Here is a 71,215-nt window from a genome sequence, read left to right as displayed (position 1 = left end):
GAACACAGGCTGTAAAACAGTGATCACAAAGGTCATTACAGAAAACACCAGACTGATACCTATCAGGATTATTTGTGAGGATAACATCGAGGAGAGTAGCCTTTTCTATTGAAAGTGCTTTTTGTCCAAAGAACAGGCTTAGGCTTCTAGATTTAACCGGATCAAGCGATAGCAGACACCTGCATAATGGATGTTGTGATGTAGAACTATCAAATCGGTGAGCAGCTGCTATTGTGTCATTGTCGCAAAGCCACACACGCCCCAGTGTTGGCTATATAAATATTCTCAAATTGAAAAATCATGAAATTAAATAGTGAGGATTTCTATCATCCTATATCGAGGTGTAGATCACATTTCACATTCCAGTGTTCAAACGTGTAAACAAGGCTGCATGGGATTTCTGTTAATGCGAGTCATGGCAGCCAATGGCAATGTCTGCTTTTGGTATGGATTTGACAACTCTAACGTATTTCCACCTCCGATACCGCCAAAACATTCGCTATGCTTTTTACTCTTAATAACTATTTAACCAAACTCTGTATTTAACAAGTTTACCAAGGTCTTAGTTTTGTTCTCACACGCCATTTGTTTTTTATTAAACTGTTTCACCTCGGACACATTATCTAGACATAGATTTGCAGGTCCCAGTGTGGTTTTCCTGGAATTTGGGCTACTTAGAAAACGAAGTGGCTGGTGAAAATGTATTGGTCGAGGGTTGCGGGTTTTTGGAGCTATTTTGAAATTGCACCGCGGCCGCCATGTCATTTCTCTTTAAAAATATATATAATTCACTGTCACCTGCTGCTGACTGTCAGGCAGTGAGGCAGGCTGTTGCTGGGTGAGTGTTGGGGAGATACGGAGGGCTGAGTGTGTTGAGAGAACACTACAGTCATTGACGAGTCATTTGAGCGAGAGGAGAGGGAGCTGCTCTTGGTCACGTCGTGACACCTTTTAGCCAGTTGTAGGTAGGCTATTTAGATTTGTCATTATGGAGACACCTATTTCCATAAAACATATTAATACGGTAGAATTGACGCACATCAAGAAATAACGGAGACAGAGCACTGGAAAACGACTGGGCGCATTACAGCGAATTACATAAATACCCTCGGAGGTGGATTAAACTGCATTCTAATGTTGACTTTGCTTAAAGAAAACGGTATCAAGCGAAGTGTTTAATGCATGCTCCGTTCTTGGGTTTTGGGGGCTTTCCGAGTGGAAATTTTAAATTGAAGTTATGGAACTCCCACACGTGGTTCTTTTTATGGGGAAAAGTCCTCAATGAAACTGACATTAAATGTGGAGAATGAAAACATTTGCCTCCGTTGGCCATCAAGTAGCTTATTCATTCATAGGCCATTGTAGGCTACCATTTGATACAATACATATGTTGAAATGAAGATATCACTGGAGTCATTGCAAATCAATTTGTGTAGCCTACCTTGAGTTGGCAAAAAACTTGAATAAATTGCCTATAACTTCAGTTTGTTGTTGTAGCCTTGTGTTGTTATGCAATAATTAATGACATGTTTAGTTAATTACATTGGAAGTTATCAAAGCTTAATCACAATTGCCGATCTGTTGTTAGAACCATTAGATCAAAGATAACTGTAGTCAGATTAGGCTACAGGTAAAAACAAATCAAAAATTTTTTAAAAAAAAAAAACACTGGCTGTTGTTGACAAGCGTATTCAGTTCATATAGATATAATTAATATTTTATTCAGTGATTGAAATTATGACCCCATCCTCAGTAGCCTATTCCAGCAGGCTATTGGGAAACAAGCACTTCAATCGTCTAGCAAAGCTATTCATGTTGAATAAATGAGTATGTTCATTTGAACTAGCAAGCTGCTAAATGTTTTCAGTTCACATCTAGCCTACATCATGTCTAGAACCTCTTAAAGATCCACAGCTTTTATTCAAATGTTCACCTAAAATGACATACCCAAATCTAACTGCCTGTAGCTCAGGACCTGAAGCAAGGATATGCATATTATTGATACCATTTGAAAGGAAACACTTTGAAGTTTGTGTAAATGTGAAATTAATGAAGGAGAATACAACACAATAGATCTGGTAAAAGATAATACAAACAAAAAACATGTATTTTCTTTTTTTGTACCATCATCTTTGAAATGCAAGGGAAAGGCCATAATGTATTATTCCAGCCCAGTCACAATTCATATTTTGGCCACTAGATGTCAGCACTGCATGTGCAAAGTTTTAGACTGATACAATGAACCATTGCATTTCTGTTCCAGATTTTGAATCAAGACTGCCCAAATGTGCCTAATTGGTTTATTAATACATTTTCAAGTTCATAACTGTGCACTCTCCGCAAACAATAGCATGGTGTTATTTCACTGTAATAGCTACTGTAAACTGGACAGTGCAATTACATTAACAAGAATTTAAGCTTTCTGCCAATATCAGATATGTCTATGTCCTGGGAAATATTCTTGTTACTTACAACCTCATGCTAATCGCATTAGCCTACGTTAGCTCAACCTTCCCGAGGTCGGGACACCGATCCTGTAGAGGCTAGGCTACTGCAGGCTATCTGAAATTAGATGTAGGCCTATCAGGGGCTATAGGCTACCTGCCTTTATTAACTAAGCAAACCATGGCAAAATTGAATTACAATCATAAACCCAGATTTTTATCTGTAGCCTATTGAAATAACAAGTCCATCTTGCAAATGGGCCATTTATAACAGCTTGTAGTCTTAATATCTGGCACATAATAACAGCACAAGTGCCAGAAAATAGCAAACATTTCAGAGATTTTGAAATTATCTGTCCAACTTTCATCACTCAAACTCTGTTGGATATATATAGTTATTTACAATTATAAACCTGGTTCGAGCCCTGAATGCTGATTGGTTGAAAGTCGTGGTATATCAGACCATATACCAGGGGTATGACAAAAAAATGACTTCTTACTCTTCTAATTACATTGGTAACCAGTTTATAATAGCAATAAAGCACCCCGGGGGTTTGTGGTATATGGCCAATATACCACGGCTAACGGCTGTATCCAGGCACTCCGTGTTGTGTCATGCATAAGAACAGCCCTTAGCGAAGTGCCTGGATCAATCAATCAATCAATCAAATGTATTTACAAAGCCTGTGGTATATTGGCCATATACCATACCCCTGTGTGCCTTATTGCTTAATCATAGCAGTCAAGTCAGTTAAATCGCCCTCCATTGATGGAAAATGATCTGGCGAGTTTAATAAGGGCGAATTATCTTTTCTCATGTCATAGCTCGCAAGAATGATTATTTTGAGGATAACCTAATTTTGCTTCTAACGTCATTACGAGTTACTACGATATTCCTTCCATAATTGGCTCGATAACGTTATGGAAAAAGGCTTAATTGTCTAAATATGGCAACTCCTCTCTTGCTGTGAAAAAATATTGGGCTAATTTTCAAGCCTTTTGGCCAGGGTTTGAGCGGTCATTAGGTGAGAAATTCTAGCTAGACCTGGCAACCCTGGCAGGACCTCCTCCGCCCTACACCTTCCCCCAAATAAGAAAAAGTTAAGTCACGTTATATCTTCTCATTGCAGTAGCTGTACTCTTAATATACAGGAGAACTATCACCTTATGGTGAGGATAGCCAAGTTGCAAGCCCAGGTTCAGAGGCAATCATTAGGCAAGGGCAATTTATGTATAGGAAAGGATGATACAGCATCTGTGCCACCAGTAAATACAGGTAGTAGTGTTAATCCCCCTGCACTGTCCCCACAGCCGGACAATCTTCTCATGGCTTCTAGAAAGAAATGTTGTCGGTATGCTCAGTGTCTCTCATTCAGTCGATGGAAACGGGTTGAAAGTTTTTCCCACTAAGCAACGAGTCGGAGTCAGAGCCCTAACTTTCTGAGGTCTCTCCTCCACCGGTTACGGGGTCTGAGCCTCCGAAGCCTCCCACCACTAGCTCTGACTAATTGAAAACACTAGTCATTGACGACTCCATTTCCCGCAATATGAGAATACAAAAATATCATACATTGTTTACCAGGGAGCAGGGCTACCAACGTAAAGGCTAATCTGAAGACGGTGTTGGCTGAGGATAAAACTGGGAGGGTTGATGGTACTGTCGTGGCCAAAAGGTTTGATAATGACACAAATATTAATTTTCACAAAGTCTGCTGCCTCAGTTTGTATGATGGCAATATACTCCAGAATGTTATGAAGAGTGATCAGATGAATTGCAATTAATTGCAAAGTCCCTCTTTGCCATGCAAATTAAATGAATCCCTAAAAAACATTTCCACTGCATTTCAGCCCTGCCACAAAAGGAACAGCTGACATCATGTCAGTGATTCTCTCGTTAACACAGGTGTGAGTGTTGACGAGGACAAGGCTGGAGATCACTCTGTCATGCTGATTGAGTTCGAATAACAGACTGGAAGCTTCAAAAGGAGGGTGGTGCTTGGAATCATTGTTCTTCCTCTGTCAACAATGGTTACCTGTAAGGTAACACGTGCCGTCATCATTGCTTTGCACAAAAAGGGCTTCACAGGCAAGGATATTGCTGCCAGTAAAATTGCACCAAAATCAACCATTTATCGGATCATCAAGAACTTCAAGGAGAGCGGTTCAATTGTTGTGAAGAAGGCTTCAGGGCGCCCAAGAAAGTCCAGCAAGCGCCAGGACCGTCTCCTAAAGTTGATTCAGCTGCGGGATCGGGGCACCACCAGTACAGCGCTTGCTCAAGAATGGCAGCAGGCAGGTGTGAGTGCATCTGCAAGCACTGTGAGGCGAAGACTTTTGGAGGATGGCTTGGTGTCAAGAAGGGCAACAAAGAAGCCACTTCTCTCCAGGGATAACATCGGGGACAGACTGATATTCTGCAAAAGGTACAGGGATTAGAATGCTGAGAACTGGGGTAAAGTCATTTTCTCTGATGAATCCCCTTTCCAATTGTTTGGGGCATCTGGAAAAAAGCTTGTCCGGAGAAGACAAGGTGAGCGCTACCATCAGTCCTGTGTCATGCCAACAGTAAAGCATCCTGACACCATTCATGTTCATGTGTGGGGTCGCATCTCAGCCAAGGGAGTGGGCTCACTCACAATTTTGCCTAAGAACACAGCTATGAATAAAGAATGGTACCAACACATCTTCCGAGAGCAACTTCTCCCAACCATCGAGGAAGAGTTTGGTGACGAACAATGCCTTTTCCAGCATGATGGAGCACCTTGCAATAAGGCAAAAGTGATAACTAAGTGCAAAACATCGATATTTTGGGTCCATGGCCAGGAAACTCCCAGACCTTAATCTCATTGAGAACTTGTGGTCAATCCTCAAGAGGCAGGTGGACAAACAAAAACCCACAAATTCTGACAAACTCCAAGCATTGATTATGCAAGAATGGGCTGCCATCAGTCAGGATGTGGCCCAGAAGTTAATGACAGCATGCCAGGGCTGATTGCAGAGGTCTTGAAAAAGTAGGGTCAACAATGCAAATATTGACTCTGCATCAACTTCATGTAATTGTTAATAAAAGCCTTTGACACTTATGAAATGCTTGTAATTGTACTTCAGTATTCCATAGTAACATCTGACAAAAATATCTAAAGACACTGAAGCAGCAAACTTTGTGGAAATTAATATTTGTGTCATTCTCAAAACTTTTGGCCACAACTGTACAGGGATATTGTTATCCACGTCAACACCAACAATGTTTGGATGAAACAGTCAGAGGTCACCAAGCGCAACATAGCTTCCAGCGTGTAAATCAGCTAGAAAGATGTGTTGGCATCAAGTAATTGTCTCTGCCCCCCTCCCATTTAGGGGGAGTGATGAGCTCTACAGCAGACTTGCACAACTCAATCGCTGGTTGAAAACTGTTTTCTGACCCTCCCAAAAGATAGAATGTGTAGATAACTGGCCCTCTTTCTGGGATTCCCCCACAAACAGGGCCAAGCCTGGCCTGCTCAGGACTGACGGACTCCATCCTAGCTCGAGGGGCGTTCTCATCTTATTTATCAACATAGACAGGACTCTAACTCCTATAGTTCCACAATGAGATAGCCAGCCTGCCAGCTTAGTGGTGTCTACCACTAGCACAGTCAGTGTAGTCAGCTCAGCTATCCCCATTGAGACCGTGTCTGTGCTTCGATCTAGGTCGATCAAAACTAAACATGGCGGTGTTCGCATTAGAAATCTCACTGGAATAAAGACCTCCTCCATTTCCTGCCATTATTGGAAGAGATTGTGATAATATCTCACATTTCAAGATAGGACAACTTAACGTTAGATCCCTCCCTTCCAAAGCAGTCATAGTCAGTCATAATCACTAACCATAACCTTGATGTGATTGGCCTGACTGAAACATGGCTTAAGCCTGATGAATTTACTGTGTGAGACCTCTCCTCCTGGTTACACTAGTGACCATAACACTAGTGACCATATCCCCCACGCATCCCGCAGTAGGAGGTGTTGCTAAAATTTCGGAAAGAAAATTTCAGTTGACAAAAAAAAGACGGTGTTTTCGTCTTTTGAGCTTCTAGTCATAATCTATTTAGCAGCAGGAAGGAGGTCTACATTGACAGAGAAGGTGAGAAGGACTGTCAATTAACAATTTACAAAAGCTGAGTTCCCTTCTAAAAAAGGATCAGAAACAGAGGAAACTCTACTTTGAATTCCGATTGGACCTTGTAGTCATGGCAGGAAATATTCAAAATTTTGGTGACTTCAATATTCACACGGAAAAGTCCACAGACCCACTCCAGAAGGCTTTCGGAGCCACCACTGACTCAGTGGGTTTTGTCCAACATGTCTCCGGATCAACGCATTAACACAGTCATACCCTGGATCTAGTTTTGAGCGGTGGATGAAATATTGTCAATATAAATGTTTTTCCTCATAATCCTGGATCACCATTTTATTATGTTTGCAATCGCAACAAATAATCTGCTCAGACCCCAACCAAAGATTATCAAAAGCTGCACTATAAATTCTCGGACAACACTAAGATTCCTAGATGCCGTTCCAGACTTCCTCCACCTACCCAAGGATGTCGGAGTACAAAAATCAGTTAACCACCTAACAGAGGATCTAAATTCAACCTTGACTAATACCCTAGATGCAGTCGCACCTCTAAAAACAAAAAACATTTGTCTAAAGAAGTTACCTCCCTGCTATACAGAAAATACCTGAGCACTGAAGCAAGCTTCCAAAAAATTGGAATGGAAATGGCACTCCACCAAAATGGAAGTCTTCTGACTAGCTTGGAAAGACAGTACCGTGCAATATCGAAGAGCCCTCACTGCTGCTCGATCAGCCTACTTTTCCAGCCTGATGGAGGAGGATAAAAACAATCCAACATTTATTTTTGATACTGTCGCAAAGCTAACTAAAAAGCAGCACTCCCTGAGAGAGAATAGCTTTCAATTCAACAGTGATGAATTCATGAACTTCAACGGAAAGATCATGATCATTAGAAAGCAAATTATGGACTCCTCTTTGAATCTATATATTTCTCAAAAACTCAGTTGTCCTGAGTCTGCAGACACTCAAGTTTTTTAATCCTGTAACTCTCGACACATTCACGAAAATAATAATGGCCTCTAAACCTTCCAGCTGCCTACTGAACCCTATTCCAACTAAACTACTGAAAGAGCTACTTCTTGTGCTTGGCCCTCATATGTTGAACATAATAAATGGCTCCCTATCCTCTGGATGTGTACCAAAGAGTAATAAAGCCTCTCCTGAAAAAGCCAAACCTTGACCCAGATCTTTTTTCAAACTATTGGCCTATATCGAATCTCCCATTCCTCACAAAATGTTTTGAAAAAGCTGTTGCACAGCAACTCACTGCCTTCCTTAAGAACTAATGAATACAAAATGCTCCAGTCTGGTTTTAGACCTCCTCATAGTACTGAGACCACACTTGTGAAGGTGGTAAATTACCTTTTAATGTCGTCAGACCAAGGATCTGGATCTGTCCTCGTGCTCCTAGACCTTAGTGCTGCTTTTGATACCATCGATCACCACATTCTTTTGGAGAGATTGGAAACCTTAATTGGTCTACACGGACAAGTTCTTGCCTGGTTTAGATTTTATCTGTCAGAAAGTTATCAGTTTGTCTCTGTGGATGGTTTGTCCTCTGACAAAGTTCCGTTTTAGGAACACTATTGTCTTCACTATATATTCTACCTCTTGGTGATGTCATTCAGAAACACAATGTCAACTTTCACAGCTATTCGGACGACACACAGCTGTCCATTTTGATGAAACATGGTGATGCACCAAAATTGCCTCCCCTGGAAGCCTGTGTTTCAGACATAAGGAAGTGGATGGCGGCAAATGTTTTACTTTTAAACTCGGACAAAACAGAGATGCTAGTTCTAGGTCCCAAGAAACAAAGAGATCTGCTGTTTGATCTGACAATTAATCTTGATGGTTGTACAGTCGTTTCAAATAAAACTTTGAAGGACCTCAGCGTTACTCTGGACCCTGATCTCTCTTTTGACAAACATATCAATAATATTTCAAGGGCAGTTTTTTTCCATCTTCGTAACATTGCAAAAACCTGAAACGTTTTGATGCAGAAAAGCTAATCAATGCTATTATCACTTCTAGATTAGACTACTGCAATGCTATACTCTCCGGGCTACCTGGATAAAGCACTAAATAAACTTCAGTTAGTGGTAAATACGGCTGCTAGAATCTTGACAAGAACCAAAAGTTGCGCCTCACTACACTGGCTACCAACATGTTTCAAGCAGACCACCATAGTCCCTGTGCCCAAGAACACTAAGGTAACCTGCCTAAATGACTACCAACCCGTATCACTCACATCTGTAGCCATGAAGTGCTTAGAAAGGCTGGTCATAGCTAACATCAACACCATTATCCCAGAAACCCTAGACCCACTCCAATTTGCATACCGCCCCAACAGATCTGCAGATGATGCAATCTATATTGCACTCCACACTGCCCTTTCACACCTGGACAAAAGGAACACCTATGTGAGAATGCTATTCATTGACTACAGCTCAGCGTTCAACACCATAGTGCCCTCAAAGCTCATCACTAAGCTAAGGACCCTGGGACTAAACACCTCCCTCTGCAACTGAATCCAGGACTGCCTGAAGGGCCGCCCCCAGGTGGTAAGGGTAGGTAACAACACATCTGCCACACTGATCCTCAACATGGGGGCCCCTCTGGGGGAGTGCTCAGTCCCCTCCTGTACTCCCTGTTCACTCATGACTGCACGTCCAGGCAAGGCCAGACTCCAACACCATCATTAAGTTTGCCGATGACACAACAGTGGTAGGCCTGATCACCAACAACGATGAGACAGCATTAAATGAGGAGGTCAGAGACCTGGCCATGTGGTGCCAGGACAACAACCTCTCTCTCAATGTGATCAAGACTAAGGAGATGATTGTGGACTACAGGAAAAGGAGGACCGACCACGCCCACATTCTCATCAACGGGGCTGTAGTGGAGCAGGTTGAGAGCTTCAAGTTCCTTGGTGTCCACATCACCAACAAACTAACATGGTCCAAGCACACAAAGACAGTCATGAAGAGGGAACGACAAAACGTATTCCTCCTCAGGAGACTGAAAAGATTTGGCATGGGTCCTCAGATCCTCAAAAGGTTCTACAGCTGCACCAAGGCACTACAGAGGGTAGTGCGAACGGCCCAGTACATCACTGGGGCCAAGCTTCCTGCCATCCCGGACCTCTATACCAGGCGGTGCCAGAGGAAGGCCCTAAAAATTGTCAAAGACTCCAGCTCCCTAGTCATAGACTGTTCTCTCTGCTACCGCACGGCCAGCAGTACCAGAGCGCCAAGTCTAGGTCCAAAAGGCTTCTAAACAGCTTTTACCCACAAGCCATAAGACTACTGAAAATCTAATCAAATGGCTACCCAGACTATTTGCACTGCCCCCCCCCCTCCACGCTGCTGCTACTCTGTTATTGTCTATGCAAAAGTGACTTTAATATCTCTACCTACATGTATATATTACCGCAATTACCTCGACTAACCGGTGCCCGCACACATTGACTCTGTACTGGTACCCCCTGTATATAGCCACGGCAAGGCGCTGGAGTGAGGAAGCACCCTTGTTGTATCTGCCTGGCCAGCTCCTCTCTCTCCACTGGGATTCTCTGCCTCTGACCCTATTACGGGGGTTGAGTCACTGGCTTACTAGTGCTCTTCCGTGCCGTCCCTAGGAGGGGTGCGTCACATCCTGCCAGGCTTTTTTCACTATACTCCACTTGAGTGGGTCGAGTCACTGACGTGATCTTCCTATCTGGTTCTGCGCCCCCTCAGGCTCGTGCGGTGAAGGAGATCTTCGTGGGCTATACTCAGCCTTGTCTCAGGGTAGTAAGTTGATGGTTTGTTGATATCCCTCTAGTGGTGTGAGGGATGTGCTTGTCAAAGTGGGTGGGGTTATATCTTGCCTGGTTGGCCCTGTCCGGGGGGTAACGTCGGACAGGGCCACAGTTTCCCCCAACCCCCGTCTCAGGCTCCAGTATCTATGCTGCAATAATCTATGTGCTGAGGGGCACATAGATTCTGGTGAAATTATCCTGTCTTCTCTGGTGTCCTGTGTGACTCCTGGCTGTCCCCAATCTACCTGGTCATGCTGCTGATCCAGTTTCTGCTATTTTGCCGGTGGCTATCCTGACTGAACCCTGACCTGTTCCCTCCCTCTCTCTCTCTCTACCGCACCTGCTGTCTCGACCTCTGAATGCTTGGCTATGAAAAACCAACTGACATTTACTCCTGAGGTGCTGACCTGTTGCACCCTCTACAACCACTGTGATTATTATTTGACCCTGCTGGTCATCTATGAAGTTTTGAACATCTTGCAGAACGATCTGGCCTTAATGGCCATGTACTCTTATAATCTCCACCCGGCACAGCGAGAACAGGACTGGCCACTCCTCAGAGACTTGTTCCTCTCTAGGTTTCTTCCTAGGTTAGTGCCTTTCTAGAGAATTTTTCCAAGCCACCATGCTTCTACATCTGTATTGCTTTCTGTTTGGGGTTTTAGGCTGGGTTTCTGTATAATCACTTTGTGACATCTGCTGATGTAAAAAGGGCTTTATAAATTCATTTGATTTTTTGTGGATGTTTGCTAAAGTGGATCTGATTGTCTAGGTCCAGAAGGCTTCTTAACACTTTGAAGTTCCTTGGTGTCCACATCACCAACAAACTATCATGGTCCAAGCACATTAGGACAGTCGTGAACAGGGCACGACAAAGCCTATTCCCCCTCAGGAGACTGAAAAGATTTGTCATGGGTCCTCAGATCCTCCAAAAAATTATACAGCTGCACCATCGAGAGCATCCTGACTGGTTGTATCACTGCCTGGTATGGCAACTGCTTGGCCTCCGACCGCAAGGCACTACAGAGAGTAGTGCGTACGGTCCAGTACATCACTGGGGCCAAGCTTCCTGCCATCCAGGACCTCTATACCAGGTGGTGTCAGAGGAAGGAGTCAGAGTCATAGACTGTTCTCTCTGCTTCAGCACGGCAAATGGTACCGGAGCGCCAAGTCTAGGTCCAAAAGGCTTCTACCCCCAAGCCATAAGTCTGCTGAATAGCCAATTAAAGGGCTACCCAGACCCATATTTACGCTGCTGCTACTCTCTGTTTATTATCTATGCATAGTCACTTTAACTCTACCTACATGTACATATTACCTCAATTACCTCGACTAACCTGTGCCCCCGCACATTGACTCTGTACCATGTTCAATCCACATCGAGGAAGTTCAGCTCTACGGCGTGATGGAAATGTAAAGGCAGTGTTCCTGCATTAGCGGAGACTGCATTCAAGGTAAACACTGCTTATGTCGGCGCGCAATCGGAAAATTATCTTTACATTTCTATCATGGAATCTGTAATGCTTCAGCTTGAATAGGTGGCGGAAAGTAGCCTATTGGGGCGGCAAGTAGCCTAGTGGTTCGAGCGTTGGACTAGTAACCGAAAGGCTGCAAGATTCAAATCCCCCAAGCTGACAAGGTAAAAATCTGTCATTCTGCCCCTGAACAAGGCAGTTAACCCACTGTTCCTAGGCAAATAAGAATGTGTTCTTTATTTAACTAGGCAAGTCAGTTAAGGTAAAATAAATGTTAAAAATATATAGAGCCCTTCGTCTGTGTCCGGGAAACCTGACCCAATACTTTCACAGCAAGAAATTGCAGTTGCTTTGATATTATGGAGTGATATTAGCAGAAACAGAAATGGAATTCATATTCAATAATTTAGAAGATGTAGAATCCTTTAGAATACGTATTGAGAAGCTCACCTTGCTCTACGTATTGAGAAGCTCACCTTGCTCTACGTATTGAGAAGCTCACCTTGCTCTACGTATTGAGAAGCTCACCTTGCTCTACGTATTGAGAAGCTCACGTTGCTCTACGTATTGAGAAGCTCACGTTGCTCTACGTATTGAGAAGCTCACCTTGCTCTACGTATTGAGAAGCTCACCTTGCTCTACGTATTGAGAAGCTCACGTTGCTCTACGTATTGAGAAGCTAACCTTGCTCTACGTATTGAGAAGCTCACCTTGCTCTACGTATTGAGAAGCTCACGTTGCTCTACGTATTGAGAAGCTCACCTTGCTCTACGTATTGAGAAGCTCACCTTGCTCTCACAGTTCTGGAACATCTCCATGGCCTCCTCCACCTGAGCCTCTTCGTAGCCCAGCGCACACAGACGGTCACTGGCAACCAGGTAACTCAGGATCTGTGGGAAAAACAGGACCATAGAGGTGAATATGACAAAAGGGGTGAACAAGTACAATATAAAAACATGGTCTCCATAAATCTATTTAGATCTCTGGGTTAAGTGCCTTGCTGAAGGGCAATAGATAGGTGGCACCACCAAGATTTTTCCTGTCAGCCCTGGAATTCAACCATCTGATTACTCTCTGACCTCAAGACTGCCACTGGGGTTGTCATGTCACAGGATGGGTAAGTAAAACCTACCTGTTGTGGGCTGCGGCGGCCAGTCTTCTGCAGAGCCAGGATGGCAGTGTGTAGAGGGTAGCCCTGCTCAGTGATGGCCTCCAGTAGCTCTCGCTCTTCCTGACTTAGGGCCGTCAGCAACTCTGCAGATGAGTCACAGCCAATGCCGTGTGAGCTACGTGGACGCAGAGCCTAAAAGGAAGAATAGTGACAGGCTAGAGTAAGGTTAAGTAGCCTGGGTTGGGTTTTAGTTTACTTCCTGAATTGACCAAAAAAACACTCACACTTGTCTTTCCATAATAGCACTGACTTTGATGTTAACTACTATATTGAAGGAAAAAAGTACTTACTATAACTTGTGATATGTTACACGTATGTTGATAACCAACTAAGTTGATCTGGATAAGAACGTCTGCTAAAATGTAAAATGTAGCCCAAAGTGTAATTGAAATGGAATTGATCCACTAATACAACCGTATAGGGTGTCTGTGTCTGTCCAGTCAATCACAGAGCAGAGGAGTGTCATGTTTTGACATAACAACAACACTAGCCACACAGACCTGGGAACAGGCTATACTTACAGTCTGCCTGTTGTTCTTGATTTCAGGGCCAGCTGAAGAGGGTCGTTGTGGCTGCTGTGGGGTCACAGAGTTTTTCCTTCCCATTGACCACAAAGAGTGCTGCCTCTTTCTGCTATAGTGCCTCTGGCCACCATGGCACTGGGGACTGCTGACCTGACCATGGCACTGGGGACTGCTGGCCTGACCATGGCACTGAGGGCTACCGGCCCGCACAAAAGACTCTTCCAGGCCAGAGGACGATGACGCCTGCTGCTGGCTTCTGAAATCCTTCCTGCAGGGCCTCTGATCGCCATGGCACTGGGGACTGCTGGCCTGACCATGGCACTGGGGACTGCTGGCCTGACCATGGCAAAGTGGGCTGATGGTACGCCCCTGCTCCTGCTTGAGCCCAGTGAATGACCCTTGCCTCCTGCAGTCCAGGACTGAGGAAGAGTTGGCCCTCCTGTTGCGACCCTGGTAGCCTCGGCCTCCAGTGGAAGGCTGGTTAGAGTGGTGATGAACCGAGTTGGAGCCTGAAGATCCAAGATGGTGGTCTTTGACTCTGGATAGTGGGTGTTTTGGTGCAGAGCTTTGCGACCGTGGCCGTTCACCACCAGTGGAAGGCTGGTTAGAGTGGTGATGAGCCGAGGAAGAGCCTGAAGATCCAAGATGGTGGTCTTTGACTCTGGATAGTGGGTGATTTGGTGCAGAGCTTTGCGACCGAGGCCGTTCACCACCGTGATAGGCTCCACGGTGTGTCTTTGAGTCTGAGGCGTTATCTTCAGTGGAGGAGCCCTCGTCATCTTCTGAGTAGCCAGCTTCGTCTTCCGAGTCGGAGACCATTAACTTGATTTTTCGGTGGCTGTGCTGGCAGCGGTGATGGGGGTGGGGTTGAGGGTGGTGGTTAAGGTGACGTGTGTCCACAGAGCTTAGGCTGTGGCTCCTTGGTCGGAGTGCTGAGCCCCGCTGATCACTGTTCCACCTTAAATCAAATCAAACTTTATTTAAAGTGCATTTAAAACTACAACACACTTACAGTAAAACGATACAGTAAAACGATTCAATTAAGACAGCACAAACAAATCTGGGACCCAGGCTAAATTCATGTGATTAACATACATTTCATTATTTTAGACAATAGAAGAGATAAAAAATAACATAAAAACACCTGCTAGCCGAGCGACTCTCCTGGGGACTGGAGAACATGAGCCAGTACGGAGGACAAGATGGGGACGGGGCATCCCTGGGTCGGTAGCATCCTCCATGGAGCGCAGACATCACCCAGTTCTCTAAGGTGAACTCATACTGAAGAAGAACACTTTTTTTGCCCATTGTCAGTTTAAGTGTCTTGCTCAAAGGTACAACGGCAGGAGATTTTAAAATAGGCTACCTAGAATCCCACCAAATATTTTTTTGTTGGACTCGGCAATCGAACCCTGCGCTTCAGTTGCTGGCCCAACTATAATTTTTTAAATTTATTTTTATTTATTTAACTAGGCAACTCAGGTAAGAACAAATTCTTATTTACAATGACGGCCTACCCCGGCAAAACCCTAACCCGGACGACACTGGGCCAATTGTGAGGCGCCTTATGGGACTCCCAATTACGGCCAGTTGTGATACAGCCTGGAATCGAACCAGGGTCTGTAATGACGCCTCTAGCACTGAGATGCTGCGCCACTCGGGAGCCCCGAGCCCCAATATTTAGGGTACCTGCCAGCATTCACAAAACAATATCACATACAGTGAGGGAAAAAAGTATTTGATCCCCTGCTGATTTTGTACGTTTGCCCACTGACAAAGAAATGATCAGTCTATCATTTCAATGGTAGGTTTATTTGAACAGTGAGAGACAAAATAACAAAAAAATCCTGAAAAACGCATGTCAAAAATGTTATAAATTGATTTGCATTTTAATGAGGGAAATAAGTATTTGACCCCTCTGCAAAACATGACTTAGTACAACCCTTGTTGGCAATCACAGAGGTCAGACATTTCTTGTAGTTGGCCACCAGGTTTGCACACATCTCAGGAGGGATTTTGTCCCACTCCTCTTTGTAGATATTCTCCAAGTCGTTAAGGTTTCGAGGCTGACGTTTGGCAACTCGAACCTTCAGCTCCCTCCACAGATTTTCTATGAGATTAAGGTCTGGAGACTGGCTAGGCCACTCCAGGACCTTAATGTGCTTCTTCTTGAGCCACTCCTTTGTTGCCTTGGCCGTGTGTTTTGGGTCATTGTCATGCTGGAATACCCATCCACGACCCATTTTCAATGCCCTGGCTGAGGGAAGGAGGTTCTCACCCAAGATTTGACGGTACATGGCCCCGTCCATCGTCCCTTTGATGCGGTGAAGTTGTCCTGTCCCCTTAGCAGAAAAACACCCCCAAAGCATAATGTTTCCACCTCCATGTTTGACGGTGGGGATGGTGTTCTTGGGGTCATAGGCAGCATTCCTCCTCCTCCAAACACAGCGAGTTGAGTTGATGCCAAAGAGCTCCATTTTGGTCTCATCTGACCACAACACTTTCACCCAGTTGTCCTCTGAATCATTCAGATGTTCATTGGCAAACTTCAGACGGGCATGTATATGTGCTTTCTTGAGCAGGGGGACCTTGCGGGCGCTGCAGGATTTCAGTCCTTCATGGCGTCGTGTGTTACCAATTGTTTTCTTGGTGACTATGGTCCCAGCTGCCTTGAGATCATTGACAAGATCCTCCCGTGTAGTTCTGGGCTGATTCCTCACCGTTCTCATGATCATTGCAACTCCACGAGGTGAGATCTTGCATGGAGCCCCAGGCCGAGGGAGATTGACAGTTCTTTTGTGTTTCTTCCATTTGCGAATAATCGCACCAACTGTTGTCACCTTCTCACCAAACTGCTTGGCGATGGTCTTGTAGCCCATTCCAACCTTGTGTAGGTCTACAATCTTGTCCCTGACATCCTTGGAGAGCTCTTTGGTCTTGGCCATGGTGGAGAGTTTAGAATCTGATTGATTGATTGCTTCTGTGGACAGGTGTCTTTTATACAGGTAACAAGCTGAGATTAGGAGCCCTCCCTTTAAGAGTGTGCTCCTAATCTCAGCTCGTTACCTGTATAAAAGACACCTGGGAGCCAGAAATCTTTCTGATTGAGAGGGGGTCAAATACTTATTTCCCTCATTAAAATGCAAATCAATTTATAACATTTTTGACATGCATTTTTCTGGATTTTTTTGTTGTTATTCTGTCTCTCACTGTTCAAATAAACCTACCATTGAAATTATAGACTGATCATTTCTTTGTCAGTGGGCAAACGTACAAAATCAGCAGGGGATCAAATACTTTTTTCCCTCACTGTAGCCTGCCATAGCCATGTAACTAACCTCAGTGTCTTGTAGTATCTGGATGTGGTCTGGTATGGTGAACTCTGGGGCTGTAACCAGCTCTCTCTCTCCTGCCAGGGGCCCCAGCTCCTGTAATGGCCCCAGTGGTAGTGGCCCCAGAGGGCTCTTAAAGGGAACCTCCTCTAGACTGGTCATCCTGTCTGTATACCCAGAACAAGAAAACCCACACCCACACACACACTTACACAGAAAACTCAGGGAACAACATGAAGGCACGCACGCACGTACATTTAAATAAACAAACACACACACACACACATTTAAATAAACAACACACACACAGTCACAGGCACGCACACACACACACAGCATAGGGCAAAGCTAGAGTAGTACTCTATTCCTTGGTGAAATTAATTGTCAGGTGAATGTTATAGCAAATAGCAAATTCTGTCAGGTGAATGTTATGACAGTGAAGGCAGCTGTGTCATTTCTACAAACATGAACGGATCACAATCAATATTAATAGATGGTAGTTATCTTAATTTATTGATCACACAAACATTCTTTGCATTTTTCACAGGCGGTACTCACTCACCTCCCTTTTGAAAAATGTCCTCTCGCCAGTCCACCGTGTGTGTGAAGTGTTGACAGGACAGGTGTACTCTGAATGACTTATATCTGGATAAATAGCCTAAGTATCAACACACAAGCTAATTCTCTTGATCACTTATAAGCCCCTGCCCTGTCTGACATCATCAGATGTGCTCTTGTTGACCGCACATTACTAATAACTACCCATGGATGGAGTGGAACCCATGAAGGGAAATGAGGATACCTAGTCAGTTGTACACCTGAATGTATAAAAAAATAAATATATCACATTTCAATAAGTATTCAGACCCTTTTGGAGTGGAACCCAGGATGTATATCTATGGTGGTTTATTTTCCAGGGAGGGGTTATACAAGATCTCTTAGGTAACTATTCTTATTTAACCAGTCTGGTAACAGTATGTGTGCATTATGTGACATTTTTCAACATTTACTGGAATTCAACAGTTTTTTTATTCCTTCTCAGGAGAACACCATTTTCACACTATAGACCAGTTTCCTGTAATCTCCATTTAACATGCTGTTTAGTAGAACTAAAAGGTAAGTCTGGGAAACCAACCCCATCGACTTACGCAACCTCCAGTTCTTGGCAATGTCTTCCTGGAAAGTAACAGGGAGTCCGAGGGAAGGAGAGGATTAGAGAAATGCTGATGTGTTGATAAACAGGAACGCGTTGTACAACACACTTTCAACAGAGATTACACATGAGCTGCTTATGAGCTACATGGCCAGTTCTGCTCTCTAACATGGAGGTAAACGATGGTAGTCATGGTGCCCCTCGGTGGTGCCATAGCGATGGTAGTCATGGTGCCATAGCGATGGTAGTCATGGTGCCCCTCAGCGGTGCCATAGCGATGGTAGTCATGGTACTACATGGCCAGTTCTGCTCTCTAACATGGAGGTAAACGATGGTAGTCATGGTGCCCCTCAGTGGTGCCATAGCGATGGTAGTCATGGTACTACATGGCCAGTTCTGCTCTCTAACGTGGAGGTAAACGATGGTAGTCATGGTGCCATAGCGATGGTAGTCATGGTGCCCCTCAGTGGTGCCATAGCGATGGTAGTCATGGTGCCATAGCGATGGTAGTCATGGTGCCCCTCAGCGGTGCCATAGCGATGGTAGTCATGGTACTACATGGCCAGTTCTGCTCTCTAACATGGAGGTAAACGATGGTAGTCATGGTGCCCCTCAGTGGTGCCATAGCGATGGTAGTCATGGTACTACATGGCCAGTTCTGCTCTCTAACGTGGAGGTAAACGATGGTAGTCATGGTGCCCCTCAGTGGTGCCACATGGCATTGCAAATGGAGTTTGAACAAAACAACACAAAGAAGCTTTGACACAATCTACATTGAGAGTGTTAAAAACATGTAAGACAACAAATCATTCTGTACAGAGATATACATTTTATTTATAATATTTAAACAATCACATCAATAAATTGAGATTTTACATGTTATTATGATTGACCGTTGAGAAGAGAAGCATAAAGGAACTGAAAAGGAACACAAACAATTGTATTATTATGATGATGATTGTATTATAATAGCACATACCAGCATTACACGACATCGAACAGCCATGGTTCAGTGTGGATAGAAATAGTTAAAAGGCTTAATTGCAGAAGAAGTGCCTAGTGATGGATTGAGGGACCATTTTAGTAACACGACGTACTGGAGCATTACTACAGGTGAGGTGGGTTTGTGAAGCTTGACCCAGCCAGAGCAAAGTAAAACATTCAGAAAGAATATCAGAGTAAGAATGCTGAATCTATGATCAGTTTATCCTTTTTAGAACATAATGAATACTAATATGACTAATAATGGATACGGATATGGACCGGGAGCACCTGATCCTAGGACAGCAACTCTGAAACCTTTTTGAATATCAAGCCCTTGCCTTGCTTGATATCGATCTAACAGTAGGTAACCCTGTGAGGTTAGAGAGAGCTGACAGATACATTCCCTAGAGAGCGGGTTTCTAGAGGGGGGGTACAACACTACAGAAATTAACATTCTCAATGTAAAAATAAAATAAAAATAATTACTACGATCAAACGGTCAGCGTCTGAAAAAGCAGCATATTCCTTATATAGTGCACTATTTTTAACCAGAGGTCCTGGTCAAATAGGGTGCCATTTTGGACGCATCTCCGCTCTGTTGAGTGTGCTGGAGTAGGGTGTAGTACGCTGTTATGATGTTTTCCCTAACGACAGGTGTGTTGCTGTGATACTAACGGATTCTAAACTCATCACTGAAGTTTTAATACCAACATTTACAGCCCAGTTATGTTCATTATGAATTCCGTTAAAATAGTAGACAGGAGGAAATATGGAGTTAAATTACTGCCAGAAAAGTTTTGGCACCAATTTAGCTCCATAGAAAAACAGCACAATAATGATGTGCTCATTATGGAATATCATACACCTAGAGACCTGGGTTCAAATACTACTTGAAATCATCTCAAATACTTTAGCTGGGCTCAATTGAACTTCACTGTTGCAATGGAACTAACAGCATATTACCAAAAGTACAAATCCCGCCCACCTGGCACTCTAAGCAGGCCAGAGAAAACACTCCAAAGTATGTATGTATGTATGTATGTATGTATATATGAACAATTTCAAATAGTATTTGAACCCCAAGGCATTAGTTGTATATTGTTATGTAACATTGAAGATGTTATACCTATTGTTCACTTAATACCTTTTTTGCACTATTGGTTAGAGCCTGTAAGTAAGCATTTCACTGTAAGGTCTATACCTGTTGTATTTAGCGCACGTGACAAATAAACTTTGATTTGATAGTAAAACGTAACATTCCAAGCCCTGGTTAAGTCTTCAAGTGTACAATACGACCCCAGTAATGTTCTATTTGTTTCCATTGTCATTTAAATCTGTCATCACCACAACACAAGAGGAGAGAAAACACAAAAATCACCTATTTAAATCCTTTTTTAAAGAATAGAAATGACTACCTACCCCAACAATTTTTAAATATATACACTATAGCAGGTCCATCTTCATTTTCTAACTTAAAGAATTAGCCTACTGTCCAATTCACAGGACCAAAATAAGGTACTTCTAGAGCTCAAATCCGCGTTGTTCATTATGAAAAGGGTTTTATGGTGTGGTTTTAGTAGTGGTCTACAGAGCCTGACGGAGGTCCGTTTAGATGGCTCAAGGGGCTGGAATTCCAGGAACCTACAGTTGGCTTCCAAATGTTCTAGAAGGTGTTCTAATGATTGTAGATGTAACAGTTGTTGAAATGAGTGACTGGACTGATCCGATCAGTTGTTAGCTGCTGCGTCCACCTGTCTGGGCCAGTTCTCCTCTTCAATACCAGAGTCATAGTCCTCCTCTGCTGCCTCCTTTGCTGGAGCCCTGGAAATATATTTACATCACATTTTAGTCATTTAGTTTTAGTTATGCAGAGAGAGAGACAGAGAGAACGAGGTAGGGTTAGTTATGCAGAGAGAGAGAGAGGGTCAGTATTAGCGGCATGGTCAGTTATTTGGTCCTGTGTGGCTCAGTTGGTAGAGCATGGTGCTTGAAACGCCAGGGTTGTGGGTTTGATTCCCACGGGGGGACCAGTATGAAAATGTATGAACTCACTACTCTGGATAAGTGTTAGTTAGTGGTAGGGGAGCCGAGGTAAGGTTTGATGAGATGTGTTTTCACTTGGGCACATTACATGGGAACATAACACGGGAACATCACACGGGAACTTCAGGTCAGGGTTCTGTTCTTAGTATACCTCTGACATGATGAAACCAACAGGTAGGAACATAACACAGGAACATAACACGGGAACATCACACGGGAACATAACACGGGAACATCACGTCAGGGTTCTGTTCTTAGTATACCTCTGACATGATGAAACCAACAGGTAGGAACATAACACGGGAACATCACACGGGAACTTCAGGTCAGGGTTCTGTTCTTAGTATACCTCTGACATGATGAAACAGGTAGGACCTGCATGACTGATGGGGTTGATGTTTACCTCCTCTTTCACCAGGCGAGTCAGTGAACAAGTCATTGTTATTTCCAATGACGGCCTGTTTTTCCCCCCCTACATTCTTTAGTGTAAAGTGTGTTTCTCTTCTTTTTTCAGCCTAACACAAAAAAAAAACACTTGCCATTGTATAATATGATTTGAGAAGTGAGAATTAGAACCAAAACAGGTGCTGACTGACCTGACGTATTGTGGTTCTGATTTGCCCAGGACGACGTCCTGGGTTAACTCCACCGCCATGATGTCTGAACATGGCACCTCGAACATGGGCTCCAGAAGAAGCTTTTCCTGTTTTTAAAAAAAGAGACATTTCACATAGCAAACTGAAACAGGACATGGATATGAAAGAATTAATTTAACCTTCATTACATCGTCACAGAAATCACTCACCATAATAGATTTCACTTATATTTATCGTCGTCAATTGAAGCCATTGTGTGTATATTGTGACTGCTGATAAAAGACTCAAATACCCAACTTATAGGAATTGAGCACATTGTTATTGTGCATCATTTTCTGTACTGACTGACCATGATGGACCTCAGGCCACGGGCTCCAGTCTTCCTCTCCAGAGCCAGCCTGGCGATGGCCCTCAGAGCCTCTGTCGTTACATTGAGTTCACACTGAAACACAATGACAGCGACAGGAACACACTGGAGGTTAAAACAGGAACCGAGACACAAGCAGAATGTGATATGCACATCCAAAGACAAAAAAAATATATATATGTTTTATTGTCACATACACTGGATAGGTGCCATGAAATATGTTGTTTTACAGCGTCAGCCATAGTAGTACGGCGCCCCTGGAGCAAATTAGGGTTAAGTGCCTTGCTCAACGGTGCATCGGCTAATTTTCACCTTGTCAGCTTGGGTATTCGAACCAGCGACCTTTCAGTTACTGGTCCAATGCTCTAACCATTAGGATACCTGCCACACTAGACAAAACATGACAAAAACACATCCTTGATATTGACAATATTATCTGTGTGTTTACTAAGTAGCCAGCAGTCCTTGTATGTGAGCTTTAGGTAGCCAGTAGATTCTCAGCAGGGGTGATGTGGTTCCAGCCCCGAGAAAGAAGGCCTTTCCTTCCTCACCTTGTCCATGCTGAACAGGGCCTGCTGCTGCTACTACCTTGTGTTACTACTACAGTGGTTCTTCCTGTAAAAGTTGCGTCATACTACAGCACACCTTGCGGGCTGCTGCAGAATTCTATGGCACGTTATTTAATTGTCAACCATTGTTGCCGTTAGTGCTAGTTTGGCCACCAGAGGGCATCTTTGAGAAGCATTTGACTTTTTGTAATATTGGCTGTACTAGAGAATTTAAAACCTTTTTTAGTAAGAACATAATATATGGGATTGATTTTAAATTTAGCTTAATTAATTTGATTAATATTATGGTGTTTCTATTCCAAGAAAAACAAAACCCTCAGGGTTTCCGTTAACCTCTCTAAGGTAGGTGGCACCAAATCGTCCCACCTACGTAACAGCCAGTGGAATCCTGTGGCGCGTTATTCAAATACCTTAGAAATGCTATTACTTCAATTTCTCAAACATATGACTATTTTACAGCATTTTAAAGACAAGACTCTCGTTAATCTAACCACACTGTCCGATTTCAAAAAGGCTTTACAACGAAAGCAAAACATTAGATTATGTCAGCAGAGTACCCAGCCAGAAATAATCAGACACCCATTTTTCAAGCTAGCATATAATGTCACAAAAACCCAGAAGACAGCTAAATGCAGCACTAACCTTTGATGATCTTCATCAGATGACACATCTAGGACATTATGTTATACAATACATGCATGTTTTGTTCAATCAAGTTCATATTTATATCAAAAACCAGCTTTTTACATTAGCATGTGACGTTCATACCCCCCGCAAACTTCCGGCGAATTTACTAACAATTTACTAAATTACTCACGATAAACGTTCACAAAAAGCATAACAATTATTTTAAGAATTATAGATACAGAACTCCTCTATGCACTCGATATGTCCGATTTTAAAATAGAATATTGCAAAATGTGCTTTCACCAAAAAGCTAAGTAGATAGCCCGGCATCACAGGGCTAGCTATTTAGACACCCAGCAAGTTTAGCCTTCACCAAACTCCGATTTACTATTAGAAAAGTTTGATTACCTTTGGTGTTCTTCGTCAGAATGCACTCCCAGGACATAACAAATGTTGGTTTGGTCCCAAATAATCCATAGTTATGTTCAAACAGCGGCGTTTTGTTCGTGCGTTCAAGACACTATCCGAATGGTAAATAAGGGTTACGAGCATGGCGCATTTCGTGACAAAAAAAATTCGAAATATTCCATTACCGTACTTCGAAGCATGTCAACCGCTGTTTAAAATCAATTTTTATGCCATTTTTCTCGTAAAAAAGCGATAATATTCCGACCGGGAATCTGCGTTTAGGTAAATAGACGAAAGAAAATAAAGCACGGGATCGACTCGTGCACGTGCCTAAGCCCATTATCCTCTTATCGGCCGCTTGCCAAAAGCGCAAATGTGTTTCAGCCTGGGGCTGGAATGACATCATTCAGCTTTTTCCCGGGCTCTGAGAGCCTATGGGAGCCGTAGGAAGTGTCACGTTACAGCAAAGATCCTCAGTCTTCAATAAACAGAGACAAGAAGAACAAGATCTTGTCAGAGAGGGCACTTCCTTTAAGGAATCTTCTCAGGTTTTTGCCTGCCATATGAGTTCTGTTATACTCACAGACACCATTCAAACAGTTTTAGAAACTTTAGGGTGTTTTCTATCTAAAGCCAATAATTATATGCATATTCTTGTTACTGGGTAGGAGTAGTAACCAGATTAAATCGGGTACGTTTTTTATCCGGCCGTGTAAATACTGCCCCCTAGCCCTAACAGGTTAAGGAAATATGGCGCTGTACAACGTGACCGTTTCCACACTCCAATTGTAGGCTTACCAATACCCAAACGGAGATTCAGTGAAAATAACAATCTCATTGATTTAACACATATGATTAGTACATAATAAATTCAGTGACAATAAGATAATAATTTCTGATTACGCTCATAAAATCACTGTCTCTATTCAATTATTATTATTTTGTTTATTTCTCTGTGCGTTGATTGGTGGGGAAAAACAGGTCTACGTAGCCTACTGTAGTCCTCTACTTTTTTAAATGTCAACATTCGTTCAGAACAATTAGCTTGATAGCAAGAGAACATGTAGCTCTCAAAAAGTAGCAAGAAGAAAGGCGGATAATAAAAATTGAAGTTTCAGAGATGAATGGACAGAGAGATATGATTTCATCTCTCCATCTTTTCCCAATGCCAAGCCAGTGTGTCTTATTTGCAATGAAAATGTCGCTGTTTGCAAACAATTCCAATCTCAGACTAATTATGAATCTAAGCATAGAACTTTCTGTGGCCTTCCTGCCGCATGTATAGGCCCGACGCAGAAACATTGAATTGGTAACTGCCATTTTCCTAGCAAGGACAGGCGTCACAAAAACCAGAAAACCAGCTAAAATTCTGCACTAACCTTTGACGATCTTCATCAGATGACACTCCTAGGACATCATGTTACACAATACACAATACAATACATTTTTTGTTCGATAAAGTTCATATTTATATCCATAAACCCCATTTTACATTGGCGCGTGATGTTCAGAAAATATTTTGCCTCCAATACTGCCGGTGAATCAGCACATCAATTTACAAAAATACTCACCATAAACGTTGATAAAATATTAAACTGTTTTTCAAAGAACTATAGATGAACATCTCTTTTATGCAAACGCTGTGACAGATTTCAAAAAAGCTTCACGAGGAAAGCACACTTTGCAATAATCTGAGTACTGCGCTCAGAAAAATACACTAGGCAATACAGATACCCGCCATTTGAGTCATCTAAAATCATAAATAGCATTAGAAATATTCACTTACCTTTGATGATCTTCATCAGAAGGCACTTCCAGGAATCCCAGGTCCACAATAAATGTTGTTTTGTTCGATAAAGTCCATAATTTATGTCCAAATAGCTCCTTGTTGATGGCGCGTTCAGTTAGCTACTCCAAATGTAGGAAGCACGCGGAAAATGTCACGATGAAAAGTAAAAAAAGTTCTATTTACGTTCGTTCAAACATGTCAAACGTTGTATAGCATCAATCTTTAGGGCCTTTTTAACTTAGAACTTCAATAATATTCCAACCGGACGATTCCAGTGTCTTGAAAAACATTTTGGAACACAGCTAACTCTCATGTGAACGCGAGCCAATGAACGCCAGTACTTTCCTGAGTCAACAACTTCCAACTTCCTCTGTTCGCTCTCTGTTCATCATAGACGCCTCAAACAACTTTCTAAAGACTGTTGACATCTAGTGGAAGCCTTAGGAAGTGCAAAATGTGTGTTCGATAGGCAATGACTTGAAAGGACTACAAGCACCAGAATTCCCACTTCCTGGTTAGATTTTTCTCAGGTTTTTGCCTGCCATATGAGTTGTGTTATACTCACAGACATCATTCAAACCGTTTTAGAAACTTAGAGTGTTTTCTATCCAAATATACTAATAATATGCATATTCTAGTTCCTGGGCCCAAGTAGTAGGCCGTTTAATTTGGGTACGTTTTTCATCCGGCCATGAAAATACTGCCCCCTACCCTAGAGGTTAACAAAACAGCTGTCCATCACTAATGTAAATAAAAACAGAATATCTAAGGGGCTTTTATATAATTATAATGCAGGGTTAACAATAATAATACTTTTTCCCCCTTCCAAAAGAACACGGACACAGACACAAATACTGACGCTCCAGATACTCAACTAGTCTAAAGAAAGCCAGTTTTATTGCTTCTTTAATCAGTACTACAGTTTCCAGCTGTACTAACATAATTGCAAAAAAAGGGGTTCTCTAATGATCAATTAGCCTTTTAAAAATGATAAACTTGGATTAGCTAACACAACGTGCCATTGAAACACAGGAGTGATGGTTGCTGATAATTGGCCTCTGTACGCCTATGTAGATATTCATTTGTTTTTTTAATCAGCTGTTTCCAGCTACAATAGTAATTTACAACATTAACAATGTCTACACTGTATTTCTGATCAATTTGATGTTATTTTATTGGACAAAGAAATTTTCTTTTCTTTCTAAAACAAGGACATTTCTAAGTGACCCCAAACTTTTGAACGGTAGTGTAGTTGTTCCCCTTGCTCTGCAAGGGCCGTGGCTTTTGTGGAGCGATAGGTAACGATGCTTCAGGGGTGACTGTTGTTGATGTGTGCAGAGGATCCCTGGTTCGAGCCCAGGTAGGGGCGAGGAGAGGGACGGAAGCAAAGCTGTTACACAAGCCCAAACTATGAAAAACAGCCCCAGACCTCCACCAAACTTTACATTTTGCACTATGCATTCGGGCAGGTAGCGTTCTCTTGGCATCCGCCAAACCCAGATTCGGCCGTCGGACTTCCAGATGGTGAAACGTGATTCATCACTCCAGAGAACACATTTCCACTGCTCCAGAGTCCAATAGCGGTAAGCTTTACACCACTTTAACCTCTCTAGGGTATGTGGGACGAAATCGTCCCACCTACGTAACAGCCACTGAAATCCAGTGGCGCGATTTTTGAATCGTTAGAAATACTATTACTTCAATTTCTCAAACATATGACTATTTTACAGCTATTTAAAGACAAGAATCTCGTTAATCTAACCCCACTGTCCGATTTCAAAAAGGCTTTACAACGAAAGCAAAACATTAGATTATGTCAGCAGAGTGCCCAGCCAGAAAAAATCAGACACCCATTTTTCAAGCTAGCATATCATGTCACATAAACCCAAACCACAGCTAAATGCAGCACTAACCTTTGATGATCTTCATCAGATGACACACCTAGGACATTGTGTTATACAATACATGCATGTCTGTTCAATCAAGTTCATATTTATATCAAAAAACAGCTTTTTACATTAGCATGTGACGTTCAGAAAAAGCATAACCCCCGCAAACTTCCGGGGAATTTACTAACAGTTTGCTAAATTACTCACGATAAACGTTCACAAAAAGCATAACAATTATTTTAAGAATTATAGATACATTACTCCTCTATGCACTCGATATGTCCGATTTTAAAATAGCTTTTCGGATGAAGCACATTTTGCAATAATCTAAGTACATAGCCCGGCATTACAGGGCTAGCTATTTAGATACCCACCCAGGTCAGCCTCCACCAAAATCACATTACCTATAAGAAAAATGTTCTTACCTTGCTTGTTCTTCATCAGAATACACTGCCAGGACTTCTACTTCAATAACAAATGTTGGTTTGGTCCCAAATAATCCATCGTTATATCCAAACAGCGACGTTTTGTTCGTGAGTTCTAGACACTATCAGAATGCTTCTTCACGGTCCCGCGCATGGCGCATTGGCGTGTCAAAAATGTCTAAATATTCCATTACCGTACTTCGAAGCATGTCAACCGCTGTTTAAAACCAATTTTTATGCCATTTATCTCGTAGATAAGTGATAATATTCCGACCGGGAGTATGCATTGAGCCTAAACAGCCGAATAAAATTTCTCCTCAGGAGCGACTCGTGCATGCGCCTCATTCAAAGGTCCTCTGAGTCGACACTTACAAAAGGTGATAATGTGTTTCAGCCTGAGGCTCCCTCGTAAACCTTCAGTTATTTCCCGGGCTCTGAGAGCCTATTGGAGCCCTGGGAATTGTCACGTTACAGCTAAGATCCTTACTTTTCAATAAAAAGATGTAAGACGCACGACTCCTTGTCAGACAGGGTACTTCCTGCTTGAAACCTTGTCAGGTTTTTGCCTGCCATAGGAGTTCTGTTATACTCACAGACACCATTCAAACAGTTTTAGAAAATTCAGAGTGTTTTCTATCCAAACCTGAACAATAATATGCATATTCTAGCTTCTGAGTTGGTGTAGGAGGCAGTTAAAAATGGGAACATATTTTTTCCAAAATTCTCAATGCTGCCCCCTAGCCCGTAGAGGTTAACATGTTAGGGATAGGGGGCCGGATAAAAAACGTACCCGATTTAATCTGGTTATTACTACTGCCCAGAAACTAGAATATGCATATAATTATTGTCTTTGGATAGAAAACACCCTAAAGTTTCTAAAACTGTTTGAATGGTGTCTGTGAGTATAACAGAACTCATATGGCAGGCAAAAACCTGAGAAGATTCCTTACAGGAAGTGGCCTGTCTGACAATTTCTTGGGCTTCTTGACTCTCTTTATTGAAAACTTAGGATCTCTGCTGTAAACGTGACACTTCCTACGGCTCCCATAGGCTCTCAGAAGGCGGGAAAAAGCTGAATGATGTCTTTGCAGCCCCTGGCTGAAAAACATTAGCACCTTTGGTAAGTGGTCTATCAGAGAACAATGAGACTGAGGCGCGTGCACGAGGCGACCCCATGTTTTTATTTTCTCTCTCTTTGAACGTAAACAGGGTTTCCCGATCGGAATATTATCGCTTTTTTACGAGAAAAATTGCATAAAAATTGATTTTAAACAGCAGTTGACATGCTTCGAAGTACGGTAATGGAATATTTAGAATTTTTTTGTCACGAAACGCGTCGGGCGCGTCACCCTTCTTTACCCTTCGGATAGTGTCTTGAACGCACGAACAAAACAGAGGATATTTGAACGTAACTATGGATTATTTTGAACCAAACCAACATTTGTTATTGAAGTAGAAGTCCTGGGAGTGCATTCTGACGAAGAACAGCAAAGGTAATCAAACTTTTCTAATAGTAAATCTGACTTTGGTGAGGGCTAAACTTGGTGGGTGTCTAAATAGCTAGCCCGTGATGGCTGGGCTATCTACTCAGAATATTGCAAAATGTGCTTTCACCGAAAAGCTATTTTAAAATCGGACATAGCGATTGCATAAAGGAGTTCTGTATCTATAATTCTTAAAATAATTGTTATGTTTTGTGTGAACATTTATCGTGAGTAATTTAGTAAATTCACCGGAAGTTTGCGGTGGGTATGCTAGTTCTGAATGTCACATGCTAATGTAAAAAGCTGGTTTTTGATATAAATATGAACTTGATTGAACAAAACATGCATGTATTGTATAACATAATGTCCTAGGATTGTCATCTGATGAAGATCATCAAAGGTTAGTGCTGCATTTAGCTGTGGTTTGGGTTTATGTGACATTATATGCTAGCTTGAAAAATGGGTGTCTGATTATTTCTGGCTGGGTACTCTGCTGACATAATCTAATGTTTTGCTTTCGTTGTAAAGCCTTTTTGAAATCGGACAGTGTGGTTAGATTAACGAGAGTCTTGTCTTTAAAATGGTGTAAAATAGTCATATGTTTGAGAAATTGAAGTAATAGCATTTCTAAGGTATTTGAATAATGCGCCACGGGATTCCACTGGCTGTTGAGTAGGTGGGACGATTTCGTCCCACCTACCCTAGAAAGGTTAACCGACACTTGGCATTGCGCATGGTGATCTTAGGCTTCTGTGCGGAAGCTCCCGACGAACAGTTCCTGTGCTGACGTTACTTCCAGAGGCAGTGTGGAACTAGGTACTGAGTGTTGCAACCGAGGACAGATCATTTTGGCGCGCTACGCGCTTCAGCACTCAGCAGTCCCGTTCTGTGAGCTTGTGTGGCATATCAATTCGCCGCTGAGCCGTTGTTGCTCCTAGACGTTTCCACTTCACAATGACAGCACTTACAACTGACCAGGGCAGCTCTAGCAGGGCAGAAATTTGACAAACTGACTTGTTGGTGACGGTGCCACGTTGTGATATAGGAATTTACATGTTAAATGTAATGACTAAAGAATTCCACCCTGAAACTGTATAACTGTGTGAAATGTATTAGAATTATAAGACTATAATCCAATAATGTGTGTGTAAGACAAGTTAAGACAAAAAACATTGTGTTACTATGTAGCAATGTGAGAAATGTATAGTTGAGACAACAAAGGACAACTGAACTACAGATGACCTAGTTATAACTCTGTAAACTGATAACAGGAAAGAGGCCCCTTCAAAGGCCCCTCTAATCTAGGGAGGAGAGTAATGGCTAGAAACTGCCAGGCTGGTAGAAAAGTGATAAACTAGGAATGTGAACTGTGGGGAAAAATACATCCCGCCTAAAAGAAAGGTGGAGTTTCTATTGATAAGAATTCAGTTGTGTGTGTGTGTGTGTGTGTGTGTGTGTGTGTGTGTGTGTTATAAAAAGACTGCGTTCTCATTTTTTGACTTCTGAGCTCTCTGAATAAATAACTAACCTTTTGTAGAATCTTAGACCTAATTCTTATTAACCTGAGCCTTACAACCTCGGAGAATTGGTCAAAGCTTAAGTGATTGTTGAGTTATCATCATTGGGATTGAAAATTGTCGTGACACGTTGAAAGTCACTGAGCTCTTCAGTAAGGCCATTTTACTGCCAATCTCTATTGAGATTGCATGGCTGTGTGTGCTCGATTTTATAGACCTGAAATAGTCGAATCCACAAATTTGAAGGGGTGTCCAGATACATTTGTGTATTTTTTTTAACGGTTATGACTACTTTTAGTTTCATGACGGTTATTTTAGTTTCATGACGGTCTTCATCCATAACCATGGGTTACACAGTTATACGGTAATTGTGCCAGCCCTAACTACTACTAATTACCTTGTCCATGTTGAACAGGGCCTGGTACTGGGGTATGACAGTGTTGGGTGGTTCTACTACTAATTACCTTGTCCATGTTGAACCGGGCCTGGTACTGGGGTATGACAGTGTTGGGTGGTTCTACTACTAATTACCTTGTCCATGTTGAACCGGGCCTGGTACTGGGGTATGACAGTGTTGGGTGGTTCTACTACTAATTACCTTGTCCATGTTGAACCGGGCCTGGTACTGGGGTATGACAGTGTTGGGTGGTTCTACTACTAAATACCTTGTCCATGTTGAACCGGGCCTGGTACTGGGGTATGACAGTGTTGGGTGGTTCTACTACTAATTACCTTGTCCATGTTGAACCGGGCCTGGTACTGGGGTATGACAGTGTTGGGTGGTTCTACTACTAATTACCTTGTCCATGTTGAACCGGGTCTGGTACTGGGGTATGACAGTGTTGGGTGGTTCTACTACTAATTACCTTGTCCATGTTGAACCGGGCCTGGTACTGGGGTATGACAGTGTTGGGTGGTTCTACTACTAATTACCTTGTCCATGTTGAACCGGGCCTGGTACTGGGGTATGACAGTGTTGGGTGGTTCTACTACTAATTACCTTGTCCATGTTGAACCGGGCCTGGTACTGGGGTATGACAGTGTTGGGTGGTTCTACTACTAATTACCTTGTCCATGTTGCACCGGGCCTGGTACTGGGGTATGACAGTGTTGGGTGGTTCTACTACTAATTACCTTGTCCATGTTGAACAGGGCCTGGTACTGGGGTATGACAGCGTTGCGTGGTTCTGTCAGGATACGGACCAGCGTCTCTTCATCCAGACTGTGTAGAGGCACCACCACAGGCAGACGCCCTACAAACTCCGGGATCATCCCAAACTCAATGAGGTCCCGGGCCTCCACGAGCTTCAGCAGACGGTCCTTCTCCTCCATCTCTGCCACCATGTCTGTCTGTTCACTACTGTTAGCCAGGTCGGCTGCTGCCGCTGCACGACGACCCTTACCCATGTTGGAGGGCGTGCCAAAGCCCAGGTACTAGAAGGAGAAGAAGATTAGTGGGTGTGTTGACGTCCAGCTACTAGACAAAAGAACGGGGGGGGGGGGGGGGTTAAGTAAGCTTGTAAAATACTGAAGAAATTAGACATCTGGGGAAGATCGCCAGGTCTAGACATTCATGTTACATTCCTGAAAATACATTAAAATGGACAAATAACTAAACTGCTCAGATAAGAGACACTCTCTGTTGACCAAGTATTTTAGAACAGTGATAAGAGAGGAACTAATCAGAGGACTTCAGCCTTTTTACAGGTCTGGGTGGATACACAGAGGACTTCAGCCTTTTTACAGGTCTGGGTGGATACATAGAGGACTTCAGCCTTTTTACAGGTCTGGGTGGATACATAGAGGACTACAGCCTTTTTACAGGTCTGGGAGGATACACAGAGGACTTCAGCCTTTTTACAGGTCTGGGTGGATACATAGAGGACTTCAGCCTTTTTACAGGTCTGGGAGGATACACGGAGGACTACAGCCTTTTTACAGGTCTGGGTGGATACATAGAGGACTACAGCCTTTTTACAGGTCTGGGTGGATACATAGAGGACTACAGCCTTTTTACAGGTCTGGGTGGATACATAGAGGACTACAGCCTTTTTACAGGTCTGGGTGGATACATAGAGGACTACAGCCTTTTTACAGGTCTGGGTGGATACATAGAGGGAAAATAGTAACTATATTTCTTACTCACCTTTTCATTCTTCCGTCTGCTGACGATTCTGTCGAGTCCGTTGAAGGCCCCTGACGCTACGAACAGGATGTTAGTGGTGTCCACCTGCACCGTCTCTCCCCTCAACTTCCTGGAGTTCTTCTCTGGAACGTTCACTATCGTGCCCTCCAAGAGTTTGAGCAGACCCTACAAACAAAACAGTTGTCAAACACTAATGCCTCCCATACCATATAAAATGCCTTCAGAAAGTATTCACACCTCTTGACTTTTTACACATTTTGTTATGTTACAAAGTGTGATTCAAATGGATTTGTAAAATTTTTGCAACTATCAACACAAAATTATATATATAATTTTTTTTTTTTAATGAAAATAAAATAATAGATAAGTATTCACACCCTCGAGTCAATACATGTTAGAGTCACCTTTGACAGCGATTACAGCGGTGAGTCTTTCTGGGTAAGTCTTTTAGAGCTTTGCACATCTGGATTGTACAATATTTGCACATTATTCTTTTTAAAATTCTTCAAGCTCTGTCAAGTTGGTTGTTGATCATTGCTAGACAGACATTTTCAAGTTTTGACATAGATTTTCAAGACAAAGTCAAAACTGTAACTAGGCTATTCAGGAACATTCAATGTCGTCTTAGTAAGCAACTCCAGTGTATATTTGGCCTTGTGTTTTAGGTTATTGTCCTGCTGAAAAGTGAATTTGTCTCCCAGTGTCTTTTAGAAAGCAGACCGAAGGTTTTCGTCCTCTAGGATTTTGCCTGTGCTTAGCTCTATTCCGTGTCTTTTTATCCTAAAAAAAACTCCCTAGTCTTTGCCGATGACAAGCATACCCATAACATGATACAGCCACCTCCCTGCTTCAAAATATGAAGTGTGGTACTCAGTGATATGTTTGGGACAAATCCAACACATCACTTCGTATTCAGGACACAAAGTGAATTTCCTTACACATGTTTTGCAGTATTCATTTAGTGCCATACTGCAAACAGGATGCATGTTTTGGAATATTTGTATTCTGTCATTTATGTTAGTATTGTGGAGTAACTACAATATTGTTGATCTATCCTCAGTTCTCCTATCCCAGCCATTAACCTCTAACTGTTTTAAAGTCACCATTGGACTCATGGCGAAATCCCTGAACAGTTTCCTTCCTCTCAGGCAACTGAGTTAGGAAGGATGCCTGTATCTTTGTAGTGACTGTGCGCATTGATGCACCATCCAAAGTGTAATTTACAACTTCACCATGCTCAAAGGAATATTGAATGTCTGCTTTATTACCCATCTACCAATAGGTGCACTTCTTTGCAAGGCATCGGAAAACCTTCCTGGTCTATGTGGTTGAGTCTGTGTTTGAAATTCACTGCTCGACTGAGGGACCTTACAGATAACTGTATGTTGAACACTATTACTGCATGTTGAACACTATTACTGCACACAGAGTGATTCCATGCAACTTATTGTGTGACTTGTTAAGCACATTTTTACTCCTGAACTTATTTAGGCTACATTGAATATTTATTGATTCAAGACATTTCAACATTTTATTTTTAATTAATTTGTAAACATTTCTAAAAACGTAATTCCACTTTGACATTATGGGGTATTGAGTGTAGATCAGAGACACAACATCTCAATTTAATCCGCTTTTAAATTCAGGCTGTAACACAACAACATGTGGAAAATGTCAAGGCGTGTGAATACTTTCTGCAGGCACTGTAAATCACATAGGAGACTGAGAGCAGCAGGTATCACCTTATGATGTACAACCTATTCCCAGAGGATAGCACTTAAAAGTATTAATGAAAACAGAGAGAGCAAGAAAGAGGGGAGGCGGGAGAGAGAGAGAGGGAGAGAGGGGGTGGGGAGAGAAGGGAGGGATACAGAAAGAGATGGAGGGAGGGAGAGAGACAGGGAGAGAGGGGGCGGGGAGAGAGGGAGGTAGGGAGAGGGGGCGGGGAGAGAAGGGAGATGGAGAGAGGGAGGGAGAGAAACAGGGAGAGGGGGTGGGGAGACAGAGAGAGGGAGGGAGAGAGACAGGGAGAGGGAGAGAGAGAGACAGGGAGAGAGGGAGAGGGAGAGAGAGAGACAGGGAGAGAGAGACAGGGAGAGAGAGACAGGGAGAGACAGGGAGAGAGAGACAGGAAGAGGGAGGTGGGGAGAAGAGGAAGGAGACAGAGAGAGACAGCCCCATACACCAAACTACCAGTTGTGAAACAGGGAAGGGACTCAGGGGGTATGCTAATTTCGTAAAGAGCAGACCTAACTCACTCCATTAAATTAATCAAAACAGGAACATTTTACATTTGGCTAGAAATTCAAAAGGAAATGATCTTACAGAGAAAAATGTCCTCCTGTGTGCTACCTACAGTGAGGGAAAAAAGTATTTGATCCCCTGCTGATTTTGTACGTTTGCCCACTGACAAAGAAATGATCAGTCTATAATTTTAATGGTAGGTTTATTTGAACAGTGAGAGACAGAATAACAACAAAAAAATCCTGAAAAACGCATGTCAAAAATTGTATGAATTGATTTGCATTTTAATGAGGGAAATAAGTATTTGTATGTTTGTTTATTCCATGTGTAACTCTGTGTTGTTGTATGTGTCGAACTGCTTTGCTTTATCTTGGCCAGGTCGCAGTTGTAAATGAGAACTTGTTCTCAACTTGCCTACCTGGTTAAATAAAGGTGAAATAAAAAAAATAGGTAAAAGAAATTCATGTTAGCAGGCAATATTAACTAGGGAAATTGTGTCACTCTCTTGCGTTCATTGCACGCAGAGTCAGGGTATATGCAACAGTCTGGCCCGCCTTGCTCGTTGCGAACTAATTTGCCAGAATTTTACATAATTATGACATAACATTGATACTTGTGCAATGTAACAGGAATATTTAGACTTAGGGATGCCACCCGTTAGATGTAACAGCCATATTTAGACTTAGGGATGCCACCCGTTTGATGTAACAGCCATATTTAGACTTGGGGATGCCACCCGTTAGATGTAACAGCCATATTTAGACTTGGGGATGCCACCCGTTAGATGTAACAGCCATATTTAGACTTGGGGATGCCACCCGTTAGATGTAACAGCCATATTTAGACTTGGGGATGCCACCCGTTAGATGTAACAGCCATATTTAGACTTAGGGATGCCACCCGTTAGATGTAACAGCCATATTTAGACTTAGGGATGCCACCCGTTAGATGTAACAGCCATATTTAGACTTGGGGATGCCACCCGTTAGATGTAACAGCCATATTTAGACTTGGGGATGCCACCCGTTAGATGTAACAGCCATATTTAGACTTAGGCATGCCACCCGTTAGATGTAACAGCCATATTTAGACTTGGGGATGCCACCCGTTAGATGTAACAGCCATATTTAGACTTAGGGATGCCACCCGTTAGATAAAATACGAAACGGTTCCGTATTTCACTGAAAGAATAAACGTTTTGTTTTCAAAATGATAGTTTCCGTATTTTGCCATATTAATGACCTAAGGCTCGTATTTCTGTGTTTATTATATTATAATTAAGTCTATGATTTGATATTTGATAGAGCAGTCTGAGCGGTGGTAGGCAGCAGCAGGCTCGTAAGCATTCATTCAAACAGCACTTTCCTGTGTTTGCCAACTGCTCTTCGCAATGCTTGAAGCACTGGGCTGTTTATGACTTCAAGCCTATCAACTCCTGAGATTAGGCTGGCAATACTATAGTGCCTATAAGAACATCCAATAGTCAAAGGTATACGAAATACAAATGGTATAGAGAGAAATAGTCGACGCGTCATAATTCCTATAATAACTTGCGGCTGAACTTGAAAGGGGTTCCTTCATTATTTTACTGTTCATGTCTTCCATAGAGAATGTCTTGATCTACTTCAAATAAGGTCTGTATTTCGTGCAGGCTTAAACCCGCCACAGCGTTTTGATACACGTGTAAATCTCACTAGGATAAGGCAACGTTTGTCAACATATTTTCATAAATCCACTCAACAATTTTTTTTTTTCAATCTTTGCTTATATTTAGCCAATATTGATCAGAGTTACCTTGTCCTGTTGATATCTACACAGTTATCAAACTGGCAAGGTGGTGTACGCCTACACGAAACACAGACCTTATTGGAAGTGAATCTAAAAACATCCTATGGAATAAATGAAGGAACCGTTTTCAGATTTTGCTGGAAGGTGTCATGGGAATTATGACTCACACTTTGGTAGTCAATTCTTACCATGCCCATTATTAAAATGGGATTTCCTGCATATAGAAATTACAGTTTTTGTTTTCAACATTCATCACAGGTAACTTAAACTCTATTTTTATTATTCAAACAGTTGAGAGTATTTGTGTCTCCTAAGCACTCTTCAGTATCCTTGTCACTTCAGAGAGCTGTGTGTGTGGACGATTATATACATTTTACAGATGGCAGAGAAAAGCATAGCACCAGTGTGGGACTATTACATTGAATTGGCACCAGGGAAAGCAAGGTGTCTTATTTGTGATAAAGATGTAAGCATGGGGTGAGCAACGGCTAAATCAAAAAATACCCCAAACCTGTGGAATCACCTTAAGAACACCCACCGAAAAGCCCATAAGGAAGCAATGATGAAAAAAAGCAAACGCAAATTCTTCACAAGGAAAAAGTGATAGACAGTTCACAGACATCGCAGGCTACAATCTTACAACTTTTTAATAAACAAGCAAAATGGCAGGACAAAGACCCGAGAAGATGGATGAAGCAATTATTGAGCTGATTGCCACTGACAACCAACCATTCACAGTGGTGTCTGACGTTGGTTTTCAGCGGCTGATTACTCTTGCTGAACCCCGGTACAGGATCAAAGATTACTAATTATTTCGCACAGAAATGCTCGATAAAAACACATGAAAGAGTTGTGATGAAAGTGAAGAATCTGGTGGCACCAGTGAACGCTCCACACATGGCATTCACAACTGACTGCTGGTCAGGCACTACAGAGTCCCTGATGAGCCTTACTGGACATTTCATTGACAATGTCTGGACAAGAAAGCAAGTTGTGCTGAATGTCAAGACTATGAATGGATCCCACACAGGAAACAACATCAGAGAGATGTTTTTGGCTGTGTTGGAATACTGGGAAATCCACACAGAACGTGTAGTGCTGGTCCTCAGGGACAGTGAGACAAACATGGTGAAAGGTATGAGACTGGCAGAGCTTCCAGACTTCAGCTGCAGTGCACACAGCGCCTACAGCTTGTAATCAATGATGGCCTATCCTGGTCAGAAAGCTGTGCTATTATTGTGACATTATTGCCATGTTGAAGAGCTGTGCAACTTACTTTGACCACTCTATACTTGCCAAACAGAGGCTGAGGGCCATTCAGGAAGAGCTTGGCCTTCCCAAACACAGCATCATGCAAGCAGTTCAAACTCACTGGAAGTCAACACTACACATGTTGCAGAAGATGTTTGAACAGAGGTGGGCACTGAATGTGTATGCAGGTGAATACGGACACATCAGCAGTTTGTCTGCTGCACAGTGGGACATTGTCTCTAACCTAATTGAGACTCTGGCACCTACGGAGGAGGTGACAGTGGAGATGAGCCACTCCAACTCTACAGCAGCATGCATCATCCCCAGTGTGTCGGTGCTGAAGCTGAAGCTGATGCTGCAGCAGGAGGGTTCTTCTACTCAAGGCATCAAAACTTTACGGAAGACCATGTTGGACAGTCTGAAAAGGAGGTTCTCCAAGGCCGAGGAGACAAAGTGCCTGGTGCTGGCAACTGTCCAGGATCCACGTTACAAGAGCTAAGCCTTCACCTCAGGGACAACACTAGAGAAAGCAAAAGAGTGGCTGAAGGAGGAGTCTGACCTACTAAAGAAACCAAATACCAGAGCCACAGCAGATGGGATGAGTGAAGAGGAGGACACACATCCAGATGCAAAAAAAGCAGAGTCCAGGTAGATCAGCCACCCAGTCTGGTGGACAGCCTCTACGCTAGAATTCTTGGAAGCCAAGAGGGCAGGGCTGAAGTCCAGTGCAGTTTTGAAACTGAGTTGAAGCGTTACCTCACAGAGCCTGTCATTGACAGAAAAAGCGGCTTGCCTTTGGAGTGGTGGAAGCAGAATGAGGATAAATTTCAATCACTCGCTCCACTGGCAAAGAAGTTACCTCTGTCCTCACCTTCTTCGGTCCCAAGCAAGAGAGTGTTCAGTGAGGTGGGAATCATTTATGATAAGCAGAGGAGCAGACTGACAGGGGACCATGCAGACTAGCTCTGCTTTCTTCACTACAACCTTAAAACTTCTTAACTGGGAATATTGAAGACCCATAAAAGCTGGTGGTTCCTTTTAACATATGTTCTCATGTTCTGAGCAAGGAACTTAAACGGTAGCTTATTTTACATGGCACATATTGCACTTTTACTTTCTTGTCCAACACTGTTTTTTTGCATTATTTAAACCAAATTGAACATGTTTCATTATTTATTTGAGACTAAATTGATTTTATTGATGTATTATATTAAGTGACAATAAAAGTGTTCATTGTTCATTCAGTATTGTTGTAATTGTCACTATTACAAATGGGCTTTTTTTGATCCTCCAATAATCGGTATCGGTGTTGAAAAATCATTATCGGTCAACCTCTAATTTGTAATATCTTTATTCTTTTGGAACTTCTGTGAGTGTAATGTTTACTGTTCATTTTGAATTGTTTATTTCACTTTTGTATATTATCTACTTCACTTGCTTTGGCAATGTTAACATATGTTTCCCGTGCCAATAAAGCCCCTTGAATTGAATTTTGAGAGGGAGAGGGGGAGACAGAGACAGAGAGGGAGACAGGGAGGGAGACAGGGAGGGAGGGAAAGAGACACGGAGAGGGGGGTGGGGAGTGAATCCTTTCTGAAGTCACTGTATAACATTAGGTCTATAAACAAGGTAACAGGACCTACAAACATACATTGACATCAAGGACCCTGGCTGTGAGGTTAAAAACCAACACCACCCAGCCAGAACATTGAACTGCAGTAGCTGTTAATATAGGCCATTTAGCAGACATTTTTATCAAACGGCATTATTACAATAGGACTATCGTTACAATAGGACTATCGTTACAATAGGACTAATATGACTATCACTACAATAGGACTAATATGACTAATATGACTATCATTAAAATAGGACTACCGTTACAATAGGACTAATATGACTACTGTTACAACAGGACTATTGTTACAGTAGGACTAATACAGTTGAAGTCGGAAGTTTACATACACTTATGTTGGAGTCATTAAAACTCGTTTCCCAACCACTCCACAAATTTCTTGTTAACAAACTATAGTTTTGGCATGTCGGTTAGGACATCTACTTTGTGCATGACACTTGTAATTTTTCCAACAATTGTTTACAGACAGATTATTTCACTCATAATTCACTGTATCACAATTCCAGTGGGTCAGAAGTTTACATACACTAAGTTGACTGTGCCTTTAAACAGCTTGGAAAATTCCAGAAAATGATGTCATGGCTTTAAGAAGCTTCTGATAGGCTAATTGAAATCATTTGGAGGTGTACCTGTGGATGAATTTAAAGGTCTACCTTCAAACTCAGTGCCTCTTTGCTTGACATCATGGGAAAATCAAAAGAAATCAGCCAAGACCTCAGAAAAAGAATCGCAGGCCTCCACAAGTCCGGTTCATCCTTAGGAGCAATTTCCAAATGCCTGAAGGTACCACGTTCATCTTTACAAACAATAGTATGCAAGTATAAACACCATGGGACCACACAGCCGTCATACCGCTCAGGAAGGAGACTCGTTCTGTCTCGTAGAGATTAATGTACTTTGGTGCAAAAAGTGCAAATCAATTCCAGAACAACAGCAAAGTACCTTGCGAAGATGCTGGAGGAAACAGGTACAAAAGTATCTATACCCACAGCAAAACGAGTCCTATATCAATATAACCAAAAAGGCCGCTCAGCAAGGAAGAAGCCACTGCTCCAAAACCACCATTAAAAAGCCAGACTATGGTTTGCAACTGCACATGGGGACAAAGATCGTACTTTTTGGAGAAATGTCCTGTAGTCTGATGAAACAAAAATAGAACTGTTTGGCCATAATGACCATCGTTATGTTTGGAGAAAAAAGGGGGAGTCTTGCAAGCCAAAGAACACCATCCCAACCGTAAAGCACGGGGGTGGCAGCATCATGTTGTGGGGGTGCTTTGCTGCAGGAGGGATTGGTGCACTTCACAAAATAGATGGCTTCATGAGGCAGGAAAATTATGTGGATATATTGAAGCAACATCTTAAGACATCAGTCAGGAAGTTAAAGCTTGGCCGCAAATGGGTCTTCCAAATGGACAATGACCCCAAGCATACTTCCAAAGTTGTGGCAAAATGGCTTAAGGACAACAAAGTCAAGGTATTGGAGTGGCCATCAAAGTCCTAACCTCAATCCTATAGAAAATTTGTGGGCAGAACTGAAAAAGTGTGTGCGAGCGAGGCGGCCTACAAACCTGACTCTGTTACACCAGCTGTCTGGAGGAATGGGCCAAAATTCACCCAACTTATTGTGGGAAGCTTGTGGAAGGCTACCCGAAACGTTTGACCCAAGATAAACAATTTAAAGGCAATGCTACCAAATACTAGTTGATTGTATGTCAACTTCTGACTCACTGGGAATGTGATGAAAGAAATAAAAGCTGAAATAAATCACTCTCTCTACTATTATTCTGACATTTCACCTTCTTAAAATAAAGTGGTGATCCTAACTGACCTAAAACAGGGAATTCTTACTAGGATTAAATGTCAGGAATTGTGAAAAACTGAGTTTAAATGTATTTGGCTAAGGTGTATGTAAACTTCCAACTTCAACTATAGGACTATTACAATATGACTATAATTACAATAGGACTAGCATTACAGCAGGACTAATAGGACTATTATTACAATAGGGCTACCATGACAATAGGACTATTATTACAAAGGACTAATAGGACTAGTACCACAATAGGACTAACAGGACTATCATTACATCAGGACAAATAGGACTACCATTACAATAGGACTAATAGGACTATTGCTACAATAGGACTACCATGACAATAGGACTATTATTACAAAGGACTATTATTACAATAGGACTAATAGGACTACCATTACAATAGGACTATTATTACAATAGGACTAATATGACTACCATTACAATAGGACTAATAGGACTATTGCTACAATAGGACTACCATGACAATAGGACTATTATTACAAAGGACTATTATTACAATAGGACTAGTACCACAATAGGACTAACAGGACTATCATTACATCAGGACAAATAGGACTACCATTACAATAGGACTAATAGGACTATCGCTACAATAGGACTATCGCTACAATAGGACTATCGCTACAATAGGACTATCGCTACAATAGGACTATCGCTACAATAGGACTATCACAATAGGACTATTACAATAGGACTAATAAGACTATCATTACAATAGGACTATCACAGTAGGACTATCATCATAATAGACTAATAGGACTATTATTACAATAGGACTATATATATATATATTACAGTAGGACTATATATGTAATGCTGTACAAGGCGCTGTAGGTCAGATATGTAAATATCTGTATGCTGGCACATTGCATGACACAGAAAGACTTTCCTAATGGATACAAGTAAAGCAGCATTATTAGAGGTATGTAGAGGACGGCAGGGCAGGTGTTTTAACATTAACTAAAGTATCATTTTTAATTTGACCTTTATTTAACTAGGCAAGTCAGTTAAGAACAAATTCTTATTTTCAATGACGGCCTAGGAACAGTGGGTTAACTGCCTTGTTCAGGGGCAGAAATACAGATTTTTACCTTGTCAGCTCCGGGATTCGATCTTGCAACTTTTCGGTTCCAAGTCCAACGCTCTAACCACTAGGCTACCTGCCGCCCCAAAATCATTCGACGATGTATAAGACGGCAGGTGTTTGAGCATTAAATAAAGTATCATTCAGGGATGCAAAATGGTGAGGGCCTAAAATCTTTTTTGTTGCATCGAAACATGCAAAAAAAAATCCCTGCTGGGGGAAATGCAGGCTTTAACTAATTAAACAACAAAGAATATGATCTACATGATCAGTCTCCGTGTGTAAAATAAAGTGGTTCATGTGAAACTGACTCACAGCAACAAAATAATTAAAGAAAGCAATCCAATGGTATTTGTTGCCTAGACTTTATTTACTTTACTCAAACAATACACTAATATTGTAGTTAGCCATGACAGCCTTTATAATAGAAGGCTTGCGGCCACACACATCTAAATATTGCACTTGGGGGGGGGGGGGGGGGGGCAAATATCTTAACCTGTTGGGGATAGGGGGCAGTATTTGCACGGCCGGATAGAAAACACTCTAAAGTTTCTAAAACTGTTTGAATGGTGTCTGTGAGTATAACAGAACTCATATGGCAGTCAAAACCCTGAGACAAATCCTAACAGGAAGTGGAAATCTGATGTGTGGAATCATTGTCAAGCTTTGCCATTGAAACACACAGGGACTTAATCATTTAGCACTTCCTAAGGCTTCCACTAGATGTTCAACAGTCTTTACAAAGTGGTTTGAGTCTTCTATGGTAGAAACTGACCCTAAGAGAGGCTTGGGAAGTTGGTCACAGGGGGAGGGCCATTACTACTATGACGCGGGCGCCCATGGGAACCCTTTTGTTCCAAAACGTTTAGTAAGACAATGCAATCGTCCGCCTTGAATATTATTGAAGCTCTGGTTGAAAAAGGCCCTAAAGATTTATGTTATACAACGTTTGACATGTTTGAACGAACGTAAATATATTTTTTTTGCACATTTGTGACGACAAGTCCCGCGCGCTTCAGTACATTATGAGTAGCCTTCGGAACGCGCTAACAAGAAGGAACTATTGGGACATAAATTATAAATTTTTTCGAACAAAACTACATTTGTTGTGGACCTGGGATTCCTGGAAGTGCCTTCTTATGAAGATAATCAAAGGTAAGGGAATATTTACAATAGTATATTTGATTTTAGATGGTTCCAAGATGGCGCTAACATGTATCGCCTAGCCTATTTTTCTGAGCATACCACGTCGTTTATTGCAAAGTGTGATTTCCAAGTAAAGTTATTTTTAAATCTGGCAATGCGGTTGCATTCACGAGATGTTAATCTATAATTCTTTGAATGACAATATTACATTTTAACAATGTTTTCGAATAGTAATTTTGTAAATTGTAGCGCTGATTCACCGGAAGCATTTGAGGGAAAATATTTTCTTAACGTCACACGCCGATGTAAAATGCAGTTTTTATATATAAATATGAACTTTATCGAACAAAAAATGCATGTATTGTGTAACATGATGTCCTAGGAGTGTCATCTGATGAAGATTGTCAAAGGTTAGTGCTGCATTTAGCTGTTTTGGGTATTTGTGAAAATGGCTGTGTGATTTTTTTTGGCAGGGTACTCTCCTAACATAATCTAATGTTTTGCTTTTGCTGTAAAGCCTTTTTGAAATTGGACAACGTGGTTCGATTCAGGAGAGGTGTATCTATAAAATGGTGTAAAATAGTAATATGTTTGAGAAATTGAAGTTATAGCATATAGAGGTATTTGTATTTCACGCAACGCGATTCCACTGGCTGTTGACTAGGCAAGCGTCCCACGTTCCCAGACAGGTTAAAGTAGTAAAAATGTAATAACCCCCCCTCACTCACACACAAGTGTTACTGTCAAGTTCAACACAACAAAAGCAATATCGTTGGGCTACACTTCAGGTTATTACATTGTACACTTTCTGCCTGTGGACATCTGTTCTACAATGTGCCAGCAGAGCATGATACCCTTTGTTGGCATAATTTATCTATTTCAGGCAGAGAGTACACCTGGCATACCCCTTTTTATCCTTTTTTTAAGTGAGAAAGAGGGAAAGTGTGTTGTGTTCCTTTCACCTCTATAGTGGCATCCAGCTTAAGCCAGGCCCAGCTCCAGCTACACTTGATCCATGAATCCACTTGTTTAACAAGCAACGCCTCATTTTCAAGTAATTCTCTCATTCTAAAAATTAACCACATGCTGTAGAGGGAAAACATTAGTTCACAGATAGTTAGTTAATTCGTTAGCTATTTAACTAGTCAACATTTCACAGATTGCCAGGGTCCAGTAAGTAACTAACGTGTTATAACTTGAGGAAGGGCAAGGAGTCGTATACCAGTTAATAATATAGCAAATTGGTTAGGTTACTAATGTTAGCTTATCTGATGTTGTAACGTTAGCTAGCCAGTTAATTTTCACACCATAAACTAAATTATTTGATCAGTTAAGTTGGCTAATGTTGCTCAACATTTCTCTGGCTAGCTAACGGAGAATTCGATCCACCTAGCAAGATAACGTTACTTAAAAATGCTAACAATACTTGTTCCACCATACTTTCTCCCTCACCTCAAACTTTCCAAATGCCAGTTGTTTTTCGATTACAGCTCATGAAGTACACTTCCTCACCTTCTCACCCCCATCTCCATGGTCAGGCTTCTCACCTACCTCTTCGTTATCGTCCAGGGGACGCACTGCTGTAACTGTCAAACTGCCTTTCTACTCTCTGCTGTCTTCCCAGAGTGCACGCTGATGCTGTAACTAGCAAATTGGTTGTCTCTTCTCTCTTCAGTAGCGTGCTGCATTCTGTTGTTATGTAAACGATTGGCTGAGACTTGGATACAGACAGTATAGCGGCAAACGCGCATCACTTGTTCGTTTACAGCCAGTAGTGATCCAAAGCACCCCCGCCCAAACTTTTTCCCCCCCCATCGGATCTACACGAATCAGGTAGGTCACCTATTTTGGATTAAAAACGTAAATTTTCTCCTAAAGGTGACTAGTTTGCATCCCTGATCATTATTAGAGGTATGTAGATGACCGGCAGGGCGAGTGTTTGAACATTAACTAAAGTATCATTATTAGAGGTATGTAGTGTTAAGGATAGTGTTGAATACCTCCCTCTACACACCAGATGTATCTACTAGACTTGTGGACAGTGTAAAACAGTACTGACCTGTTGTACACCTTCTCCTCCTACGTCTCTGAGCTGGTGGATCCCAGGAACACTGCCGATCTTGTCCACCTCATCAAGAAACACTATGCCTATTGTACAGGAAAAACACGGAATAAAATATAACTTTATCGTCCAATGGGAATCAGAAATGGGTATTTTTGCTGTCCTAGGTTATTCCCAACCCCTCTATATACATCACACACAGACACACAGAGACACAGTACAAGAGGCAGGAAACAGCACAGGGTCAGCTGTGGAACAACACCCTGGAGCAGGTTAGCTCAGTTAAAAAAAAGTAGTTGTGGTGTTTGGTTGAAAGAGCTCTTTGCATACTGTTCTAAAGAGCAAAATGAGCGGCACGTAACCTAGCGGTTAGAAAGACGAGCCAGCAACGGGCGGGTTGCCAGTCCGAATCCCGGGTCTGACAGGCAAAAATCTGTCGGGAAGTGAGCTGGCAACCGAAGGGTTGCTGGTATCAACTCATAGATGCCATTGCCTGCCATTGTGCCCATTGAGCAAGGCACTTAACCCACCACAATAACTGCTCCACGGGCACCCAGTAACTCTCCAACCTGTATGTGTGTCTTTCGGAGGGGTAAGGACAAAACCATATATTGTTCAAAGGGGCTTATGGAACTAGGAAGTTGCATAATAACATTGCAGAACACAGTCCAAATGTAGTTCCCGTTTCATCATACTAGGGCTTGTAAAACAGAGGGCTATTAAAGAGATGATCCGGTACTTTTGTATACTTTTTCGCCAGTAGATCTGGAAGTAGCACTCACGAGCCAAAATTGCATACTACGTCACATATATGCACCACGTCATTGCTCTCTCTCTCTCTGCTGTGTCCAGTGAGCCGTTGGGCCCGCCGTGCAACCTCATTGGATAACGCTGAGCAGGCCTCTTGCTAGCTGTCACTCAAATGGGAGGGGCCGAAGCTCATTGGCTAGAACTCAAATTGCTAGGGGGCTGGCCCACGTGGGGGGGAAATGTAGGGAAAATGGCACGGCACATCTTCAAGAATACAGTTACTTTTAAACTAGGAAATTGGTGGCTAATTGAGGTAAAACAGTAATTCTCCTCATAGATTATCCATGAACTACACATTGACACATCCAGCCCCAAAAGCGAGATATTTTCTTAGTCGCCATAGTACCGGAGCATGTCTTTAAACAGTCCTAAAGAACCCAGAAAACAGATTTTGTGATTCACCCACCTTGCTGTGCTTTATCCACAGAGTAGTTGGCATCCTGCAGCAACTTGGCAATAACAGACTCAATATCCTCCCCCACATAGCCAGCCTGCGTCAGGGTGGTACAATCGCAGATGGCAAAGGGTACATCTAGACACTTGGCCAGGGTCTGGGCCAACAATGTCTTGCCTGGGAAAGTATAGTAAAGAATGTGTAAGGACAGTAAGGATGTTTTTCACTGCAGTTTATATGTTTGTTTGTAAATCACGGGTCTGACACAATGCATGTATTCTGCTTCTTATTTTCCTTAATCCATGTCAATAAAGGTTTTAATATTCTAACATGTTATAAATAATAACATCGAATGGAACACTCATTACTGAAACATTTCCAGCCAAACATAATTACTTTTCCCCTACAGAAGGGCTTTATTACAGCCAGAAATACTTGGCAAAGGAGAAATGCTCACTAACAGGGATGTAAACAAATTTGAGATTTTTGTTGTTGTTGAGAAATACGTTTTTGTGCGTATGGAACATTTCTGGGATCTTTTATTTCAGCTCATGAAACCAACATTTTACATGTTGCACTTATATTTTTGTGATAGATAGATAGATAGATAGATAGATAGATCACAAGAGTGTACTAATGAGCTATAGGAGAGAAAAAAACATATACATATAAATGTATGGATGAGCGATGGCCGAACGGCATAGGCAAGATGCAGTAGATGGTGTAGAGTACAGTATATACATATGAGATGCGTAATATAATAATGTACCCTGTCTGTAACTAAAATAAATGGTTTCAAAAATGAATTAGAAGTGCCTTGGCTTTTTGTCCCAGGATATTGAAGGTACGAGCCACAACGCATTTAGTTCTTCTCACACTGATGCCAGAACTGGTTTGATGACGTCATGACTGATGCCAGAACTGGTTTGATGACGTCACTAGTCGTCTACTAACCTGATCCGGTGGGGCCTAGCAGCACGATGTTGCTCTTCTCCAGTTTGATGTCGGTGTGTGTGGAGTCTAACACGTCCCCGCCTCTCCTCTCCTGAGGAGCCTGCTGAGTGGCCTGCTGCTGCATGGAGGCTCCTAGAGCGTTGCCATGGGGACTGATCCCTGCTATTTGAAGGAGTTCTATAATGACAAATGTAAACAAACAGTCGTATTATATAACTGGGTTCAGATTTAGCAGCAGGACAGGGGTGAATTCTAACCTGTTCCCAGTTCTGTTTGTTCTCTTTGCCAAATGTCAACTCCATTGCCATCCTTGTCAAGCTTCTTCGCCATGACTGATTCCACAAGGAGTTGGCGAGAGGGCAGAAAAAGACTGTTACCCAGGCTAGGGGAATCCATTTTGGGTCAATGTTTCCCCATCTCTCATGGCAATGACCAGGCGCTAAAATGTAACTTTTCCAAACAGGCTATGCAATGTTGGCCTACTCTCTGAGATCTGGCAACTTGAGTTGTATTAAAAGTTTGTAATGTATTAATGAATTGTGATATACATTTATAACAAGTTTGTGTCTTGTTTTTTTTCCTCCAGGCATGATATTGCATAATCTAGGCTCTCTAGTTATAATGTGAAGTATCAGTATCTGTGGTGCTGCCTGCTGCATCACAGCAATAGGTCCAAGTTCAATCTAAAAATACATGCACCCTGCACTGCTCAACTGAACTGGGAGCCAGTGTGGAGTTACCGAAACGAAGAAAAGCAAACCTGGGTTCAAATAGTATTCAAAATCATTTCAAATACTTTATATGTGCTTGATTGAGCTTGCCTGGTGCAATGGAACCAATAGAATAATCGTAAAACTGCAAACCCCTCCCATCTGGCACTCCAGGAAGGCTAAAGCAAACGCTCAAAGTATTTGAAAGATTATGAATAATATTTGAACCCTGGTGGGAATGAGGAGAGCAGGGCCGAAGGCTGGGATAGATAGCAAGACTACAAATGTATTGTCCGGGTCATTGGGACACCTTATCTGTCCAGCGTGGCGACTAGCTACACCGAGTTCACAACGTGCACATTATTTATTACTAGGGCTGGGAATAGCCAGGGACCTCACCATACCATACTATCACCATAGTGAGGGACCTCACCATACCATACTATCACCATTGTGAGGGACCTCACAACACTATACTATCACCATAGTGAGGGACCTCACAACACTATACTATCACCATAGTGAGAGACCTCACAACACTATACTATCACCATAGTGAGGGACCTCACCATACCATATTATCACCATAGTGAGGGACCTCACAACACTATACTATCACCATAGTGAGGGACCTCACAACACCATATTATCACCATAGTGAGGGACCTCACAACACTATCACCATAGTGAGGGACCTCACAACACTATACTATCACCATAGTGAGGGACCTCACCATACTATCACCATAGTGAGGGACCTCACCATACCATACTATCACATTAGTGAGGGTCCTCACAACACTATACTATCACCATAGTGAGGGACCTCACAACACTATACTATCACCATAGTGAGGGAACTCACAACACTATACTATCACCATAGTGAGAGATCTCACAACACTATACTATCACCATAGTGAGGGACCTCACCATACCATAGTATCACCATAGTGAGGGACCTCACAACACTATACTATCACCATAGTGAGGGACCTCACAACACTATACTATCACCATAGTGAGAGACCTCACAACACTATACTATCACCATAGTGAGGGACCTCACCATACCATATTATCACCATAGTGAGGGACCTCACAACACTATACTATCACCATAGTGAGGGACCTCACAACACCATATTATCACCATAGTGAGGGACCTCACAACACTATCACCATAGTGAGGGACCTCACAACACTATACTATCACCATAGTGAGGGACCTCACCATACTATCACCATAGTGAGGGACCTCACCATACCATACTATCACATTAGTGAGGGTCCTCACAACACTATACTATCACCATAGTGAGGGACCTCACAACACTATACTATCACCATAGTGAGGGAACTCACAACACTATACTATCACCATAGTGAGAGATCTCACAACACTATACTATCACCATAGTGAGGGACCTCACCATACCATAGTATCACCATAGTGAGGGACCTCACAACACTATACTATCACCATAGTGAGGGACCTCACCATACCATATTATCCCCACACTGAGGGACCTCACCATATTATCACCATACTGAGGGACCTCACCAAACCAAATTATCACCACACCATTCTCACGATTCTATATGTATTGCGATTCGACACTGTGATTTTATTGTGATTTGATGTTCCAAACATATTGGTAATCATATTATGTCTGCTGCAGAGGGACAAGAGAGAGTCATGAGAAGACGAGTTTTGATCAGTCATGGAAATAAACGTGCTGAAATCTAATTGACTCCCTATTTCAGAAGATGGAGAACAAGCTATGACGTTTTGGTGCAGGTACAGCAAACTAGCGCAAAAATAATATTGCGATATTGTAAAAAAAAACGATAAGATATAGTATATATCATTAAAATAATATCCCGAAATGTAACTATCGTTTTTTACACCACCACTATTTATTACCTTAAAATCATACATGACAAATCATTCATAAAATAATTCATCTAACACACCCGCAAAAACGACAAGTCATTGACAACAAGATACTATAAATTTGTCTGTAAACTTCGGCATTTGAGCAATTCTTTAAAAAAAAAAATCTAAAAAAGTGACATGTTTAAAATAGCCAATGATACGGAGAAAGCTATGTAAGGAGGACCAATCAAATCACTTACTTGTGAATCTGTACTCATCCTCCCGCCTTCTCGTCTCTAGCTCTACAGAGAGGAAGACATCATCATTATTATTATCACTACAGGCCTGTAAGAGAGTATCAGATCCCACTGTTGATTCCTGTCGTTATCAACTTGTTAGATCCATTATCATCGTCCATTTAAGATGTTGAGCGTGGGTGTAAAAGTAAATCAATGAACAAATGGCAAATTATACAGACGAGAGCACCTTGGGAGGTGACTGACATCTGAACAGGAGTTTCAGCACATTCTAGAAAACACTGGTTGGTTCTTTGTTCATAATAATGAAAGTATAACACTGTTGCCGAATGAAATTCTACTATTCTGAAGTAAGCAAACTTAAAAATTTGACCGGTCTACGTTTTCTGGAAACTCTGGAGGGGGGGGGGGTGATTTACTATTTTACAACGTGTTCAACCAAATGACTGTAACTGTACTGACCTCATGTTGTGAACGAGGCCTGTTTCTAACTAACAGTAGACTGTAACTGTACTGACCTCATGTTGTGAACGAGGCCTGTTTCTAACTAACAGTAGACTGTACTACTGACCTCATGTTGTGAACGAGGCCTGTTTCTAACTAACAGTAGACTGTAACTGTACTGACCTCGTGGTGTGAACGAGGCCTGTTTCTAACTAACAGTAGACTGTAACTGTACTGACCTCGTGGTGTGAACGAGGCCTGTTTCTAACCAACAGTAGACTGTAACTGTACTGACCTCATGGTGTGAACGAGGCCTGTTTCTAACCAACAGTAGACTGTAACTGTACTGACCTCATGGTGTGAACGAGGCCTGTTTCTAACCAACAGTAGACTGCACTACTGACCTCGTGGTGTGAACGAGGCCTGTTTCTAACTAACAGTGGACTGTAACTGTACTCACCTCATGGTGTGAACGAGGCCTGTTTCTAACTAACAGTAGACTGTAACTGTACTGACCTCGTGGTGTGAAGGAGGTCTGTTTCTAACCAACAGTAGACTGTACTACTGACCTCGTGGTGTGAACGAGGCCTGTTTCTAACTAACAGTAGACTGTAACTGTACTGACCTCGTGGTGTGAACGAGGCCTGTTTCTAACTAACAGTAGACTGTAACTGTACTGACCTCGTGGTGTGAACGAGGCCTGTTTCTAACTATCAGTAGACTGTAACTGTACTGACCTCGTGGTGTGAACGAGGCCTGTTTCTAACTAACAGTAGACTGTAACTGTACTGACCTCGTGGTGTGAACGAGGCCTGTTTCTAACCAACAGTAGACTGCACTACTGACCTCGTGGTGTGAACGAGGCCTGTTTCTAACCAACAGTAGACTGCACTACTGACCTCGTGGTGTGAACGAGGCCTGTTTCTAACCAACAGTAGACTGCACTACTGACCTCGTGGTGTGAACGAGGCCTGTTTCTAACCAACAGTAGACTGCATTACTGACCTCGTGGTGTGAACGAGGCCTGTTTCTAACCAACAGTAGACTGCACTACTGACCTCGTGGTGTGAACGAGGCCTGTTTCTAACCAACAGTAGACTGCACTACTGACCTCGTGGTGTGAACGAGGCCTGTTTCTAACCAACAGTAGACTGCACTACTGACCTCGTGGTGTGAGCGAGGCCTGTTTCTAACCAACAGTAGACTGCACTACTGACCTCGTGGTGTGAGCGAGGCCTGTTTCTAACCAACAGTAGACTGCACTACTGACCTCGTGGTGTGAACGAGGCCTGTTTCTAACCAACAGTAGACTGCACTACTGACCTCGTGGTGTGAGCGAGGCCTGTTTCTAACCAACAGTAGACTGCACTACTGACCTCGTGGTGTGAGCGAGGCCTGTTTCTCCACCTCCACCTGTCTGCTCCCAGCAGGGATGTTGTTGTAGATTCTCTTGTAGTGATTATACACAGCTACCGCCAGCACCTTCTTAGCATAGGACTGACCCACTACGTACTTGTCCAGGTAGGCATAGATCTGAAAGGCAGGTTCATCATCGACTATAAGACAATATTACGTGGTTATACTTGCTCTTCATGACAAGTCTAACAATACATTAACTGTATCATAATGCATTAGAAACTGGGTGGTTCGAGCCCTGAATGCTGATTGGCTGGCAGCTGTGGTATATCAGACCGTATACCACGGGTATGACAAAACATTTATTTGAACTGCTCTAATTATGTTGGTAACCAGTTTATAATAGCAATAAGACTATAGGTCGACTGATTAATCGGAATGGCCGATTAATTAGGGCTGATTTCAAGTTTTCATAACAATCGGTAATCGGTATTTTTGGCCACCGATTTGTATTTTTTTTATATCATATTTTTTAACTAGGCAAGTCAGTTAAGAACACATTCTTATTTTCAAAGACGGCCTAGGAACGGTGGGTTAACTGCCTTGTTCAGGGGAAGAACGACAGAGTTTTACCTTGTCAGCTTGGGGATTCAATCTTGCAACCTTACGTTTAACTAGTCCAACGCTCTAACCACCTGCTTTACATTGCACTCCATGAGGAGCCTGCCTGTTACGCGAATGCAGTAAGAAGCCAAGGTAAGTTGCTAGCTAGCATTAAACCTTATAAAAAACAATCAATCATAATCACTATTTAACTACACATGGTTGATGATATTACTAGTTTATCTAGCCTGTCCTGCGTTGCATATAATCGATGCGGTGCGCATTCGCGAAAAAGGACTGTCGTTGCTCCAACGTGTACCTATCCATAAACATCAATGTCTTTCTTAAAATCAATACACAAGTATATATTTTTAAACATGCATATTTAGTTAATATTGCCTGCTAACATGAATTTCTTTTAACTAAGGAAAATGTGTCACCTCTGCAACAGAGTCAGGGTATATGCAGCAGTTTGGGCCGCCTGGCTCGTTGCGAACTGTGTGAATACTATGTCTTCCTAACAAAGACAGCCAACTTTGCCAAACGGGGGATGATTTAACAAAAGCGCATTTGTGAAAAAAAGCACAATCGTTGCACGACTGTACCTAACCATAAACATCAATGCCTTTCTTACAATCAATACACAGAAGTATATATTTTTAAACCTGCATATTTAGCTAAAAGAAATCCAGATTAGCAGGCAATATTAACCAGGTGAAATTGTCTCAGTTCTCTTGCGTTCATTACTCGCCGAGTCAGGGTATATGCAACATTTTGGGCCGCCTGGCTCGTTGCGAACTAATTTGCCAGAATTTTACGTAATTATGACATAACATTGAAGGTTGTGCAATGTAACAGGAATATTTAGACTTAGGGATGCCACCCGTTAGATAAAATAAAATCCCTATTTCACTGAAAAGATAAACGTTTTGTTTTCGAGATGATAGTTTCCGGATTCGACCAGATTAATGACCTAAGGCTCGTATTTCTGTGTGTTTATTATATTATAATTAAGTCTATGATTTGATATTTGATAGAGCAGTCTGACTGAGCGGTGATAGGCACCAGCAGGCTCGTAAGCATTCATTCAAACAGCACTTTCGTGCGTTTTGCCAGCAGCCCTTCGCAATTCTTCAAGCATTGCGCTGTTTATGACTTCAAGCCTATCAACTCCCAAGATTAGCCTGGTGTAACCGATGTGAAATGGCTAGCTAGTTAGCCGGGTGCGCGCTAATAGCATTTCAAAACGTCACTCGCTCTGAGACTTGGAGTAGTTGTTCCCCTTGCTCTGCATGGGTAACGCTGCTTCGAGGGTGGCTGTTGTCAATTTTTTAAATTTATTTTTATTCTATTTTACCTTTATTTAACAAGGCAAGTCAGTTAAGAACAAATTCTTATTTTCAATGTCGGCCGGGTTAACCGGGTTAACTGCCTTGTTAACCCGGTGGGGCATAACGACAGATTTGTACCTTGTCAGCGCGGGGATTCGAACTTGCAACCTTTTGGTTACTAGCCAAACGCTCTAACCACTAGGCTACCCTGCCGCCCCTACCCTGCCGCCCCTGCCGATGTGTTCCTGGTTTGAGCCCAGGTAGGAGCGAGGAGAGGGACGGAAGCTTTATATTAAGTTAAAATAAGTGTTCATTCAGTATTCTTGTAATTGTAATTATTACAAATAAATGTAAGAAAATCGGCCGATTAATCGGTATCAGCTTTTTTGGTCCTCCAATCATCGGTATCGGTGTTGAAAAATCATAATCGGTCAACCTCTAAATAAGACACCTCAGGGGTTTGTGGTATATGGCCAATGTACTCCACGTTGCGTAGTCGTGCCTAAGAACAGCCCTTAGCCGTGGTATATTGGCCATATACCACACCTCCTCGGGCGTTATTGCTTAATGACAACACCAAGTATACCTGCAGCATTACCATAGTAATTCCTGTTTAAAGATAATCATTACATCATAGAAACTAGAACCAGTTGTTGTTTGTCGTCGTTGGTGCTCCTACCTTTTTGGGTGGCGGGGGAGGTTTCTGGGCGGCGGGGGAGGTTTCTGGGCGGCGGGGGAGGTTTCTGTGCTCGTACCTTTTTGGGTGGCGGGGGAGGTTTCTGTGCGGCGGGGAAGGTTTCTGTGCGGCGGGGGAGGTTTCTGTGCGGCGGGGGAGGTTTCTGTGCGGCGGGGGAGGTTTCTGTGCGGCGGGGGGAGGTTTCTGCGCGGCGGGGAAGGTTTCTGTGCGGCGGGGGAGGTTTCTGTGCGGCGGGGGAGGTTTCTGTGCGGCGGGGGAGGTTTCTGTGCGGCGGGGAAGGTTTCTGTGCGGCGGGGAAGGTTTCTGTGCGGCGGGGGAGGTTTCTGTGCGGCGGGGGAGGTTTCTGTGCGGCGGGGGAGGTTTCTGTGCGGCGGGGAAGGTTTCTGTGCGGCGGGGAAGATTTCTTTGCGGCTGGGATGGTTTCTGTGCTCGTACGTTTTTGGGCGGCGGGGGAGGTTTCTGGGCGGCGGGGGAGGTTTCTGGGCGGCGGGGGAGGTTTCTGTGTGGCGGGGGAGGTTTCTGGGTGGCGGGGGAGGTTTCTGGGTGGCGTGGAAGGTTTCTGTGCGGCGGGGAAGGTTTCTGGGTGGCGGGGAAGGTTTCTGTGCGGCGGGGGAGGTTTCTGTGCGGCGGGGGAGGTTTCTGTGCTCGTACCTTTTTGGGTGGCGGGGGAGGTTTCTGTGTGGCGAGGGAGGTTTCTGTGCGGCGGGGGAGGTTTCTGGGCGGCGGGGGAGGTTTCTGGGCGGCGGGGGAGGTTTCTGGGCGGCGGGGGAGGTTTCTGGGCGGCGGGGAAGGTTTCTGGGCGGCGGGGGAGGTTTCTGGGCGGCGGGGGAGGTTTCTGGGCGGCGGGGGAGGTTTCTGTGCTCGTACCTTTTTGGGCGGCAGGGGAGGTTTCTGTGCGGCGGGGGAGGTTTCTGTGCTCGTACCTTTTTGGGTGGCAGGGGAGGTTTCTGGGCGGCGGGGGAGGTTTCTGGCCGGCGGGGGAGGTTTCTGTGCGGCGGGGGAGGTTTCTGTGCGGCGGGGGAGGTTTCTGTGCTCGTACCTTTTTGGGTGGCGGGGGAGGTTTCTGTGCGAAGGCCATTTTGACAGCCTCAGCGGGCGACTCGGCTTCTTTATTCAGACCCTTCTTAGAGTCCGTCTCAGAGAGCACCACGAAGAAGTGATGGCATTTCTCACACTTTACAAAACGTGTTGACGCTGAAGAGAAACAAACTAAAGTTACAATATTGAAATGTTTATCGGTTTCTGATTTAATAAAAACAGTAGTGACTGTGTGGACAAGTCAATCATTTATACGGCTGCTTTTTCTGCAACTGGAGTCTTTAGAAAACACAGCCTATGTGAATGGAGTATCTTTAAGGTCCTCACATACAAAGGTCTCCACATGTGTACATGGGTCTCCACATTTGGGACAGTGCAGCTGGTTACCCCCCTTCCCTGATCCACCAGAAGAGCCCGACAATCTCTTTCCTTCACTGATGCTCTTCTGCATATGATGGACACAAAAGAAAGAGAGAGAGATTGTATCATGAATGCAACACAGCAGAAAAACATAATTTAGACACAGAAGCTTGTTTCTATGTACAGTAGCTATCACTTATTGAAACCACTGAGGTTATAGCATGTATTACACTGGCTCTATGCACACTCACATACAACACTGACTATGCACACTCCACACTGACTCTCCGACACACCGCAACTGACTCTCCGACACACCGATACACTACACTGACACACCAATACACTACACTGACACACCAATACACTACACTGACACACCAATACACTACACTGACACACCAATACACTACACTGACACTCTTCACACACGCTGCTGCTACTCTTTATTATCTATCCTGATTGGTTAGTCATTTTTACCACTACCTACATGTACATATTACCTCAATCACTTCGTGCCCCTGGCCATTGACTCTGTACTGGTACTCCTTGTATATTGCCTTGTTATTGTTATTTTTACTGTGTTCCTATTTCCTTTTTTATTTTGCTAATTTTCTTACTTTTAAACTCTGCATTGTTGGGAAAAGGCTCTTAAGTAAGCATTTCACTGTAAAGTCTATCTACACTTGTATTCGGCACATTTCATTTATTAGAAAGTCTATTCTTGTGTCTTGTCAGGGTTTAGGGTTTAATTCCATTTCAGTTCAGTCATTAAATTATGGCTGTCATCACTTAGCTTGTTCCCAGATCTGTTTATGCTGTCCTTCCACGTTGTTATGCCATGTTTGGCAATGACCATAGCCATTTGAAAGACAGCACAAACTGATCTGGGTCCAAGCTAGTCACCAGTGTGTGATTCATTCTTAAATAAAGAAGAAGAAAAAAAAAGAGTCAAAGAGACATGTCACAATCCAGTGGAATCAAGTTTACCTTTCCACCGTCGCTGGATCCATCCTTAGTCGTTCCATCTTTAGAGGCAAAACATACTGCACTTTCATGGAAGGATCTCACTCGGACTATGCGAGGTAGAGGAGCTTCACGAAAACCCCAACCAGGTCTGCTCAAAGCATAGAGCTGAACCCGAGAACCAGACAGCCCTGTACAACAGAAACACCATGCAACCAAATGTTTAGGCCGGTGTTATAATCCATCAACTTTGACATTTCAAAAACAAACTCGCCCTATGTCAACATCAACAATTGGTATTATGGAAATATAGCTAGCTGCCACCTCATGAATGCCGCATTTGTGACGTCGCTCTAAATTTTCTCACACCACGTATCATAAATGGATGCAACAGGTGACCTGTTTTCAAAACTTGTGCTGCGTCCACGTGCTAGTCGGAACTAGGAAAGTCTGACATTTCAGACTTGCTAACTGGTTGTAGTTATACAACATTTAACCAGTTACCAAGTCGGAGAATTCAGTTCCCTAGTTCCGACTATCACATGAACACGGCATGGTTCACGAGGTCAACGTCACATAACTTTAGCTTATCCACTGAAGTGGAGCTAGCTACAGTGCCTTCACACCATAACTTTTCCCACATTGTTGTTACAGCATGAATTTAAAATCGATTACATTGATATTTTGTGTCACTGATATAAACTCAATACCCCACAATGTCAGAGTGGAATTACGTTTAGACATTTTTATACATTAATAAAAAATGAAAAGCTGAAATGTCTTGAGTCAATAAGTATTCAACCCCTTTGTTATGGCCTAAATAAGTTCAGGAGTCAAAATGTGCTTAACAAGTCACATAATAAGTTGCATGGACTCACTCTGTGTGCAATAATAGCGTTTAACAAGATTTTTAAATGACATCCCCATCTCTATACCCCACACATATAATTATCTGTACGCGTTCAAGGCTGTGATATGAGATAACTGAGGATGTAACAATAACACTGTAGTTACTCCACAATACTAACATAAATGACAGAGTGAAAAGAAAGAATGAACTCTGTTTGTAAAAAGGCACTAAGGTAAAACTGCCAAAAAATGTAGCAAAGAAATGTACTTTATGTCCTGAATAAAAAGCATTATGTTTTGGGCAAATCCAACACAATACATCCACTCCTCCTATTTTCAAGCCTGGTAGTAGCTGCATCATGTTATGGGTATGCTTGTCATCGGCAAGGACTAGGGAGTTTTGTTTAGGATAAAAAGACACGGAATAGAGCTAAGCACAGGCAAACAGACACTGGGACACAAATTCAACTTTCAGCAGGACAATAATCTAAAACACAAGGTCAAATATACACTGGAGTTGCTTACCAACACAACATTGAATGTTTCTGAGTGGCCTAGTTACAGTTTAGACTTAAATTGTCTTGAAAATCTATGGCAAGACTTGAAAATGGCTGTCTAGCAATAATCAACAACCCACTTGACCGAGCTTAAATCATTTTTAAAAGAATAAATGGACAAAAATTGCACAATCCAGGTGTGCAAAGCTCTTGGAGACTTACCCAGAAAGACACACAGCTGTAATCGCTGTCAAAGGTGATTCTAACACGTATTGACTAAGGGGGTTGAATACTTATCTAATCAAGGTTAGTGTTATTTTCCATATTAAAAAAAAAAAGTTTTAATTTTTCTTTCCATTTTGTGTAGATTGTCATTTTTTTTGTCAACTATCTCACATTGTAACAACAAAATGTGTAAAAAGTGAGGTGGTGTGAATACTTTGCGAAGGCACTGTACTTTGCAGGTTAGCAAGTTAGCTAGCTAGCAGAAGCGTTTAAGATGTAATGCCAATAAGTAACTGTAGTTATTACAAATTCTCAAGATTGCAATGTGTTCTTACCTCTCTGTGCTGAATTCAAGAATATCCTCGCGGCCGATGTGCATGGGCAAGACATACTTTAGTCAAGGTCTAGCAAATAAAAACAATGAAGCAGGATTAGCTAGCATGGATCATCTCTCCGACAGCTGCTAGTTTCACAGGCCACAGCCACAGTACCTAGCAAAGTTAAACAAATCTGACAAACTAAACTCCTTACTTACAATACAGTTAGCTAGCCATTTAAGTTCACCTGTCAACAGGTAGCTGGCGTAGCTACGTGCTAACTAGCTATTTATTAAACAAAATGAACACCCCCTAGAGCTGGTAGGCCTGGCAATGCCAGATTTGGATTGGAGTGGGGCAGCTAGCTAGCTAGCAAACGGGGCTAGCGACAGAAAAACAAGTGAGCATTCCGGAAGAGAGGCATAGTTAGCTAACGTTAGTTAGCAGGTCAACGATAACTAAACCGTTAAAACTGGCTAACTATGTGACATGTTTAACACGCAAAATGTGTTTTGACAAATACAATATGGTTTGCTAACCAGCTAACGTTACCTGTCGACTCGTAAAAGAGCACGATGGAACCAAAACAAGTCTTGACAGGACTCTTCCGGAGTACAATTCCGTTGACTCTGTAACTCTGTATGGTCGCAGGTCAACGGTGTCATACCAATGTCACTGTGAAGATAGCATGTGTAACCCGCTTCAACTCGGACCGATATTACCCCCGATGCAGCTTGGACGACTGGACCCCTGTGTGATATAACGTTTGATGTTAGTAGGTCAGGCAAATTGCAAGACCGAGGCCAGCAATTCCCCCCTGTGTTATTACGTATTCCAGAACAGTGTTGTTGTCTGTCTGCGTCAGATATATCCAAATCAAGGGGAAGTGTAAAATGATTATTCCCTTGGGATTGGTTTGAGGTCATTTTGTCACATAGGGTCATCTGCTGCCATCTACCGTGAAGGTGATTATTAATTTACTAAACCAGTTTCAGGACGGGACCGTCACAAATTCTAGGCCTACTCTCTTCTATAATGTAGTGTGTTCTATTCTGAATTGTAGAGGAAATAAATGTGGCAGACCACTGTACTGTTGTGGTGCACACACTATCAGCTGAGCCTAAAGGGATTGTGGTACTCTGTCTGCATGAAACATGCTTATGGGGACATATCTCAGTTGTCATCATGCGTTTAGTCATTCTTGACTTGATACGGTCTTAGTATCGCATTGTCAAACCTTGAAAGGTAATGAGGGGTGGATTTACAGCTGTACAAATTAGACGATTACAGTAAAAGATGAAAAAGAAAAAAAACATGTTTATTGGTAATTGTACAACATGAATGAGAAAGCATATCACATTGGATGCTACATATTGTACAAAAATATATATTTCATGACAAATAAACAGATCACTTCATTAATAAGCTCAAGGCATAGGCAGAATGTTTTATATTTTTCTACCACAGCCATTAAACGATTTGGGTAGTTTCTTTAATACCATTAGGTTTATGACTATACGTTTTGTTTTATGATAATATGACAAAATACCCATAATACCATTCATTGGCTGGTCTGAGTTCCAAATTTACAGCGTCTTCAGAAAGTATTCACACACCTTGACATTTTCCACATGTTGTTGTGTTACAGCCTGAATTTAAAATGGATTAAATTGAGATTTTGTGTCACTGGTCTACACACAATACCCCATAATGTCAAAGTGGAATTATGTTTTTTGAGATTTTTACAAATTAATAATAAATGAAAAGCTGAAATGTCTTGAGTCAATAAGTATTCAACCCTTTTGTTATGGTAAACCTAAATACGTTCAGGAGTAACAATATGCTTAACAAGTCACATAATAAGTTGCACTCTGTGTGCAATAATAGTGTATAACATGATTTTTGAATGACTACCTCATCTCTGTACCCCACACATAAAATGATCTGTAAGTCGAGAAGTGAATTTCGAACACAGATTCAACCACAAAGACCAGGGAGGTTTTCTGATGCCTCGCAAAGAAGGGCACCTATTGGTAAATGGGTAAAACATTTTTATCCATTTGACCATGGTGAAGTTATTAGTAACACTTTGGATGGTGTATAAATACACCCAGTCACTACAAAGATACAGACGTCCTTCCTCACAGTTGCCAGAGAGGAAGGAAACCGCTCAGAGATTTCACCATGAGGCCAATGGTGACTTTAAAACAGTTACCGTAAATTCCGGACTATAAGCCGCAACTTTTTTCCCACGCTTTGAACCTTGCGGCTTAAACAATGACGCGGCTAATATATGGATTTTTCCTGCTTTCACATTTTTTTTCTCCAAAAAAACACATTCTGTGACGGCTCAGTTTTTTGGCGGCAAGTAGCTTTCATTAGACCAATGAAATTGCCGAACGGGTTAAGGTCAAACAGTGACGAGAGCGACAATGAAAACGATCCAATATCGGATGAAGCAATTCTGAGGCTATTCAACTCCGACACCGAAGGAGAGGACTTCAGTGGTTTCAGTGCACAGGAGGAGGAAGATAGTGACCAATGACTTTCTTGGTAGGCTACTGTTTACTGCAAATTTTTTTTTTTTTGTTACAAGCCGTGTTTTGTTAAAGCCTATTTATTTTTGTTACAAGCCGTGCTTCGTTAAAGCCTATTTATTTTTGTTACAAGCCGTGTTTCGTTAAAGCCTGTGTAAAGTTCATTTGTTTCAATGTACCGGTAGGCTTATAGACATGTGCGGCTTATTTATGTTCAAAATAATGCTTTTTTTTTTTATTCAGTGGGTGCGGCTTATATTCAGGTGCGCTCAATAGTCCGGAAATTACGGTACATAGTTTAATGGCTTGGATAGGAGAACACTGAGGATGGATCAACAACATTGTAGTTACTCCACAATACTAACTGTTATGTATGGTACGGCGTGCTGTTGGTCGTACTGTACGTTGCTATGGTTTACGACAGTGTGCTGCTTTATGGATGAATGGGTTGTCTGAATGAGTGTCACATGTCATTTAACGACAGTGTGATGTACAATGTGAAACTGTGCAGATGTGCCTTCTTTGACAGCTAAGCTAGATATAACATTGGCGACGAAGATGGCTGAATTCAGCTTACCACCAGCACCATTCCTCGCCGTGTCTGGCGAACCTCCAGTCCCCGTGGAATAACTGGCTTGAAAGTTTTAACACTTATCTCGAAACTATGGACTTTTCTAGAATCTCTGACAAGCGGAGGACAGCGCTGCTCCATCACTGCCTCGGTACAGAGGATTTTCAGAGTGCTTGGATCAGTCCTACATTCACCGCTGCAGTCAGCCTTCTACGGAACCACTTTGCCGGGAAAGAGCGAGTGCTCCTCCTACGCTACCGGTTACGGAAAAGACACCAACGCCCGGGTGAATCCATTCAAAGCTACGTGGCTAATCTGAGGGATTTGGCTCTTGTAACTGCGGGACACTTCAGGACGAGATCAGCTGATAGAGGGAACGTTATGTGAAAAGACAAGGGAGAAATGCATTTTAGAATTGGTTAATTTACAACTTGATGGAGCTATTAAAATAGCACTGCAGGTTGAACCGGCTTTGGAATGCTCTAATATGTTAACAGACAGCTCTGCAGCATACACTCGGCCCCCAGCCATTCTCACATAGCAGCTTCAGCCAGGGCAGGCGCACTACAAAGATCACACGCTGAGCATGCCCTCCCACGTGGATAGCTGCATGGACACAGACACCGGCTTGCCCATGCAGCAGGCACACTGACAAACAAACAGAAGTAGCTGTGGCAACTGTGGGGCTAGCTCTCACAGTTCAAGGGCTTCAAACTGCCCAGCCCATGGGAAAATATGCAAGAACTGTTTAAAATACAATCACTTTGCTAAAGTGTGTCGTTCTGCCCCAGCTACTAGATCCACCCAGAACAGGCCCTTATTTTCAACTCGCTCTCAACATGAACACACTGAATTCTGATCCATCTCCACTAACCATGTGTCATTCAAGACATGCACTGTGCAGCTGGGCGAGGTGGGTTTGCCTTTGCTACTGGATACTGGCGCTGCGGTGTTGTTGCTCAACCTTGCCAGTTACTACAAGTTTTTCAGTCACCTACCACTCCAACAGCCCACCATTGCCCTGTGTGGGTATTGTAGATCCAAGATAGACATTGCAGGAACCCTCCAGGTCCCAGTGCACTACAGCGCCAAGCATCTGCCATCATTCACATTTCACATTGCAAAGCGGGATGCCAACCTCCTGGAACTGGCCAACTCTAATGGACTGGGCTGTCTCACAGTTTTTACTCACAGGCCCCTAGTGAACCCAGACGTGACCGCAGTCATGCAGGCCCTGCGGCGCATTACCTTTACACTGCGTGATAATGTGCCTTTGTCACACATGCTGGTGTGTTCAGATACACACGCATACCTTTTGGACTTAGCTCCGCCCCCAGCTGCTTCCAGAAGGTGATGATGAGCACCATCCTCGCTGGAATACCCGGGGTGGCAATCTGGACGACATCGTTGTCCCCGGCCCTGACCTCCACATCCATCACCATCGACTCCACAGAGTATTAAGTGCTCTACTGCGGAACAACCTGACCCTGAACGGTGGAAAGTGCACCTTTGCAGCTCCAGCTGTCGAGTTTGTGGGGTTCCGCCTGTCGGCCAAAGGCATTGCCCCACTCATGTCGAACATTGAAGCTGTCCTCCACATCCCGGAACCGACCTCAGCCTCTCAGGTGCCTCATTCTTGGGCATGATAGCCTACTACCTCCGGTTTCTTCCCCACTACTTTCAGACCACAGCGCCCCTTCGCCAGCTCCTCAAGAAGGATGAGCCATGCCCTGGACGGCAGCCTGCTCCGATGTGGTCCACTCACTGAAGAGCCAGCTCACCCCAGCCCCAGTCTTGGCTCACTTTGACCCCATCTGCCCCATCATTGTCACCTGTGACGCCTCAGCTGGAGCACTAGGAGCTGTCCTCTCACAACTGCAGAATGGCATTGAGAGGCCCGTCGCCTTCGCATCAAGGACCCTGAGCCCCACTGAACAACGGTACTATGTGGGCGAACGAGAAGCACTGGGCTGTGTCTGGGCGTGCGAAAGGTGGCACCTTAACCTATACGGCCGGCTGTTCACCACCAGTCCTCAAAACACTACTGTCGGCATCAGGAACTGGCCACAAGCCACTTCGGCTGCACAGATGGGCCGACTGCCTCAGACAGTCTGACTATCAGCTGAAGTTAACCCCTCTAGGGTAGGGGGCAGTATTTTCACATCCGGATAAAAAACCTACCCGATTTAATCTGGTTATTACTCCTGCCCAGAAACTAGAATATGCATATAATTGTTTGATTTGGATAGAAAACACCCTACAGTTTCTAAAACTGTTTGAATGGTGTCTGTGAGTATAACAGAACTCATATGGCAGGCCCAAACCTGAGAAGATTCTATACAAGTGCCCTCTCTGACAATTTCTTGACCTTCTATAGCCTCTTTATCGAAAACAGAGGATCTCTGCTGTAACGTGACATTTTCTAAGGCTCCCATAGGCTCTGATGACTCTGCAGTCCCTGGCTGAAAAACAGTAGCGCATTTGGATAGTGGTCGATCTGAGAACAATGAAACGGGGGTGCGCGTGCACGTGAAGAGTCCATTTTCTTCTTTGAGTCTTTGAACGTAAACAACGTCTCCCGGTCGGAATATTATCGCTATTTTACGAGAAAAATCGCATAAAAATTGATTTTAAACAGCGTTTGACATGCTTCGAAGTATGGTAATGGAATATTTAGAATGTTTTTGTCACGACATGTGTCCGCGCGTCACCATTCGGATAGGGACCTGAACGCACGGACAAAACAGAGGATATTTGAACATAACTATGGATTATTTTGAACCAAAACAACATTTGTGGATGAAGTAGAAGTCCTGGGAGTGCATTCTGACGAGGAACAGCAAAGGTAATCCAATTTTTCTTATAGTAATTCTGAGTTTAGTGAACGCCAAACTTGGTGGGTGTCAAATTAGCTAGCCCGTGATGGCGAGCTATCTACTCAGAATATTGCAAAATGTGCTTTTGCCGAAAAGCTATTTTAAAATCTGACATAGCGATTGCATAAAGGAGTCCTGTATCTATAATTCTTAAAATAATTGTTATGTTTTTTGTGAACGTTTATCGTGAGTAATTTAGTAAATTCACCGGAAGTTTTCGGTATGTTTGCTAGTTCTGAACGTCACATGCTAATGTAAAAAGCTGTTTTTTTATATAAATATGAACTTGATTGAACAAAACATGCAAATATTGTATAACATAATGTCCTAGGAGTGTCATCTGATGAAGATCATCAAAGGTTAGTGCTGCATTTAGCTGTGGTTTTGGTTTTTGTGACATTATATGCTTGCTTGAAAAATGGGTGTGTGATTATTTCTGGCTGGGTACTCTCCTGACATAATCTAATGTTTTGCTTTCGTTGTAAAGCCGTTTTGAAATCGGACAATGTGGTTAGATTAACGAGAGTCTTGTCTTTAAAATGGTGTAAAATAGTCATATGTTTAAGAAATTGAAGTAATAGCATTTTTAAGGTTTTTGAATATTGCGGCACTCGATTCCACTGGCTGTTGACTAGGTGGGACGATTTCGTCCCACATACCCGAGAGAGGTTAACTCCGGGGAAGGATAACATGGTGGCAGACCTCCTCTCACGCTCCTTTGACGCTCCTACTCCGACCGTCTTGCCAGACGACAACGAAACAGCTCGTACAAATGCTCTACGCTCCCCTTCAGTCAGCCGTCTCACTGGAGGAGCTGAAGCAAGCATCGGAACAGGATCCCACACTGTCTACCCTGCGCACCTACATACGCACTGGATGGCCAGCATGTGTGCCGGAAGAGCTGGCGACTCTCGTCAGGGTGAAGCACTAACTTTCTTGCTGGGAAGAAGTCTGTGTCTCTCGAGTATTTTGCAATGTGGTCCCGAGTGGCCTGCGTGCTCGTGTTCTATCAAATGGTGCACGAGGGTCACTTGGGCATAGTGAAGGTCAAGCAGCGATGAAGAGACCTTGTGTGGTGGCCAGGCATCGACCATGACATTGAAGCCCTGCTCAGGGATTGTGCTGCATGCCTCTTCAGTGGGAAAACAGGAAAGTCCGCCCCAGGTCCCCTGCAGCCTTTCACGTGGCCGTCCCGCCCCTGGGAGCACATCCAGCTGGACATCTGTTTGTGAGATCCATTGGCACGCAATCCCTCACCATCAGCGCTTCCTGGTGGTGGCATATGACCTCCACTCTAAGTGACCAGAAGTGTTCTGTCGGAACTGTCACAACACAGGCCATTGTGGACATCCTAGACAGCCTGTTCACAAGGTGGGGCCTGTCCCTCACCCTCACCACGGACAATGGGCCCCAGCTAACCTCTGTCGAGTTCTCCTCCTATCTCAGCAACAAGGGAATCAAACACATCCGCACGGCCTACTACAACCCACAAGCTAATGGAGGGGTGGAACGCTTCAACCAAACACTGAAGAATGGTATCAGAGCACACCTGGTCCAGGGGTGCACGTTCCAAACTGCTTTGAACCGAATGCTAATGCACTACAGAGCAAGCAAACTCACAACAACACAGGTCTCCCCGGCATCTCTCTTGCTAGGTCGTGAGATGGAACTTGCCCCACTCAACAGAGAGTAGCAGAACCGGGGGCTAGGCGCACCCAAGAAAAGCAGGCAGTGACCAGGCACCAAAGAGCAATGAAACCGCGTTTTGACAAGGCACACAGGGTGAAGAAATCGATCATCCAAGTGTAAGACTGGGTCCGAGCCCGACGGCCTCAGCGGTGCAACAAAATGGCCTCAGTCAGTCGACAACTGGGGCCCGCCACCTTCAGGCTGAGCAATGGACCACGCTGGCACGCCAGCCGCCTCAGAAAAGTCCCTGCCTCTCAAGGAATACAAATTCCCCCAAAACTGACATACAGGCCAGAGACACCACCTGATGGACCTCCTCCACTACTACCACCCGAGCCCCAGCCTCTGTGGGCTCCCCAAGGTCCAGAGCCACAAGCAGGGGCGGCTGAACAACGGCTTATGAGAGCACGAACTCGCCCTGCTCATCTGGGGGACTACTTAACCTCCTTTCATTCTTAGGCTCTGTTAGGTGTCTTAGTCAACCTCCAGGTTAATGGAATGAACTAGCTAGTTCAGAGAGTTGTTATTTACCTCTTTCGTTTAAGGGTTAATTTTATTTTTTATTTCACCTTTATTTAACCAGGTAGGCTAGTTGAGAACAAGTTCTCATTTGCAACTGCGACCTGGCCAAGATAAAGCAAAGCAGTTTAACACACACAACAACACAGAGTTACACATGGAATAAACAAACATACAATCAATAATACAGTAGAAAAATCTATATACAGCATGTGCAAATGAGGTAGGATAAGAGAGGTAAGGCATTAAATAGGCCATGGTGGAAAATGAATTACAATATAGCAATTACACACTGGAATGGTAGGATGTGCAGAAGATGAATGTGCAAGTTGAGATACTGGGGTGCAAATGAGCAAGATAAATAAATAAATACAGTATGGGGATGAGGAAGATTGGATGGGCTATTTACAGATGAGCTATGTACAGGTGCAGTGATCTGTGAGCTGCTCTGACAGCTGGTGCTTAAAGCTAGTGAGGGAGGTAAGAGTCTCCAGCTTCAGAGATTTTTGCAGTTCGTTCCAGTCATTGGCAGCAGAGAACTGGAAGGAGAGGCGGCCAAAGGAAGAATTGGCTTTGGGGGTGACCAGTGAGATATACCTGCTGGAGCGCGTGCTACGGGTGGGTGCTGCTATGGTGACCAGTGAGCTGAGATAAGGCGGGGCTTTACCTAGCAGAGACTTGTAGATGACCTGGAGCCAGTGGGTTTGGCGACGAGTATGAAGCGAGGGCCAGCCAACGAGATCATACAGGTCGCAGTGGTGGGTAGTTTATGGGGCTTTGGTGACACAACAGATGGCACTGTGATAGACTGCATCCAATTTGTTGAGTAGAGTGTTGGGGGCTATTTTGTAAATGACATTGCCGAAGTCGAGGATCGGTAGGATGGTCAGTTTTACAAGGGTATGTTTGGCAGCATGAGTGAAGGATGCTTTGTTGTGAAATAGGAAGCCGATTCTAGATTTAATTTTGGATTGGAGATGCTTAAAACCTGTTGAGGACAGACGTTCCGCTAGCGAAACGCCTAGCCAATATCCAATGGAACAGCGTGGCGCGAAATACAAAAACCTCAAAAATCCAATAATTTCAATTTCTCAAACATACGACTATTTTACACCATTTTAAAGATACACTTCTCCTTAATCCAACCACATTGTCCGATTTCAAAAAGTCTTTACACCGAAAGCAAAACATTAGATTATGTTAGTAGAGTACATAGACCAAAATAACCACACAGCCATTTTCCCAGCAAGCATATATGTCACAAAAACCCAAAACACAGCTAAATGAAGCACTAACCTTTGACGATCTTCATCAGATGACACTCCTAGGACATTATGTTACACAATACATGTATGTTTTGTTCAATCAAGTTCATATTTATATCCAAAAACAGCATTTTACATTGGCGCGTGATGTTCAGAAAATGTATTCCCACCAAAAACTTCCTGTGAATTTACAAAAATACTCATCATAAATGTTGACAAGGGTAGAATAGATATAGGTCTGTAGCTGTCACGTCCTGGCCATAATAAGGATTAATTGTTATTGTAGTTTGGTCAGGACGTGGCAGAGGGTATTTGGTTTATGTGGTTCGGGGTGGTGTTTTTTCTAAAAGGGCATTTGATTTAAGTATTCCGGGGTTTTTGGGCACTGTTCCTTGTTTACGTATTTCTATGTTGATCTAGTTAGTTGTATGTCTATGTTTGGTTAATTGGGGTGGACTTCCAATTGAAGGCAGCTGTGTGGTGTTGCCTTTGATTGGAAGTCCTATATTAGTTGGGTGTGTTTGTCTGTGTAATTGTGGGAGATTGTTTCTTGTTTAGCGTGAGTGAGCCTAACAGGACTGTCTGTAAATTGTGAGTTTATTTTGTTATTTTTGTATGTTCGTTTTGAGTTGATTAAACGTTCAAAATGAACTATCTCAACTCTGCTGCATATTGGTCCTCATTTTCCGATGATGATTTCGCCATATCGTCTGACGACGAAGAAATCCCTGACAGTAGCAGTTTGGATCTAGAGTGTCTCCCCCTTTGAAGAGGGGGATGACCATAGCAGCTTTCCAATCCATGGGAATCTCAGACGATATGAAAAAGAGGTTGAACAGGCTAGTAATAGGGGTTGCAATAATTTCGGCAGATAATTTTAGAAAGAGAGGGTCCAGATTGTCTAGCCCGGCTGATTTGTAGGGGTCCAGATTTTGCAGCTCTTTCAGAACATCAGCTATCTGGATTTGGGTGAAGGAGAAATGGTGGGGGAGGTTTGGGCGAGTTTCTGTGGGGAGCGCAGGGCCGTTGACCGAGGTAGGGATAGCCAGGTGGGAAGCATGGCCAGTCGTAGTAAAATGCTTATTGAAATTCTCAAATATTGTGGATTTATCAGTAGTGACAGTGTTTCCTAGCCTCAGTGCAGTGGGCAGCTGGGAGGAGGTGCTCTTATTCTCCATGGACTTTACAGTGTCCCAGAACTTTTTTGAGTTTGTACTACAGGATGCAAATTTCTGTTTGAAAAAGCTAGCCTTAGCTTTCCTAACTGCCTGTGTATATTGGTTCCTAACTTCCCTAAAAAGTTGCATATCACGGGGGCTATTCGATGCTAAAGCAGAACGCCACAGGATGTTTTTGTGCTGGTCAAGGGCAGACAGGTCTGGAGTGAACCAAGGGCTACATCTATTCCAAGTTCTTAATTTTTTGAATGGGGCATGCTTATTTAAGATGGTGAGGAAGGCACTTTTAAAGAATAACCAGGCATCCTCGACTGATGGAATGAGGTCAATGTCATTCTAGGATACCTCAGCCAGGTCAATTAGAAAGGCCTGTTCGCAGAAGTGTTTTAGGGAGTGTTTAACAGTGATGAGGGGTGGTCGTTTGACCGCAGACCCATTACGGATGCAGGCAATGAGGCAGTGATCGCTGAGATCTTGGTTGAAAACAGCAGAGGTGTATTTGGAGGGCGAGTTAGTTAGGATGATACCTATGAGGGTGCCCATGTTTACAGATTTGGGGTTGTACCTGGTAGGTTCATTGATAATTTGTGTGAGATTGAGGGCATCAAGCTTAGATTGTAGGATCACTCAGGTGTTAAGCATGTCCCAGTTTAGGTCACCTTGCAGCACGAGCTCAGAAGATATCAGCTAACTGTCCAATATGCTATAGATAGCTAGCAAGCCGTGGTTAACAGAATGGGCCTTCAGACATGAGCCTGCAACTCTCATCTCTCTAGAGTTGTAGTTCATCATTTATTTCCTGAAAGAGTCATAGCCATGGGAAGGGTAGTGGTAGTGCAGCAGCAACCCTAATAAATTGAAATACATTTGCCAAAGTTAAAGAATTACTGCCGTCTGTTCAGAAATAAAACGAAATAATTCAGAAGACTACACCAGGAGTAGGCCTATAATTTAGCCACAGAGGATCAGTAGCTTATTTTTT

General features: G+C 42.9%; 1 protein-coding gene, 1 long non-coding RNA gene and 1 other non-coding gene across 4 annotated transcripts; 1 reads left to right on the top strand and 2 right to left on the bottom strand.

Moving 5' to 3' along the window:
• Positions 1-18,826: 18,826 nt before the first annotated feature.
• Positions 18,827-60,467, bottom strand: clpxb (caseinolytic mitochondrial matrix peptidase chaperone subunit Xb). 2 transcript variants are annotated; one of them, XM_029751839.1, is made up of 15 exons: positions 60,151-60,467; positions 59,617-59,685; positions 57,735-57,901; positions 56,712-56,829; positions 56,386-56,540; positions 52,736-52,892; positions 50,919-50,960; positions 48,070-48,246; positions 47,128-47,292; positions 45,909-45,997; positions 32,862-33,026; positions 31,850-32,149; positions 21,990-22,082; positions 21,641-21,747; positions 18,827-20,822 (listed from the first exon to the last, which is right to left on the bottom strand). In XM_029751839.1, exons 2-15 carry the CDS (start codon positions 59,669-59,671, stop codon positions 20,729-20,731), a joined length of 1,884 nt encoding a protein of 627 aa, XP_029607699.1. In that variant the 5' UTR covers positions 59,672-59,685; positions 60,151-60,467; the 3' UTR covers positions 18,827-20,728. The 2 variants fall into 2 exon arrangements, with proteins under 2 accessions (XP_029607699.1, XP_029607697.1); XM_029751837.1 differs by having other exon boundaries at positions 20,552-20,822; positions 60,138-60,467.
• On the top strand, positions 20,957-21,029 carry trnas-uga (transfer RNA serine (anticodon UGA)). Its single transcript has one exon. It is a non-coding gene; the product is annotated as a tRNA-Ser (tRNA).
• Positions 30,977-31,840, bottom strand: LOC115192900 (uncharacterized). Its single transcript, XR_003878008.1, has 2 exons — positions 31,180-31,840; positions 30,977-31,112 (listed from the first exon to the last, which is right to left on the bottom strand). It is a non-coding gene; the product is annotated as an uncharacterized LOC115192900 (long non-coding RNA).
• Positions 60,468-71,215: the final 10,748 nt, after the last annotated feature.

The sequence above is a fragment of the Salmo trutta genome, chromosome 4 (assembly GCF_901001165.1).
Source record: "Salmo trutta chromosome 4, fSalTru1.1, whole genome shotgun sequence".
NCBI lineage: Eukaryota > Metazoa > Chordata > Actinopteri > Salmoniformes > Salmonidae > Salmo > Salmo trutta.
Note: the sequence above shows the minus strand (reverse complement) of the source record. Positions and strands in the feature narration are given on the sequence as shown.

Coding starts and splice junctions, on each gene's coding strand:
- clpxb (XM_029751839.1), bottom strand. CDS start 59,671: ATGTCTTGCCCATGCACATCGGCCGCGAGGATATTCTTGAATTCAGCA. Junction 56,541..56,711: donor ACATGTGGAGACCTTTGTAT/GTGAGGACCTTA, acceptor GTTTCTCTTCAG/CGTCAACACGTTTTGTAAAG. Junction 45,998..47,127: donor TGTGGATAAAGCACAGCAAG/GTGGGTGAATCA, acceptor CCTGTACAATAG/GCATAGTGTTTCTTGATGAG.